Source organism: Phaseolus vulgaris, chromosome 1, assembly GCF_000499845.2.
Source record: "Phaseolus vulgaris cultivar G19833 chromosome 1, P. vulgaris v2.0, whole genome shotgun sequence".
NCBI classification, from domain to species: domain Eukaryota; kingdom Viridiplantae; phylum Streptophyta; class Magnoliopsida; order Fabales; family Fabaceae; genus Phaseolus; species Phaseolus vulgaris.
In genome coordinates, this window is record NC_023759.2 from 50,781,110 (window position 1) to 50,837,267 (window position 56,158).

Sequence of the window (56,158 nt, forward strand, 5' to 3'; positions counted from 1 at the left end):
AAGAGCTTTATGTTATGTCAACATCGATAACCATTTTCTCTCCAAAATCTTCTCACATCGTTTTTTCATTGTACTAAATAGTTTCCACAAACAACCATGTACCTGGAAAGTTTAGTAGTGTTGAACTAGGAATCACCGCACTACAATCTTGTCATTAAAGTTCAAAAACATGTTTTGTTTTGTCTTCATGAATATTACTTGGTTTGATGTTTGTTACATGTTATACATGGTTTTGCATCTCAAGACTGAGTTTACCTACTTTGTTATGTTATACTTATGGAGGTTGGAAACAAACAGAGCATAGAAAATTGAACTTTGCATTAAGAAGTTAATATTTTTATTTTCCTTTTTCCTGTTTTTATTCAATAAGAGAAGAAAACATATTCTAGTGTCGTTAATATAGTTTCGCTTATAAATCGATGTTAATGGTAGTTTATGTATTTCTTTATTTTCAACCAACCATCGGACGTTATTTAAGGATAAAACCGTGACGGAGCAGTGACCTCCAAAGCAGACAATACCTCAAATGTGATGATTGACCCTAACAATGCTATCTCTCGGACTTGAGGTCGGAACATCAGCGTCGTTTGTGGGATCGTAAATTCTTTCCCTTAGCCCACATCATTAGGAGTCAATAACAGTTTGAATACACCTTTCTCACTTAACCCACTAAGACGTCTTTTAAGGGCAAACTGTGACGGAACTCAAAAACTTCAAAGCGAACAATACCTTAAATGCGATTTATCCTAACAATACTACCTCAATTGACTTGAGGTCGAAAAAAAAAACATATCAAAATTAAAGAAAGAAAGAAGATAACATAACTATAATATCTTCAAATTTAGGAATATATTCACTCGGCTTCATTGGTAATAAGATTTGTAAAAAAAAATTTCTTATATATTTTTTATATTATTCATTTTTCCTTAATATATATATATATATATATATATAAACTCACATTTAAAATTCAACAAAAAAAATCCGCGGCTCAACTTAAAAGAACAAGACATTTTTAAAAGAACCCTAAAATTAATACTTATTAAATAAGTAATTTTGAAATTTTGTTTATTTTAACACCCATTTAGACAGCATATAAAATATCATTTTGGTAAGGATAAATTTTAACTCAAAATCACCTAATTATGACATGTAACTTGATTATTTGACAAACACTCATCATCATTCCACTCACTAGGATAGTTCAAACTTTTTGGTGAAGTTTTAGTTTTGATTGGCAAATCAAAATCATTTTGCTCATTCATGTGCTTCCTGAATCCTCTCTCATTGGAAATAGTTAAAATTAAAAGTGAAAAAAATATCATGATTATGTATTTTTCAACTAAAATAATAGTTAAAGATAAGACACTCACACGGATACTTATATGATACGGACACGAACATGGACATACGTATAATTTTTTAAATATAAGACACGAAAATACAGATTTATATATTATATAATTATATAAATTGACAATAAATATTTGTGTGCACAAGTATGTTTCAGATTATTTTTTGGAGCAGAAAAATGTTTTTCATGACTGGTTCAAAATGATTTGTTTCTTATTTTTATTATAATAAAAATTTATAGAGTAAGTTTGAATTTTTAGAAAATTAATGTATTTTTATTTTTTAAAATTGTGTTAGAACGATACTAGATTTATCAAAAATCCAATAAATACTTTTTGAATTGGACACTTCATGGATATGTGTTATACGAGTGTCATACGAGTGTCGATGTTCGATACGAGTATCTGACACCGACACGCCATTTAAGATAAGTGTTCGAACTTGTGGTACATTAATTAGTATGTCTTGTTGATTTTGTTTTTTTGAAATAAAAAATTTCATATTAGGGCATAAAAAAGACATTTCTCAAATTGTTGATTTTGTTATTCTGATGAGAAATAAGTTTGATAAACATGTGAAAATAATAGAAACAGACAATGATGAAGATTTTACGTGGAAAAAATTAAGCCAGGTGGAAAAACGCAAAACTTATTTTCTTTTTTGTAAAGTTGTAGAATAAAAGGGAAAGAAATACAAAGAAGGAAAATAGAAAATAAGGTTGAACCATCTTTATACAAATAAAATTTATTTTTTATGAATTTGATTTGTTATTTATAATATAAGCTATTATAGTTTAGTAAAAGATTATGATAATATAATTTTAAATTTGAGCAGTGATGAATAACATTATTTATAGTTATATAATTTTATTATAAAAATATATTAAGTCAGCTGATTTAATTAATAATTTATTATTTTTACCACTTATCAGTTAATCTAATATCTCAAATCATAATAATTGAGTCAGTAACATTCACCAAGATTTAATACAATTTAGTATAGTTTTAATAATTTATTATTCAGTTCATGTATTTTTTTTACTCCATTATTTTTGGGGGGTTTTGAACGTGCCAAAATCCAAAATCTGTTAATGTAGCATTTATTGAATTTGGTGTGGAATTCAATAATTTGTCCCAAACTTAAAGGCAATGAATTCGAAATGTTGTTGGTGTGTTGAGTCACTATATTATGGGAGGCTCCAAATCTTCTTTTCAGATTTGGAATATATAGGAAGCATTAATGTCACATTGTTTGTTTGCACACTGCTCTATTATATTATTTTTATTTTTAAAATTAAATATATTTTTTTATTATTATATTTTCATGTCAAACTAGTTTTTGTTTTTAGTTTAAATTTAAATTTATTAGATATTTGTAATAGATAACTATTATATTAGAATATAAATTTTTAATATATAATAGATGTTAAAATACTTTATATTAACTTATTATTTGGAATTGGCGACTTACCCATTCAATGACTTTGGCACCGGATATGTCCAAAATGGATAGTGTACTTTTGGGTCGGGTGAAATCAAAATATAGGCGCCTGTTCGCATTCCAACTTTCTTCTCCTTTCAGGTCTATTCGAAAAAAAATCAAATATTATACACGTTAGAAATATGGTTGTTACACGTAAAATAACATTAATAAGAACTTATTTTAATTGTTTTTTTATTATAAATATTTAATAAATATAAAATTTGAACTAAAAAATAATCTGAGTTATAATACATAAAAAAAACATGTTTAACTCGGTATACTAATTTCATTTAATGTCAAAATTCTATTATTTTAGATATATACTTAAATTAGTTAAAAAATAGCACTTTTTTTTTCAAAAACTATAATTATAAATAAATTACAAAACATACAATTTTTTTATATGTAATTTAACTAACACCCCACTAAGTAAAACCAAGTGTTTTACTTACATTTGAGTTTGAAAGAAATGTTTAATTAATTCATATTTGTTAATTAAATAATATTAAGATTACAAAATCATGAGAGAGACTACTTGAAAATGATTAACAATTGAGGGAAAAATATGATTATGTTTTGTTTTAATAAATTTTAACTTAAAAGATGTTGTTAGATTTTCTTAAAATTTAATTTATTTTGACAATTAATAAATCAGTGGCATTGGTGTAAAATTGCTAAGAAAAAAAGAACTTTATAAAAACTAATCATAGAGTAAAAGAAAGAGAGATACTCAATGATGGTTTTGAAAATTAATTGATAATCATATCCAACCTACTAAGATGCATTTTATCCAATTTTTCACATTAAAAAACTACAATGAAACTTACTTTTAACCATAATTGTTATCTATTGTTAGAAAATAATAAATATCACGAAACACGCCAAAAAAATGTATGAAGAATATACCTTTCATTTACTCTACATCATGTTTAATGATTTCTATGAAGAAATGGTTCTTTCTGGCATGTCACTGTTGACAACAAAGCACAAAGAGATGAAGATATTTTTTCAAAGAAATCATCAATTAATTTCATACAATTCATTTAAAAAATGTATAGTATTTTTCAAAGAAATAATTAATACATCTCTCATTTAATTTCATACAATTAAGTAAACACCCTTTTGTATGGTTAAACATTTTAGCATTAGAGTGAGTTAAAAGTTATGAGACTCGTCTCTTAAATGATGATGTGCACGTATCATATATCAACATTTGTAGAACACTTATCGACGTATCGGTGTGTTAGATTTAAAAAAATTTGTTGAATTTTTTACAATTTTAATACAATTTTAAATAAGAGAAATACATTAATCTTTTAAAAATTTAAACTTATTGTATAAATTTTTATTATGTTTATAAAAATAAGGAATAAATCCTTTTGAACCAGTCATGAAAAACATATTTTTGCTAAAAAAAACTGAAACATACTTGTGCATATAAATCTTTATTATCAATTTATATAATTCATAATTATATAATATATAGTTTCGTATTCTCATGTCCTACATTTTAGAGATTATACGTATCTCTGTGTCTGTGTCCGTGTGATTATTTATACTCCATAGGTTAGAAGTACGTTTCTTTATTTTTGTTGAAGTTGTTTAATATAATTTTTTCAAAATTTTATTTTTAACTTTATATAAATTATTTTATTTATAAAATAGTTAATATTATTTTGTTTCATATATATAATAATACTACGCATAATTGAAAGGGCATAATAGGTAACATATATTATATTGGTATGCTCGGAAAATAAAATAAAATTATATGATTAGAGTAAAAAAAAAAATATGTGCAATGATTGGTTAGTTTAGTTTGTGTTGGCTTCCATTTTATATAGTACACTCCAAAATAAAATATAAAAGACATGTTTTTCTTATAAATATTATATTTTCCTTAGCTATTATTTTATCTTGAGTCAACGCAGTGTGATAAGTTCAGTAATATCATATTGCTAAATTATGATTTATATTATTATAGTCTATAGTTTTTGTTTTGCTTATTCTGTTTTGTTAATTCTTATTACAACTAACGAATGTTGGCTTAATTAATATTAATTGGACTGATCCAGCTGATATTGCCCTTAATATTTTAGTTTAGTTGTTGTTTAGAATTATGTAATATAGTATTTGCCAAAAGATGTTTTGGAATGTGTTAAATATAACTAACAACTGCAAAATAAAACTTCACATGTATGAATATTTTTCTCCCATTTCTTGCCAATATGAAATAATGATACAATATTTGCATCGTTTAATATTAAATATTATTTTTATATAATTTTTGTTCTCAAATGAGTTGAAACAAAGAGTACGATTGATCCACTATTCGATCAATCTGCATCTCATTTCTTTCTCCTATTACTCACGCTCTTGCACTTCTCTCTTTTTTGAACTTTGGACTCAGATGAGCCGCCTAATAAAAGTAGATTAACAAATGTTGAGTCATTAATCAGTTTCGTTATTGGTCATGTCGTTAATCTGGACTAGGTGTTGAATCAAAGTCTTAGTCGTGCAGAACCTACGGGTACAACTTTAAATATTATTTTTATCTCAAATCGAAGAAATAACATCATTAGACATACGATGTATTGTCTGTTTTATATTTTAGAGATTGGTGTTTTATCACGATTTTGTCCTAAAATAATAAAATTATGCTTCAATAGATTGAAAGAAGAAAGAGTACTCTTATTGAGCTCGTTACCGTAACAATTTATTTGGATCATGTACCCACATGAAAGTAGATGCAAAACCAAATTTTGGATTAAAATGACATTAGAATAAACTTTGTGTTTAATCATAATCACTTTAGGGTTCCATATATCGATTTTTGTGACACAGTAAGTGTAAAGTATCTCTTTTACTGGGATTACAACTTCTAAACTTTCCTACCAAATTCTAAGTATTTAAACCGACTCAAAAATCAAAGTATGTTCTTTTTGACTATTTCCCTTGGATCCTGTTTCTTCTCTAAATCATTCTTAACTTGGTTGTTGGAGTCTTATATATAGGTGATCTACACGAGATTGATCATAACTCAATCATCACCGTCATAAGCTGGATCTGTGCCCATTTTGCCCCAAACAATTGTTAGAAAATAAAAAATCATGATGAAGCTTTTAGGATAATGATTATAAAGCCTAAGTAAAAGTTGTGTATTTGATTAAATTGGTCTCAATTATAGGGTTTATATTAGTCACGTATCTAACTTAATTTGGGAAGTATCTGTGTTTAACTAAAAAGGATTAAAGAAAACTAAAAAGAAAAGGAAAAGGGGTAGAGAAAGAACTTGGATGCTTGCTGTTGAGGGAAGCAGCAAAATCCAAGGACAACAAAAACAAAGGTTTTGGGTATTATTCTTCTCAACTCTATAATTGTGAGTGTTTTTTAATAGGGAGAGGAAAAGAATTTGGAACAAATTTTAATTTTAATTTTCACTTTGTGATTGCGTTTGTTGTAACCGTTGGATCATTCTAGTTTTCGATCTGTACTTTGGTCGCTCGGACATAGCCATGAATGCTATAGATCCGAGTGTCTAATACAAAATTCGTGGCATTGTAATTGGCATTTAAGCTCTGTTTTATCTTCGAACTTGGGATCTTAAGCGCACTCTTCCACATTCCACACTCTTTTGCAAGCAATTTTGACTTGGAAATTTGGTAAGTCAAGCCCAACTGCTGCTACTACTGTTACTCATTCCACTGCTCAATTTTACTACCTTGCTTTCAACTTCAATGGCGGCTTGGTGGGTCCCAAGCTTGAATTATGGGTTTCAATTGGGTTCCCGTTTAACTCTCAGCCCCACAATTGGGATCTGTAACTGGGAAATGTTTTAGGGTTTCTGGGTCAATTTGATTTTGGATAATTGTTGCATATGGTTTGAATGAATGCCGAGGAGGCATTGCATTTTAATGGCACAGTTGTTGCCACGAGTCACTGTTTTAATATGCTGAATTTGCCTTCATTCAGGGGTGCTGTTAATCTAATCATATTCACTTGGTTCATATAACAAGTGGGTAATTATTTTTTCTCTGAATTGATGATTGGTGCTTAAATTTGTTGTAGGCTTGAGCTTAATTATGGGTTGCTCGTTGGGGTGTAGAAGGTTTATTGTGTTGGCTTGTGTGGAGAGCTTGGGGTGACACTTGTGTGACACTGTATTTGGTGGTGGAGATGCCACCTTCTCCGGCATTGAGATTCTCTCCGGGGAGAGAGCCAAGAGGTGACACTCACAAGCGCGGGCGCAGTCTTGAGAGTGGATTGCTCTTCCGGGAGAAGGATGAAGATCTTACTTTGTTCAATGAAATGCAATCAAGAGAGAAGGAGAGCTTTTTGCTTCAGTTGACAGATGATTTGGAAGACTCATTCTGTAATTCTCTTTACTTACATCATAAGAAGAGAATGTTTATTTTTTTGGTTGCTGCTTCTGATTAACATTCATGCATTTTTTTTTGCCCGGGGTGTTATTATACAGCTACAAAGTTGAAACATATTTCTGATGTAAACCTTGGAATCTCCATTCCTGGTCGAGGAGAAAGCAGTGAGTTGCTTAATGATGGTGAGAAGAATGATTATGACTGGTGAGTCATTTTTCATGTTTTGTGTTTCCTATTAGATTGCATTGTTTAATGTGTTCAAAATATAAATTTCTGATTCTAAGTGTATCCAATTATCTGTATTTCATGCAGTTATTCAAGTTTCTTGCTCACAGAGCTTGAGACTTTGATATGAATTAGTTTATTTCTGCTCTGCTCAGCACTAATTAACTCACCGATGTCTTGTGTGTACCATTCGTTTTAAAGGTTATTAACGCCCCCAGACACACCACTGTTTCCTTCGTTAGATGATGAGCCATCACAGACTAGTTTTGGAAGCAGAGGAAGGCCTCAGAGTAAACCCATTGCCATATCAAGATCTTCTACGGTGAGCTTGAATGCATTTATATTGTTATTTCGTGCATGGTTATATCTTTAAGGGGAAAAGTTCTCTGATAAAAAATGTAGTTGTGCTTATACTGATCATTCATCATATGTTCAATGCCCTCCTGTTTTAGATGGATAAGAGTCACAGAAGCAGTAGGGGCAGTGCAAGTCCAAATCGCTTAAGTCCATCCCCACGATCAGGAACAAACACACTGCAATCAAGGGGAAGGCCTTTGTCGGTGCCGAATTCCAGTCCAACCCCAAGTGTGCGGTATGCCACTCCATCGAGAAGATCATCTCCACCTCCAAGTAAGCCCATGACACCTGCTTCCAAGCATTCCATTTATACTCCCAGCAGGATAAGCACTGGCTCCAGTGGTTCTGTAGTCTCATCAGGAGTTAGGGGAACTTCCCCAGGGAAGACAAATCGTGGAAACTCTGCATCACCAAAGATAAGGGCTTGGCAAACTAATATTCCTGGCTTCTCTACTGAAGTTCCTCCCAATCTTCGAACATCATTGGCTGATCGACCAGCATCCTATGTGAGGGGTTCATCTCCAGCATCCAGAAATGGTAGGGACTCTGCGTCCAAATTCAATAGGCAATCAATGTCTCCAACTGCTTCTAGGAGTAGTAGCTCTTTTCACAGTCATGATAGAGACCAATTGAGCACACGCAGCAAAGGTTCCATTGCATCATCTGGTGATGATGATCTAGACTCTCTGCAATCCATCACAATGGGTAGTGCAGACAGATTAAGTTCAAGAAGGGGTGCTTCATTTTCAACCAACAAAAATCCTACCATTTCCAAGAAATCAGCCAGGATTGTATCCCCAAGTTCTGCTCCTAAAAGATCGTTCGATTCAGTTGTCAGGCAAATGGTATTTTTTCATCTTATCACTTAAAACAATTTCCTTTGCTGTTTGGTGTTATTATTGGCAGATGGTGGAATGTGGCAGAAGGCCAAAAATTCCGCCATATAAACATGCCATTGCAGCCAATGACGGCATGGTAATGCCATAGCAGGTCTCCCTTCACAAATTGCCTGTGGTTATTGGCAAAATGTCTGCCATGCCATTCCACCGGAGATTATGGCATTGCCATTTAACAACATTGGTTCACAGAAATCATGAAGTGTGTTTAATTTTCAAGGAATTTGAGATTTAGTTCCTTTTAACGTATTTTCCCCGTGCTTCTGCTAACTCTCTCTCTCTCTCTCCATCCTCCTATGCACAAGCACACTGTCTCCTTTCTATAAGTCTTTTTTGATGTGTACCGGTTTACAACATTGAAAGTTGACTGATTCAACTTTCCTTTCGGTTCGGACTGCCAATCTTCAAAATATGTCCATTTTTAGTTGTGCTTTCTATGCTTAATTTCTAGTGCGTGCATGTCCCATCTGCATATATTTTTAAATTATATTTGATTAGACAACTACTCCAAACTAAGAGCTTCTTACTATGTTATCTTCTATCTTGTTTGGGGATCTGCATACGAAATAACATATTTACACCAAGCATAATCACTATATCAGGGTTTTTCTGTTGGTTGACACTTTGAAACATCTGCTGATCTTTGTAGCAAAGAAGTCAACACTTGGTGAACATTAACAACGGAAATCTGGATTTCTATTGGGTCTTTTATTTGTGCAACTCTCCCAATTATCTATTGCCATGATTAATAGTCAGATTTAATAAAAATACTCACTTTTGTTAGTTACCATTAAAATGCTATGCAGGATAGAAAAACTCCTCAGAACATGTTCAGGCCACTTTTATCCAGTGTTCCGAGTACAACCTTTTATGCTGGAAAAGCAAATTCTGCACATCGTTCCCTTGTATCCAGGAATTCATCTGTTACAACAAGCAGCAATGCAAGCTCTGATCAAGGTACAACCTTTGCACTGGACACTGAAGGGAGTGAACATAATCAAGATGATATGGCAAGTGAAGCTGATAAGATACTATTTCCTGATATGCATGAAGTGTTTGTCTTTGATAAAGTTGAGGCATTAAATGCGAAAATTGAGCAAGAGATTAAAAGGGAATCGGTACATATTCTGCAAAATGAAACCAGAGACCCAAAGACTGTTTTTGTTCCAATTGAATTTGCGGATTCTATATCCCACATTCACATTGACACCAGAATTAATGAAAGTTCAGAAATTTCACGTGTTAGAGGTGTCATTTCTGAAACTGGTAGTTTTGAAAATTCTGCTCTCTGTTCTTATTGTGGTTGTTGGTATGAGGTCACTAATCATGCTGAGAAGAATATTGGGCTGTGTCCAGAATGCAGCAGGAAAACCTCATTGTTGCGAGTCATCTTCCCTGAGACAACTTTGGCAGTATCTGAAGACCCTCCATTGATTGCAGCCAACATTCCTAAAGAAGAAAAATCATTATCTGAAACAAACCAATTGGAACTGCCTCAAGAGACTAATGTGGGTAACTTAAGGTTTCCCTACGGTGAGCGGGATACCGAGGAGAGTCAAACTTCATGCAGTGAAGTAAAGCAAGATCACTCACAAAACAGTCCTCTTCCAAATCCATTGGTGGAGGGAGGCAGACAGACATCGGACAACCAGCTAGAGATTAACCAATTAGGAGTTGATTACGAGAAGCCTAATAATGAATCTGGGGATAAACATCACTCAAGTGATCGCCCTAATTTGAACGTGGACCCGACAGAAGGCACTGGCATTTCTGTATTGCTGAAAAGGACTAGCAGCAACAAAGGACCTGTAGTTCAGAGCAGGAGTTTTACTGCCACAACCATATCTTACGATGATCTGTGTCTTGCTAGAGACAGTGTAAACAGTTTTAGAAGCACACCGAGACCTGGTAGTTATTCTGCCTCGTCATCAATTGATCTTGGCTCAACTAGGCAAACAGAGTTTCGTTCGCAAAGGCAGTTGAGTGGAAGGAAACTGGATGTGGACTGTGGATATGACTTGAGGATCAAGCCTCCGAGCACTGCTTCATCTTTTTCAGGAACATCAAACCATTCTCGCCATGAGTTAGGTCTTGCAACTCAAGAGACCACTGCCAATACAGAATATGGCTCTGTAGAGGAGGTATCCCAAGTTTTTCAAGAAATGCAAGCTTTGGGAAATACAATGTCTGAGATAATTGATGCTTCTTCCATTGATTTAGTTGTTGAGGAAGATGAAGTTGAATGTGATGATAGTAGTAGATTGAATAATCCTTGCCGCTCAGAATTTTCAAGTCATGCTACTGTTGTTCAGTCTGATGACAACCTAGTCACATCAATTCCAATTCATGGGGATTGTATGTCACATGAAAATGTTGACGATTGCCAAAATAATGCCAAGGATGTCTCAGACACTGAAACATCAGCTAAAACTTCAGAATTATCCAGTCAAGAGAAACATGATGTGCAGAATTCAAATGTTAACGAATTGGATGCTTTGGTTACAACCAACTGTTCCCCAATTACAGAATCAGAAATAGAAGGAGAAAACTATAGTGAGAATATGATTGACATGGTGAATGATGATTTGTCAAAGAGGGCCCTTGATGACTTTCGAGAACCTTCTGCTCAAAATCTTTCCAATGAGTCTTATGCTGCTTCTGTTTCTGAGGTCAATGTCTCCGAGTCCCATGGCATTGGTATGATATCTACTGTATTAAAATTTCAAATGAAAGATATTACATTTACTGATAACAATTGAGATGAGAATAATAACTTCTCACGCTTCTCTTAGAGATGCACTTGTTTATGAGTAAGCCATACATTGCATAAACTTTGAGCAATTTTCTGAGATATAAAAATATGTACAATAACAATCTAATCTCATTAAATCTGTTTTGTCTTGGAACAGAAAGTTAGGATTTTTGGAAATCTTGATTCATTTTGTGCAATTTAAATTCAGTGATGTATTTTTTACATTTTGTATTCTGATACTCATTCATGTGTTCTGGGCACTTTACAGGCAGTTTATTAGCCTAGTTTCCAACTTCTTGGTTAAGAGTAAGACTTTCTGTGGTCTGGCTACTTTGTTAAAACAGTTTGCAATTTTAATCTACAGTCATTTTACTGAGGATTCACTGGCAATGATAACTGAACTTATATTTTCATTGTTGGGGGGAACCTTAACTTAAATGAAATTCATGGAGCAAAAAAAACATATTTAGTTTTCTGTCACTTTAGATTCTTCCTCTCTCTGTGCATGGTGCCTGCAATATATTTTATCTGCTGAAACTTTCTTTGGAAAAGTTTGTACATGTCCAAAATTTCTAATAGTTCTTTAATACTTTATGCCAGAGGGATCTACAGTTACAGTGGAGTGTCAAGGTGCAGGCAATACTAGAAGCCTGACACTTGAAGAGGCAACAGACACAATCCTTTTTTGCAGTTCCATTGTCCATGATCTTGCATATCAGGCTGCGACATTAGCAATGGAAAAGGAATGTTCCGACCCATTTGAGGGTTCTAAACCGACCGTGACCTTATTGGGAAAATTCAATTCTGATAGAAATAGTCGCAGTCGCCCTGTCAGCAAGCGCGCTTCAAAATCCCAGAAGACCAAGACCAAGCAGAGGAGGGTGGAAACTGATGTCAAAACCCCTTCTGGCAAGGCTGAGAATGATGAAAATATTGATGAGTCTTTCACACACAATGTTGGGCTTCCTAACAAAGTGGATAGTATGAAGCCCCCAAAGCTCGAATCAAAGTGCAATTGCATCATAATGTGATAGGACAATGTTAAGGTTGTTCCTTCAATTCCTGGCAGCATTTCTGCACTTCCCTTTTGGCCATACATGGGAGCTAAACCAAGTGCTTGTGCATTTATGGTTTTAGGTTGAAGGCTGTTTGGGATAATAACCACTGCCAATTGGTTTGTGTTGGTTCTAATATATTTTGTAACAAATGCCAAGTTGTGTTTGACATAATTGTAAAGTTATTTTTTCCCTCCTTATTTTTGTTGGTAGGCCATAAGTTAAGAGGCATTTTGGAGGACTATGATGTGCCCCCTCCACTTACTGCATTCTTGTTTGTTATTTCCATCTCAACTAAGTGATCCATAAAAAGCAAGTGTGAAGTAGAAAAGCATTCATATTCATTGTTCCATTGTTGCTACTAAATTCCTATTCTTTCTGACTCAACTGAGTGAACAAAACTCCACTTGCAGGTTTGTCAATGAACACACTGTCCACCACAACATGTACACAGAGATCCATTTGTGTATTTGTTTTTTCATGCACCTTTCAATCTGACATAATTGTAGCATTCACACTTATACGATGTATCAAATAACTTATTTTGAGAATGAATCTATTAAAAATGAATAAAGGGGAAGGGGATGTTATTGTGCCCCTAAAATTAGATCAAATGTTATAAATTATTAAATAGAGTAATTAAATGTTAGAAATTATTTTTAAACAATAAACATTGAATTTTTTTTAAAGGTACTAACGAAAGCATTTATAAACAAAAATTGCCAAAAATGATAGTTTTTGCATTGGAAATCATAGTAAAAATAAATTAAACTTAACTAAATTTTATAAAACCGACTTATAAGATCATGTTTCCACTCATGTATACATTATGAAATATTTTTATTTCTAGTCGATGTGGATCTCCAACACACTCAAGCCTCAAGTCCGAGATATGCCATCTTGTGCGTAAGACTATATATTATAGATGATCCGATAATGATTCGATAGATAATCTGATAAGCCAAAACAAGTTCTTACTGAAATAAGTTATAAATAACCATGTTAAGAAGTCAACTTTAAACCTAACTCAACCTTATAAAACACTCTTATAAGATGAAGTTTACATTCACTTATATTATAAAAAACACTTTAAGATTTAATTTCTTAATATTTTCAAAAGATATTTATTAACATTTATATAGAACAAAATAACAATTTGTAGATGAAATTTCTTATGGTATTAGTCGAGCTTAATAATGTCCTAATTAATCACACAACGATGAAAAAAAATTATATTTTTTCCATAAAATCTATTCTAATTAATCAGGGCATAATCATGTAGCAACTTGCTCTAACTGAAAGATAACGACATTTTCTTTTCGATCAAACCATTTTGTCAGAGGAAATTGCGTGGCATGTAGGTTTTCTTCGCCACCGAGAACTTTCAATTATACGAATTTCCAAATTCCAAATTTTGGGTCAAACCAGAATAAGTTGCGTTGCGGAAAAGTACCATCAAGAAGAAAAAAAAAAGAAAAAGGTGAAGTGCATAGCATAAGAGGGCATATTCATAAGAACAAGGGAAGCATATTCAGTTGAGAAAGCTAAGCTAGGCTGAGCTAATAACGTTTGAGAAACAAAAACCCATTTCGGAATTCCGAGGATACCCAATTCCTGTTCCTACTTGTGTTTGTTTGGAACATTTGTCAAAGGAAAAAACATTATAGAATTATCAGAATAACTTGCAACTATAATTAATTAGTTTATTTTATAAACTATTTGAGAATTAAAGAGAGAAGGGTGGTGAGTGAGGTGGCAGTTACGACGTCGTCAATGATGTACAATTACCCTCTCATTTCCGCCATTGTTGCTTTCGCCATCGCACAAGCCATCAAGTTCTTCACCACCTGGTTCGTCCCTTTTGTTTTTCTTTCAATTCCTTTCTTTTTTTCATGAATCCAGTGGAATAATACAGTGGTTTGGAAAAATTGTTTAAGTTTGTGGTTTGGGGAATGATGTGTGAATTATGAATCTCTTTAGGAAGAATTAGATTATGAGAGTTTTGGTTAATGATGTGTTTAATTGAGGGTTAATGATGGTTATTGTGATTATGATCATTGTTGATGTGTAGGTATAAGGAAAACAGATGGGATCCGAAGCAACTTGTTGGATCTGGGGGAATGCCTTCTTCCCATTCTGCAACTGTCACTGCTCTTGCTGCGGCAATAGGGTTCCATGAAGGCTTCGGAGGACCTCTTTTTGCGACTGCTTTGGTTCTAGCTTGTATTGTATGTCTTTAGTTCTTCAGATAAATCATTTTTAGGGATATCTTCTTCTTTTCAAAGTGTGATGTTGTAATGGAGATTCAATCTGTTATTTTTCTTTTATCTCTGTTCTTAAGGAATTGGACTCTGTGTGTGGTTTGCACGAGTGACATTTGGATTGATAGAAAATAGTTGAATGGAATGGAATCCAATAGTACTTGGTTCAGTTATTTGGATTGTCTAAATTAGGATCAAATGGAATGGAACTGGTGGAACATTTCTTCTTTTTCCCCTTTCTATTAGGAGGGCATGAGTTATAAAATATGAAAACAGTGAAGTGATAACTTTATTTCCTTTCGTTCCACTCAGCCTTGAATGTTCAAACATGGTCACTTTAAGAAAGGATTTGATGTCCTAAAAATTGACTAGGTTATGCAGCCGGAAACTAATTGTTAGTGACTAGCTTATGGTTGGGGGAGTTTCTGACATGGGATATTGCTGGCAGGTGATGTATGATGCTACTGGTGTAAGATTGCAAGCTGGACGCCAAGCAGAGGTACACTCTTTTCCTTGCTTTACTTGTGGACCAAATTCTGTCATGTATTTCTTTGATGCCAAACGTGAGAGTTGAAATGCCACAAAAGCTTTTTCTATTTGCCTGTGACTCCAGCAAAAGAAATATTTCATTTTTTTGTTTGGTTGGTTTCCATTTGTTTCTTTTACTGAGTTTAAATGACTGAATTTTCCCAGCTTCTGAACCAAATTGTGTTTGAACTTCCTGCTGAACATCCTCTAGCTGAAAGCAGACCACTCCGGGAACTTCTCGGGCATACACCCCCTCAGGTTCACCATTTTTTATGTGTTTGCCTGTCATGATTATTTTATGGATCTTAGTCAAAGGAACTTAGTGTCATTTGCTTGTTTACACACTTGATAGAATGACATTATTCTCTGGAAAGCTATTGAGTATAAACATAAGGGATTTTAATGTATACTTTGATGTCTTCTGTTGATACTTAAGGAACAGAATCATGGATTGAATCAATGGAAATCAATCAGAAATTCAGAATCATATAATTTGATTTGGTGTAATTAGGATCTGATTTTAGATTAGGTTTATAGGAAAGAATCTTTTGTAGATATTCAATGGGATTCTTCTCTGATATTTTGGCAGATCTTTCCTTGATATTTAAGCGAGATTAAGGTACAGTATTAACTTCCTCTTCCTTTTTACTACTCCCCTTTGTATCAAGTTGAATAAGGGAAAATATTCACTTTCTGCATGGTATCAGAGCTTGATCTGAACCAACAAATACTACAAATATGGAACTTGTAGAAACAATAGCAATTTGAAATGTGGAAATTATAGAAACAACATTTATCTTGAAACCAACAGCCACAATTGTTTCAAAACTAGTAGTTGAACCTTATGAGATTTGGAAGGTTTACTTTAGGAAAAAGACCAAAACGGTGTCCATCAAATATAATGCTAATGGTAGCATAAATCAATACAAGGCTCGATGGGTAGCCAAGTGAATTACCTAATCATATGGAGTGATCTATGAAGAGACTTTTGCACCAGTGGCAAAACTTAATTCTATCTGAGTCATATTGTCCTTGGAAGCAACTTTGGTTTAACCTTTACACCAACTAGAGATAACAAATGCCTTCTTAAATTGTGAGCTGAAAGAGGAAGTATGCATGCATATTCCTCCTAAACTTGAATCATTCAACAGCTCAAATAAGGTGTGCAAACTTCGAAAATCCTTGTATGACCTCAAATAATCCACAAGTGTGTGGTTTGATAGATTATGAGTTGTCTAGGAAGATGAGTTCAACAAATGTCAATTAGACCATGTTATGCTTGTTAAGCATTCTCTAGATGGGAAAGTAACCTTATTCATTGTTTTGGCTGATGATATTATTATCATAGGAGATGATCTTGGACAAATCAAACAACTGAAGGGTCATTTGGTTAGTCAAAGACTTGGGACAACTTAATTATTTTCTAGGGATGGAAATAGTTCTAACAACAAATGAGATATGTGTTTGATCTATGGAAATCAGTCAGACTCATAAATTTGATTTAGGATCCGATTTTATTTCTCTTTTTTTAGATTAGCTTTATGGGAAATAATCTTTCGTTATATTCAATGAGATTCTTCTTGAAAAAATTAGGTAATGGTTGTGTTAATATTTATCTTTTATGAACATTTGAATCTATGTTTTATGATTTTATATTATACTTCTTTTGAAATGTTAAGGGCTGAGGTATTCCTTGTTTTTAGTACACTCTTTAGTACCACCAAGATTCTATTGTACTCAAAATATCTGACGTAGTAGCATTAAATGAATGATGAATCACACCATACTGAGATAATAATGTGCCAAGACGATGATTTCAAGTCATTAAAAAAAGAGTTATTGACAAGATTATGGCCTTTTCATTGCTTTTGTACACATTTTGGACACACTCTGCTATACTTTTAGTTTGAATTATTTTCACTTCCACTTTCTGACTTTCTCTTATCTCTCTGAATATTAGACAAACCAATTTATAAAATCTTTAGAAGATAAGATATTTTATAATTTCTTTTGAAACAAAAAGGAAGGTCAAGTAGGTATTCCAGTATTTTAGATTAATGGTTTCAATGATCCACTACAAGAAAATCACTAAATAGAAACCAATTTTAGAGACAAAAAATAATTAGTTACTGTATTAACTAATTAGATACTATTTTAGAGACTACAAAAATTATTGGTATTTAAAGTAGTTTTTATTATTTATAAAATTTATAAATTAGTTTTTAAATTGGTATCTAATTAATTAGCTACTTAGATTTTAGCTGCTAATTACTTTAGATTCTAAAGCTGGTAGTTAAAATCTCAGTATCTAATTAGATACCAATTTAGAAACTAGTTTATAAATTTTATTAACAATAAAAACTAATTTAGATACCAATAATTTTTTCAGTATCTAAAATAGTATCTAATTTAGTATAGTAATTAATTATTTTTGGTCTCTAAAATTGCTTTCTATTTAGTGATTTTCCTGTAGTGATCCGAAGGTATAAATTGAGTTTGATCTTCATTGCTTTGGGACTTCTTTTATAATTGTTGGTTTTGTGTCTTAATATTCTGAATTGTTACTGCAGGTCATTGCTGGTGGGGTACTTGGACTTGTAACAGCAGGTATTGGTTATCTAATAACCATGGCTAGTAGCTGAAATTGAGGATTTGTTGGCATCTCTAGAGGACCCTTGTATAGGAATCAAAAACACCCTTCTCTTCTTCTAGAGCCTTGTTCTTCCTTCAGATCCCACCCTGCATTCACTTAATCTTATTATCATTTCAACTGTGGCCATAAATTGAATTGTATTGATTACACTTTGATAGAAATATGTTCAGTTTTAACAATTTTGGAATGGATTTATCTGTGGGCATTACTTTCAAGTCATATGCAACTCTTGTGATATTACAAATGCTTTTTTTCTTTCCTCAGTCAAAAGTAATCTTAATGGTTATGATTGTGAATAAGACGTTCTTTCAACCTATTTACAATGCTATATATATTATATTTCTTTTCACAGCAATGTTTGTCATAATCTATTATGTTTTTTGTTATAACTCTAAAGGATTTTTGGGATATCTGATATGATCCGTTATCCGATATCGATAATACTGACTATATTCAATTAAGTATATTTGTGTGTTAGGAATCACTTTCACAAGGCTCTCGAATAACCCTACTCTAAGGATGTTTTTGGTGGGAATCAAACTCAATTTCTTCCCCCACCAACTTACTCGTCTTGTCAATAGAACTGCAAACATCTATTGGGCTTGTTTAGGAAAATGAGAAAGAAACAGTTATGTTTGAACTTAAAGCACGTCAGAATCTTGCTTTTGGGAAGAGATTTTGGCTCTGATATCTAAACATCGCTTAACACACACCAGATCTCATCAGAATCGTATAAATCAGACAAATAAAATATGAAACGGTAATTTGCAATCTCTTCCCTTATTCCTGGTAGCAGCAACGACTTATGGGGTGTTTATTCCTGCACCCCATCATATTTAGAAAATACTGTTTTATTTCTTTTAAAAATGTTTTCCAGATTACTCTTTTCAGAATTTTGGATTTATCATTTCGAAATTAAAAAAATGTGTTTCGAAAAGAATATTTCAGAATAATTTTTTGACTTTTGGATTTTCAGAAACACACTTTTGCTTACAAAATTCTTATTCCAAAAACACATTTATTCCAAAATTACCCAAAATTATCAAGAATAATTCTGATATTTCAATGTAGGAATGCAGGAAGAAATACCCCGACTTATGACTATCCAGGAAAAACCACGAGTAATGGTTCAACGTTCAACAAAAAATTCCATAAAATACACCGTATCATGTGCATGGATATAATTTATAAAGAGACACTTCAAATTTGGTCTAAATAGTACACAGGAATTGTTCAAATAAGAACAGCTGGGGGTCCACGAGGCTCCTACCATTGAAGGCCAGAGGAAGAGAATGACCAAATGTATGCGTCTAACCCTTGGAAGCAGAAAGGTTGTTTCTGTTGTTAGAACGTGTGACCATCACCATAAAGAGTTGAATAACTGTAAAAAGAAAACTATTCTTGAAAGAATCAAAATAGAAAATAATCTGTGTATCTGTTTATTAACAGTGCACTCCCAGTTTAGCAGAAAAAACCCTCTGCATTTTGCTCTAGGATATCTACTTGAAAAAATCAATACAAAATCATCTTGTGTATTTGTTTATTTAACAGTGTATTCCCTGTATAGCAGCAAAAACCCTCTGCATTTCCACTCTAGGATCCCCAGCAAGTCCTGAACTTGTACGCCAGGCAATATGTTCATCAGGTCTAACTAAAATGGCCCCTCTGTTCGTCATGTTACACATATCCCACCAATTTGAAGTTGATGATTGAGCTTCAACAACATCTGCATAATTCTTCCAAGGTGATAATGCTGCTTCACTTCCTTTCTCAAGTCCTTCAAAAGAATCTGTAGACCAAAAAATACACACTCTCAGAGAAATTTCCTGTTCCTCAGCCACCTTGAATGCTTCACGAGCTAGATGATAAGATTCCTCCACTGGTGCGATGATGAGAATGAATTCAACTTTATCTCCTGACACAAGATCCAGTGTAGAAATAGTCTCCTACAAAACAATCCTTACACTTTAACAAAAGAAGAAACTTCACGTTTTAATCAGTAAACACCCACTAGCTAAATCTGAATAACTATAAAATGAAGCCAGCAGTTCAAAATTTTAAGGGAGGAAAAATAATAGTTTATTTAAGTTGGAAATTACTAATTATTTTTTGAATACAAGTTAATAATGCCTACTAGAAAGTAGACAAGAGAACTCTCTAATCGTTTATGTTAGGATGAATAGTTATGGATTATATATGTAAACAGCGTCACAAACCCTAAACCCTAATAATGCCTACTAGAAAGAAGACAAGAGAACTTTCTAATCGTTTATGTTAGGATGAATAGTTATAGATTATATATATAAACAGCACCACAAACCTCACATAATGGGTTTACTCTCACAAACATATGAGGAAGTCTTGATCCTGGCTGTGCTGAAGGGGTGTAGTCCCTCCGACGCCCTGTTAGAACTTCTGGTGGACTCTCAATGCCATTATTCTCTGGCACAAGTGCTCCTTGTAGGTACCTAAGTTCAACAGCTGAGTTATAAGTGCATCAAATGATATAAAATGGCATATGTTTATAAATGATTCTAATCATAAAATTGGTCCAACTGACTAATTTACAGACAAAACCTTGTAAATAAAGAAACAGATAGAGTTAGAGGAATATGTGAATGGAGATATATAGCTCAATAATAGAAAATGTGGAAAACTAATTATTCACAATGATACCTAAAACCAAGATCTTCAGCAGGGAACTGAAGTTGAAGGCTTTTTCCTTCTTCAAATATGTGTTTTAGCTTAGCCAACCTTGAGGATCCAAGAGGGTTACTTTCATTTAAGACAAATTCTGAGAGCTGTGCACGACCTATACCAAAAATTCCATCCAAAGCTACCTTCTGCAATCCGGATGGTAAGATGGAACCAATCCCATTAACAATAAATTGATGTACTGAAATTAAGTGAGGACGAACAGTTAAATTTCAGTTAATTAGCAATGAAAGTGTTGAACATTATTGTTTGTAAGATTTACAGATTGATGATGAAGAAAACAACAAAAAATCATTACATATGCTGATTATGAGTACCTGTATTTGCAACAGTTGGATCAAGACCAAGTGCAGCAGGGACAGACATGGCAGCTTTATAGTTTTCTAAACTTAATCTTGTATTGAATAAAGCAATCTGACAATAATAGACAGCATTAAATTTCAATCAGTTTATCTAATATCAATATATATAAACATTGAAAAAACGTAACAGGAGATAAAAGCACTACCGGTTTACGTTCAATTTCGTAGGTATTTAGCATTGAAGTTGGGGCAATACCCTTAATCACAGAAGCAATTTTCCAGGCAAGATTATGGGCATCCTGAATGCCTGTATTCATTCCTGGCATATGACATCAATATTCTATGTCAAATTGCTTCATATAAACTGCATCAACAAATAATAGAGTTTGAATAAAGCTGTCACTTTGGGGAGGATTGTTTGCACCAAAGCAGCAGCCCCAGTGCCACAAGTGCAGACTTTTGTGTACCCAGAAATAGAACAGCATCAATCTTGACTTTAAGATCTTCCAAAACCACTTGTTATGGTTAACGACATGTCTGCTAGTGTACTTTATTCAGGCACTTTGAAAATAATATACATACCTACTGCGCCAAATATTTTTTGAAACAAACATTATAATAAAATACCCACATACTGACTTTTAAACAAGTACCATTCCTTCAGTTAATTCATCCTAAATACATGGATATGTCTTAGCTTCGTTGAAGCACCAATACCTCAACAACATGTTCATTATTCAACATCTCAATTATTGATTTCCTTTTCCTTAGGGGTCTTTGAGGATGGAGGAGTTTGTATGAGAAAGAGAAGGGTTAATTTTTACTTCTAAATTTAGAGAATTATTAAATATTTATAACAAAAATAAGGTATGTTTAGAAGGGCACATGACAATCTCTAATTTTAAAAAACATTGTCAAATATGGAAAAATGACAATACCATGTCCATAAAAAGAAAGTCTTAGAATTTGGACTTAGAGTCTAACTTAATTTCACAAAATCAGCTTGTAAGATAAGAGTTATCTAAGTCTTATAATACTAGTTAAGCCATAAATCTATCCTTTTAAGCCCAAGGCACAAGGAAGGTGTTGAAAAGTTCCCTTAATTGTGGTTACTCCTACCCGGCCTCAACTACTAGAAATATGACTTAAATAGAGCTTATAAGGCAGTTTTGTACTTTTATGGGTTTGAGTTAAGCCATAAGCCCAAATTCAAAGAAGAAGATACAAGAAAGTTTTGCAAATTAAACATGAATCTGTGTCTTGAAGTGACACTATCATGCTCCCAAGAAAAAAGAGGAAAAATTCAGATTCTGCCCTACTTTGCATGGACTAAAAGTAATATAATACAGATTAATTTTACTTATACCATTAGACATCTACTATCAGCAATGAAGATAAAGCAACTAACCAAATCCACCAGCTGGAGGAAATCGATGAGCAGCATCACCGGCAAGTAGTATTCGGTTCCCACTACATATAAACCTCTCGGCAACTTCAGCATGCATGATCCATGGCTTTATATCTATTACTTCTACATCTCCAAACTCTTGACCAACAAGTTTGCTGATCAATTTCTCACATGCCTACTATAAATTAAATATTACTTACATAAATGTCGTATGCTTAATCATATAAAAAAGAATGAATAATATCATGCATGTTAGTTTTTTACTTTATATGCATACTGCAGCATATTGCTGCCCTCCTACAAATTCTAAATTTTAATTTCAACACAGACATTTTATCTATTATATTATGACAAATTTATTGAAAAAAAGGGTACAAATCATCTTTGATGGATGAATGATACCTTTGGACTGAAATCCTCAAATGTTTGCTGAGGTGGATAAAAGGGTATCTGCAATCATATAATTTGATTCACAATAAATCAGTTGAAAACAATACAGTGACATTTTTACAATTACTATAAAGCATATCATACTCATATGGCACAGGATCCGTGTTTCACGGGTGGTCCTTAGTAAAGGCTATAGATGGAAGATTGGGGATGGATCTAACATAAAGGTTTGGGCTGAACCATGGGTGAGGATGAGGATAGGCTCTGGAAGGCTTGACGATCCAATCCAAGATAGTAAATACTTAATTGTCAAAGACATTATGAACAGGGAGCAGAAAGTATTGGATGAAAATGTGATACAAGTTCTGTTTGACAAAGATGAAAGAAATGATGTGTTGAACACACCACTGTACAAGTTGATCAAAGAGGATGCTAGGATTTGGGCTTGTGAGAAGGAGTGCGTATAACCTGTTCATGGAAAAAGTGATTGAAGCCATTGTCTTCAGAACTTGGAGCTATTGTTCTTCAACGTAAGTATTTACTCTCCAAACATCCATACTATGGAGTTTAGTTTGTAAAGAGCCATGCAAAGGCTCAACATTCATCCTCACACTCTTACTTGTATTTACATTTTGATCATTAAGGATATAAGGTGATACAAATTCTGTCAGAAATAGAGCACATCATACCTGTAATACAAATTCCCCTTGCCTGAGATCATGAGCAACAAGGACCCCGATAGCTTCAGTGTTGAAGATAAAAAAAAGCATACCAGGATTTTCCTCCAGCAAAAACTGGCCAAGGTCTCTGCTAAAGAAATGGACACTGACAAGTTTTTGCAAGTCCTTCTCACCCCTCATTTCTATTCCTACAAGCTTTCTTACCGTACTACCTGCACCATCTGTGCCAATAAGGATGTTACAGTGAATATTCTGTTCTACACGCTTCCCCTTAATGATAGAAGATGCAGTTACTGTTACAAAGTCATCACTGGCATCAATGGATACACATTCCTGGCCCATCATTATTTTCTGTTCACAAGACTGTTCATTTCCTTCCAAGCTTTCAGGTGCACATATTTGAAAGCCTAGATTTTCAAGTTGCTTGAATAATAACATAGTTAGCTTGTACTGTGAGAAGTGTGCAACTGAGACTGGGCTGACAACATGCTCAAGATCTGAGAACAAGTACAAGATATATGAATATTCTAAAGCTCAATATTGACCAAAATGAACAAATCACTTCAGTGTGTTTGTTGATATACCACATATTTTGAATGCTATGCACAAACATTGTCAAAACTATCCCTATTACTATGAGACCAGAAATCAACTCTCATGAACTATGGAATAGCACCTTGAGGTTGTATGTGATCTACAGATCCAAGAATTGAACCAGAGAGGGAAGTACAATATATAAACTTCCTCCATAAATCTACTGGTGGTTGAGAACTTTGGATCTCTTCAACAAGGCCATCAATTTTGCGGAATATCTAAAATTGCACCACATCAAAGTAAATCACAATGCTCTTTTGGAAATAAAATAATTTATCAAAGAATTTTTTAACCTCCATGGATCGATTGTTGATGAAATGTGCTTGGGGATGTTTAGAAAATGCCCTGTTTCTCTCCAAAACTGTGCAATTAATACCTATAATAAACAAGAGATGCACATATCATGAGCAATAATCAACTTGAACTAAAGCATAGGAGTAATTTGACTATATAAGAAGAGAAGATACAAGATGGGGTGCCCCCTCCAGAACAATTTAAATAGAACAAAAGTAATATGACCTGCAAATCAAAAATATTAAAAGAAAATCACATAAAACCTTATTTGTTTAGATAATACTTATGCCAAATATATAAACAACTCTTATTTGGCAATTCGAGGGGAGAAACACTAAGGAGATATTCACCAATGGATCATGACCCAACCACACATGAGAATAAATTTGTGAGTCTTTCTCACTTATATGTTATTTTAACTCATTTAAACTTCAATATAAAGAATTCACAAACCTAAGATCTATCACCCACTTCATATTTACTCGCCTAAGTCAGTCACCACTACATATTATACTCGCCTAAGTATCATAGTCAATGCTACTTACAACCTTGCATTGGAATACCAAAAAAAAAAAAGAACTTATTATCAAATATTATTAGAAAATAATAGACTTAAAATCCACTTTTGGTTCCATAATTTCACGAAAATACAATTTAAAGCTAATTGTCAATGGTCAGTAGAAAATATTAACATATTCGTTAGATTAACATGTATTAAAGCTAATTGTCAAACCCGCTATTAATATCTTATGTAAATAAGTAATCGACACTATTATCACATACAAACAAGTAAGCAATTAAATAACATATAAACAATGCACAGAAATTGCATAATTTTTGAAAACTTGAGAACCAAATCTGCAAGTAAAATTTTATAAGCACCAAAACTGCACATTGATAAGACTACAGGGACCAAAAGTGGATTTAAACGAAAAAATATATATGAACATGAACACAGTTTCCTAACACGCACTTTAATGTCAGATTTACCACAATGGAATACAAAACAAGTAGTTGGCATCAATCAATAGGAATGCTTTAACCATTTAGAGTCTACCTAATTTTGTGAGAAGAATAGAGAGAACAAGACCCACAGGTCCAGCACCAATGATCAGAACTGGGTGCACCACATCATTGCCATTAGGAACTCCCTCATTTGAGAATCCTCTGCTTTGCATATGCTGAAGTGGGTAATGTCTAATTCGAGTTTTGTCCCTAAAGGGGTAACCATACCGTCTTATAAGCCTTAGAAACCCCATGAACACTGCAATTTAAAAGCCAAGCTCAATTGTTCTCCAAGAACAAGAAGACTCAGGGCTTAAAAGTAATCTGAAAAAAAGAGAGCAGAAAAATCATGAACAAGCTAAAGTAAAAAACCTCACTACAACTCACAAGCTATCATCATAATAATCAGGACATTGACAATAAACGAAACAGTTCATATCATTATTTGAATCACGAGGGTACTTGTAAGTTGTAACAGCACTGAAAATGAAAATAAAAAACAGTTGAGCGAATGAAACATTGTCAACATACAATACTCAGATTTTCGATGATTCAGACATTTTATCAAACATGTTACGGAAGCTATAGAGCCAAGCAATATACCTACCTCACTCCTTTCTCACAAGAACACGTGTTTTCCTCTCTTCGGTTTTAGCTTTGGAAATTGGAGAAAGATGACCAAAATGTATAGTACAGTTGATGACACCTTTTTCCAAACTTATTTAATAGTTTCTGACATTTTTTAAGAAAAGGAATCTGTTAAATTTTACAATAATTAGTTAAATATGAGACTCCCATTTCTTAAATTGTTTGTGTATTGTCTAATTAAAAAAATATTTGTTAGATTTTTTATAATTTTAGTATAATTCTAACACAATTTTAAAAATGAAAAATACATTAATTTTTTTAAAAAATTAAATTTACTGGATAAATTTGTATTATGATTAAAGAAATAATAAACAAATTATTTTGAACCAGTTATGAGAAATATTTTTCTGCTAAAAAAAAAAGTTAACATTCTTATGCACATAAATCTTTTATTATCAATTTATGTAATTCATAATTATATAATATATAGATTTGTGTCTTATGATCCTATACATAGTGTCTATCTATATTAAAAGTTAAATGAATAACAATTTATGATTGAATAAATAAAAAGTAACCCTAAACCTAAACAATTAAACCTTTTGTATTTTGGTTTTGAAATGACATTTTTATTTATTCATTAGGGATTTGCCATAAAGTGTGATAACATAATTTAAAACTATGGTAAGAAGTGTCTTATTAATATATATTTTTCATTTAAAACCGAACACATTTATTTAATAAGATTTAAATTAATCTGATTTAATAATCATTTTTAAAATAAAAGAATATGTTATTAACTTTTTAAAAATCGATTACTATATTTTAATGCATTATTATTATTATTTAATTTTATTTCTGCTCCCTTTAATTTAGATTATAAAATTTTGATCCCTAATTTATTTTGTCATGGAATAAGTTTATTTCTTTTTAAATCCAAGTATACAGTTTTAGAAATTCCAATTAGAAGAAAGTTTCTCTATTTCGCAAAACACAAACTAAATGTAATAAAATTTTATTTAATTTTCCAATGTAGATTACTTTACACTTATTAACTTATCTTTTTGTGTTTGTAATAATCCAACCATTAATTTCTCAACTAAAACTTTATTTACACAATTATAATTAGAATAATAATTTTATTACTTAAGATAATTATAAATAATTAGTGTACTGTTCCAACACCAAAATCAAATAAAATTTAGCAGGTTAAACATCACCATAATAACGTACTTTTTCTTTTCATGGGAAAGTATGTATTTGTTGTATAGTCGCGTATAATTAAGTGTATAGAAATATAGGTAGTGGAAAGTTTTTATTTTAAAATTATTTAAAAAGTTATTTTGATAAAAAACTATTTCCAACTATATTTTACGAATATTTAAGGGAATTTAATTTCTATAAATGGATGTGGAGATTTAAATGTACATCTTTTAAATGGGATTTGTTTATCACATTAGATTATATTTGAAATATTTTCTAATTATAAACTATAAACTATGAGACTCAAACACTTCTCTTAAATGTTGTGATCGTATTGAACACCGACATTCGTAGGACACGTATCGGTAAGGTACCCAATTCAAAAAATATTTATTGAATTTCTAATAATTTTAACACGGTTCTAACATAATTTTTTTTTAAAAAAATACATTAATTTTTAAAAAATTTAAACTTATTGTATAAAATTTTATTATGTTATAAAATTAAGGAATAAATCATTTTGAATGAGAAATATCTTTATGCTAAAAAAAACTAAAAGATACTTGTATACACAAATCTTTATTGTTAATTTATATAATTCATAATTATATAATATATAAATTTGTATTCCCGTATCCTACATTTTAGAGATTATAAGTATATTGTTGTATCAATATCTGTATCCATGTCATATCAGTATCCGTATCCATGTCAGTATCAGTATCTGTATCCGTATCAGTGTCAGTGTCGTATCAGTATTCGTATCCGTACAAAAGAAGTTTTATTCTAGTAATATATTTACGGTAAATGTTTACATTGGGTAAAGTGTAAATTGAAAAGAATTGAAAAAATAATAGCTATTGCAGTAAATTTGATCATGAAAGTATTGTCCTGCTAAGGACAAAGGTAACCAGAGTCAATTCAAAGAAAAATATTGTGTTCACAAGAGACCGATCCACTGTCCATCCAAATATGCTGATTCCTCCACCATTCGTCTGCAGATACATCACTGCACATTCAAATGCTTCAATATTGTGTTTATCTAAAACATTCTTTATATTCTATCTACATTCAATAGTTTCAATCAGAAAAAAGAAACAAGATTCATATTCAGTATCAAAATGGAACTCTAGCTGATAATTTAGCAAGTAGCAGAAAATTAATGACTCTACTGCTGCCAAAGATCTAAAGAACTAGTTACATGAGCCACCTAATCATTTCACATTACTTAGCTCTGCACTCAATGATCAGAATCAACATTAGATGTTAAATATCAGCTAGATATGAAATCAGTTTTTCTCTCTTGCATCTTCTTTCTCTTGACCATTTTTTTGCTTATGATCTTTATGAATTTGTTATGGTATCAGGGTTCTTTAGAGTTCATCCTAGTGAGAGTTTGTTTGACTTATCAAGTCACCAATTATCGGATAGTTGTTTCAGAGTATATAAGTGGATGTAAATCTAACTTTATGAGTCAATTTTATAAAGTTGAGTTAGACTTGAAATCAACTTTCTAACAACAATAATGAATGAAAAAAAGTTGAAAGGAACAAATTTAGAAAATATGAATCTTGAAGGACCTAAATGATAGTATTATCCTAAAAAAAAGCACACAAATGAATGATGGAGCATCATAAAGTAAACCCAACATTTAAGGCATGGTTGTCATGATTCTAAGCTCTGATGTTTGATGATGAAACAATGCTATTGTACTAGTGAAGCTTTTCTCCATTTCAAGTAGTTTTCTGTCATGCCAAAAGAAAAATACTCATTTATCATTGCAAATCTCTGCATGGTGGTGAGCAAAGAGAAAAAAAGAAGAAACAATAACATTTATGAGGTGCAATAGAAGAACTTAATGAATCAATGTTTTTTAAAAGCATGATTTCCCATCACTGATTAATAATCAGAAGAATCTGACATGAAAATTTCAATTTTGAAAGTTGTATTACGCACCAAAGGCTTGTCTCTTATGATGTGAGGACATATACGAAGCAACTTGGGTATTTGATGATTCTAGGTTACTTTCTGAGTAATCCAAAAACATAGAGTTTAGATGCTTTGCAGCCTCCAAGCTCCCTGTACCAGCACAATACCTCAGTTCAGATGCATCAGAAGTGCATGTTACAAACGCATGCCACCTGCTTGCAAGTGAAACAATGCCTTGAGCTCTATGTGAAATCTTTGTTGCTGCATGCAAACAAATAATTATTCCAACCACTTGAACAAGCGTAGAAACCTGAAACAATGGAAAATAAACAATAATGGAACATTTTGGTTGTGTTGATAACATTAAGATTTAATGACAGGCTCAAGAATAACCTTGGAATTTGAATGTTGGTCTAACACAAATTTATAAGACTTTCTTAAGGATTCTCTTCCACTTATGTATTATTCTACTTTCTTAAGGATTCTCTTCAATTTGAATACATAAACTGTTTTCAATACAAAGAAAGATCTGAACTTACAGCAAAATCTCCACCACTTATGAAAGTCAGAGCTCCACCATATCCAGTGACCTGTAATAGAGTCACAAATTGGCTAGCAGTGACAACCAAGAACTGTAGAAGAAGGAAAATTCTGAACCTGTGGCTTATCTTGGACAAATGGTATCGCAACCGAATGTGCTCCTCCATAAAAACCAACACATCATTCTCCCTTTGCAAGAGTTTCCCATAATCATCGAAATGAATGAGTTGCAAACTGCAGACCAAGTGAAATAGAACACAAGCCGAAAAAGAGATTGCAGTCACACAAGTCCATGACACAATCAGAGCCATCAAAACAGCAAAAGAGAGCCACAATGATCCTTCTTCTACCAAGGAAAGTCGAGTGATTTCTCGGGCTGTCTTCAAAAGGAAACATGACAACACCCACAGAATGATCAAGCGCAAAGACCCCTAACAGCAAAACACCCTTTTAGCAGTCTTCTAATGATGCTGAATCCCCTAAAAATACTATAAAACACAACCCCCAACAACCTTAAACAGGGCTACATACATTACCAAAGCAAGCACATACGTTCAAAGAACGCAAAAGCCAAGTAATCGAGAAATTATTACATGATTTTGGACCAACACATGTTTATGATTCCATTACAACTTTTAAATTTATGAGAAAGAGTTAATAAAACTTAATTATATATCATGCAGAAATTATTACAGAACCATGTAATAATATCTTAGAAAACTGGACTTCATCAAGCTCCAAATTTAGTGGAAATGTTAAAATTTAGTCCTCACCGAAATCTGTTTTACGTAATCATGGTGAAAACATGGCATTTGAGCAACGTGGCGGTCAACGAAGAGGAACCTAGTGAGGCCATACTTGCGAAGATTGCGAGAGAGGCAGATCAAGGACACAGCAGCAAGACAACTCTGAAATGCAACAATGCCAATTTCAAAACCCTTTATCTGATTCTTGTCTGTGTCATACACCTGAAGGGCCACCAGTGGCACCGCCACTCCCACAGCCACGAAAGCTGTCCAAGACACGGTGAAGCTCAACAATGATGACTGGTTGAAGCCAAGTATTGTGAGAAGCGCTTCTAAACGTGCAAGGATATCATCAAGAGGTGTTTCTTCATCGTTGAAGTTGCTTTCTTGTGGTTGGTGTTGGTGGCTTTGGTTTGAGTTTGAAGTTAAGAAGGGAGTGTTGGTGTGAATGGGAAGATGTTCTGCTCTTTGCATGGCCATGACTTTCTTTACGAAATCTAAGGACCCAAAAAACGGCATCATATGAAGATTTTCGGTTTTGTGGGGAAAGAGGAACACCATCAAACTCTTTTGACTTTTGACATAGAAAAAGTGGAACAATGAAGCAAAGCATTTTGCATTTGACCCCAATCAGGCATTCCCTTTTGCATTGAAGTTTGAGAGCTATTAAGGAATAAGAGTTTTTTTCTTGGCAAGTGGGGAATTAAAAGAACCTTATGTTCTGGTTTTAGTCATTTCTGACGTAAAATAATCTACTAAAAGCATGCCAATGGCCGGCCAACATGTCCATAATAGTAGGTTTTATGAGTTTGTAGGGACACAGTAATTTGTCGTGAAGTCAGATCAAATAATAAAAAAATATTACAGCTCTTTTGCCTGACGCAAAATAGAACTAAAAATAGTAATTTGATCTTATCTGATATAACCTGACAAGTACTCTTGCTCCCGTGGGACACACAAACTTCGATCATAAATTTCGTATAGAATAAAATATAGTCTGGTAGAAGGATGCAATCATGCAACGTAATGTTGAAGAAGGACAAAAATTTATTGATTTTGAATAGTTATCAGCATGATAATGTGCATGCTTACTTAATGTTCCTTTCAATAAAATTGTGTAGTTTGAGTTTAAAAGAGGAAGTAATTTGTAGAAAGAGGAACAGTCTTGGCTGCGGTGCAGGTGAGAACCTCTCCATCTGCTGTAACTGTGTATGTTTCGGGATCCACAGTGATTTCTGGAAGAGCATCATTCAGTTTCATGTCTAGCTTGGTGAGCTTCCTCACATTTTCCACAGCTTCCACCCTCTTGTTAAGCCCATATGAAGCTTTTACCCCATTGTCGAAAGCTACCTGCATGTTACAGAATAACATGTGATGTTATTTAGAAGTAGACTTTAAGCCTAACTCAATCTCATAAAATCGACTTATGAGGTGAGGTTTGCACCTACTTAGAAAAAATGAATTATCTCAATCTCTAGTCGATGTTAGATCTCCAATAGATGTGATGCAGTTTATGTAAGAGTCCATGAAAGAGAAAGAGAGAGGGATTTGATACATGCCTTGTTCACAAAAGCAATGGAGTGTGCACTACCAGCCTTGCCAAATGCCCCGAACATAGGTCTCATAATCACCTACAACAGTGTGTTTCCTAGTTTAGTTGAAGCACTTCTATCTTTAGATTGATAAAATTAACCTTTTTATAAAGGTTATAGAAGTGTGATTTAACGAAGTTTGACATAAAGTTGGCAATTGAACTTATGCCCAATACATAAGAAACTATTACCGGTTCAGGTGTGGGAATGCTTGCATTTGGGTCACCCATGTTAGCATATGCAACCACACCACCTTTGATCACCATTTCTGGTTTGGCTCCAAAAAATGATGGCTTCCATAATACAAGATCAGCTAACTTATCCACCTGCAAAACTAGGCCAAAATGAGGGGAGGCGAGATGATACTACTATTATAAGGATCAGGTTTATAAGCAGTCAATTTGAAATGAAAATTTATGTAAACAACTATGGGGACAAAAAAAGAGGAGTGTAGCATTCAGAAAGTTGAATTGCACTAGGGAGCCTTTATACTCCAATACTTCCATGTCTATAACTCGCTGTTTGATGGGTTTAGGGTTTAGTTCATGTTCAAATTGACAAAGCACTATGCATGCAAACATCATACCTCAACTGAACCAACATATTTTGAGAAACCATTTGCTATAGCTGGATTTATAGTGTACTTTGCAATATAACGTTTGATCCGAATGTTGTCATTTTGTTCATCAGGTTGCAGTGATCCTCTTTGTGACTTCATCTTATCAGCAGTTTGCCAAGTTCTGCATATCACCTATGCAAGAAAATTATTCAACAATATAATCCTCACTCCTGCTGATAACAAAAATAGTTTATCTAATTTTATGAATATACTACCAAAAGTGAATGAAAAGACAACTGTGAAAATTCGGGGGTGCCACATTAACAACTGTAAGAAACAAGTGCATTGTTCCACAGACATTTTTGGCACAAAACATTAACAGAGAGACCTGAAAACAAATTGAGAGAACTTTCACCTATTTTCAGGATTTAATTTGACACAATACAACCAATCATTCTATTTCATTTTTCATAATAAAAGAGCACAACTAAGTGCTAGGTTGAGTTAAGGAAGGACCTCTCCAATTCGACCCATAGCCTGTGAATCAGAAGATATAATGCTAATTGCCCCCATATCATGCAAAATATCTTCAGCAGCAATTGTTTCAGCCCTTATTCTTGAATCTGCAAAAGCTACATCTTCTGGAATATCCTTATCAAGATGATGGCAGACCATCTGTACATCATGAGTGTAAATTAAGGGACAAATAGCACAAGCAGTGCACTATTAGTTCTGTGAATTATTTCATACCAACATATCATGATGCTCATCTATGGTATTAACCGTATAAGGGCGTGTGGGATTTGTTGAAGAGGGAAGAACATTCTTCACACCACATACTTTTATGATATCTGGAGCATGGCCACCACCTGCACCTTCACTGCCCAGAAAAGTATTGGAGGAAAGTTCAGAATCAGCCAACTTAGACTGGAAAACAGAACCAGATTCAGAGAAAGAATGGTAGAAGGGGAAGAGAAAGATCATAGTCTATTTTCCTCAACAACTGTTACAACAGTACTTAACACATACCTGTGATAAGTATGAATAGTTCTCCCTTTAAATGCAGCAATTGTATCTTCGACAAATCCAGATTCATTTAAGGTGTCAGTATGTATGTTAACCTGTTATAATACAAGTTGACGATAAAAATCAACAAAAAATAACAAAATTAAATAGTTTGTATGCCCAAGAAAGTCGTGCCTGGATATCATATTGTTCTGCAACTGACAAACAACAGTCTATTGCAGCCGGTGTAGAGCCCCAATCCTCATGCAGCTTCAGTCCCATAGCTCCAGCTTTGATTATGTCATGTAGTTCATCAGGTTTGGCACAATTCCCCTGAAGCAATAAATGGAGGATTTAATTGACTTCAGACATATATCAAGGTTTTCTAGAGGTCTATTGGAAAAATCATAACTAATTCTTCCTCTTTGGTGTAGATACAAAATGAGCGTTTACAACTTGAGAAGTAAAAATAGACATTGAGAATTTTTAATAGGAAAAACTTCCTCAACTTGAGAAGTAAAACCCACGGGACCTAGTTCAGAAAATGTCTCCACTATGAAAGTAGGACTACAATATTTGTTTCTCTCACTCTGTGAGGATAACACTTAATCTCACCCAAGAATGATGGAATACAAAGTCTATAACAAAGAGGAAAAATTAGTTCTGATTTTCCCAACAAGGCCCAATGCCCAAAGTTAGGAAAAAAATATGAAAAAGAAACTACACAAACAAAAAACTCAGAACAAGCATTATATATGAATAAACAGAAAGAAAAATAACAAACTTTTCCAGTGAAACCAAAGTTCAAAGGCATGTCATCCGTTGATTGTAGCATCATTTTCATCTGATTTGGGGCCGGTGTACAAGTTGTAGCACGTGTTCCATCAGCAGGTCCTGTTCCTCCTCCCACTAGTGTTGTGATACCTATATACAATGCAGAAAAGGACTGAATAAAATCCAACTAGCAGGTTGCATCAAGAAGGATGCTTGAAAAATAAGTAATTTGATTACTGAAGTTATAATGCATAAAAATATAGCATAATCACAACCAAATTGTCTCAAACAACTTCCAAAATTTTCATTTACATGCTAGTCATGAGTCCAGCACACTACATGCATTAAATGTTTACAAATACATGAAATGCACACTCTTAAAAGAAATTGCTTCAAGTTATGAAACTTACCACTTGTTACGGCCTCATGTACTAACTGAGGGCATATAAAATGAACATGACAATCTATAGCCCCAGCTGTCAAAATCAAGCCCTCTCCAGCAATAACTTCAGTATTAGCCTATTATATGAGTGGTGTATTCATAAGTTGTATCACGATAATGAGGTATGAATTCAGCTCATTGCCTTTGATATCTAGAAGGGAACTTACCCCAATTGTCATTTTATGACATACATCATTCATAATGCATGGATTTCCTGCTTTTCCAATTGAGAAAATCAATCCATTTTTAATTCCAATATCTGCTTTGACAATTCCAGTATAATCAATTATCACAGCATTTGTTATAACAGTATCCAAGGAATGCTCAGGACAATGACCACACGATTGACCCATTCCATCTCTTATGACTTTCCCACCTCCAAAAACACATTCATCACCATAGACAGCAAAATCTTTTTCAATTTCAGCAAACAAGTCAGTATCACCAAGACGGATTTTGTCGCCAGTTGTAGGGCCATACTTGTTAGCATATTCCTCTCGAGTAATTACTGTGGTGAGTAAATAGTCTTGTCCAGTAATACCTACCCTGAGAAGTTCATATTTGTGGTGAGAAATCTTCTCAGACATGAAATGGTAACACATCTAAGAGAAGTTATATAATAATCACTTCAAAATAAAATTCTTAAACCTTGCATCTTCCTCTTCTGTATGTCCCCTGGGCACAGCCTCCATGGCTGCTAAGATATTGGAATCATTAACTGGACCATCAACAAAGTTATTACCTCCTCTGATGACTTTGCTGCCTCCAATGCTGACAAGTACAACACTTTTACATTCCCCTGGCTATAAGATTATACATTTTTCAATTAATCATTTGTAATCTAATAAATAAATTAGTTCAACTACTGAACATGCTTGGCCTGCACACATGATATTGACAATGGATAAAAATTGATTATAATGCAGAAATTCAGTGAACAACACATTATAGATTACTATGGGAAATTTGAAAACTGACAACAACAAAGTAGAATTCCACCTCAAAGCGTGTGGCATTCCCAGCTGCTATATTGAGGCGCATGCCATATGCTTTCTTTCTATCAAAGGCTAAGGAAGGATTTACTTCAATAAAATGATAGTGGCTTCCAACCTGAAAATTTTCAGAAGTATTATAAAATGTTTGCTATTTTTAACTTGTTTTTATGTAGGAAATGGAAAAAGCCAATAGATTGTCTGGAATATTTAAAACAATTTATTTTTATCATGTTAATATTTGACAAGCTTCAATGCTTATGATAACATTAAATTTGACAAAAAAAAAGGCTCAAAACTTCTGTTTCTGGGAATAAGTATGGCCAATTGCTGGCTCAGAGATCTCAACAAGAAAGCAAACAATTACAAATCTTCAGAAACAACTTGACAACCACATAAATCCTCCAATAATTGATCAGGAAAAAAAATCACAAAATTGAGTACACTCATTGACTTTGTTATTTAAGGTGCCAGAAGCTTATTTTTTTATCCGTAAGAATAAATAAAATAAAATGAGGTATTTCAGGGTGTCCCAACTCTTATATAAATAATCTCAACATAAGCTTCTTATCACCAACCAACTAGGGATCCAACATTAGAACACATCAACCACATGCCGGAAGCTTATCACACTGAACTCAGAAACGATGGCATTTCGGGTAAATAGAGCATATTCCAACTATTTTTATTTGGAAAAAAAGGAATTAATCATTTTAAAGCAGAAGAAAAATAAAATGATAAGGTGGTAGGTGAAACACACAGGCAAAAACCTGAATTGGCCTGTCTCCATTGTTGACAACTTTGAGAATTATCGCTTTCCTTCCATGGTTAAGAATCAGACTTTCACTTCTAAATATTATTTCTCCAGGAAATCTATGATCTTCTTCGTTCTCTGCAAACTTGTCAAGTGAAGGTACTGCAAGCACAGTTTACACCCCCATAAGAGAGATACTAAAGCCTTCAATTAACAGCTTGTATTTCTGTAAGTCAACTTCAACGAAAAATCTGAAACTAAATGGTAGAAGATTGCAAAATTTCACTCCGAATGTTATTTTACTACTGCTAGATATTTTGAATATACAAAAGCCAGAAACCAATAGACATTAATTTATCTATATGTTCCCTCTTCATATAAACAAAATAAATGCTAACTATGAACAGCAACTATTACTGAACAAAAAAATCTATGGATAAACGATAATTAAAAGATATACTGTAACTCATGTCTATTGAACAAAGATACAATAAGGAGAATTGAGTTACAGAATAGTATTCTTGGAGATGGAAGCCTTTGGTAGAGATATACATTAAGATTTTAAACAAGTTTCTTCACAAACATTTTTAAAAGAAGAAACTTAAAAATATGATACCTTCTTATCCTAAGAGTATTCACAGGAAAATTTATCCAAATAAGTTCTAAATCATCTACTTTGGGCAACAAAGTGTAGAGACATACCTGGAAGAAAAGAACCAAATAATGCAAGTTCAAGGTTTCCATTCTCACGAACGATTGGGTCATGAATGGTGACTAACTTAGTCCCATCACGAAAGGTGCCTTCAACCTACATTGAATTTTACTTAAAAGCATTATGTCAATAACATGTGGCAAATTCCTTCTTTCTGAGAATGGAGGAGACAAAACAATTTACAGCAAAAATTGAGCAATACTGTTTTCAAGATTTAAGATCCAAAATAGAGGTTAAAGGGGCCATAAAAATAGTTTTTTGAAATTGAAAACCTCTTGTAGTTGTTTTTTTATCAGCAGAGAATAAATAAAATAAAATGAGGCACTTCAAGAGTGTCTCAACTCTTATCCAAATAATCCCAACACAAACTTCTTATCACCCAATCAGCTGGGAATCCAACATACACTACAACATATCTGCCACAATAACATATATCATAATGTAGTAACAAATTGAATGATTATCTAACTTCATGCAATATGCACAAAGCCATTTGGGAGAGTGCTTTTTATGATATAACTACATTGTCATAATGATACATGTACCTGAACACTTTCCACAAGATGTGGAACAGATGGAAGAACTTGTCTCCTGCAAAATAGGGAGATAAATTTACATCTGTTCTAAGATAAAAAACGGTTCTCCGTTTCTTTTTTAGGGCACAAGCATCATGATATCAATTTAAAGAGAAAAAAAAAATATTATCCACAAAGTGTAAAAAACAAAAACACCAGAAAATGAAAATGAAAATCAGCACAATACCTTCCCAGAAGTTCTCTCCCAATGGACATTAACTCTGCAACACTCTTCTCACCGTCACGAACAAATTCCAAAATCTATGAACACAAAAGACAGCAACACACAAACAAATCCAAATAATATCAAAAGGATTTACACCAAAAAGAAAAAAAGAGAATATTTGGTTGAAATGGAAAAAGACACGAAGAAAATATCAAAAGGGTTGAAAATCTACTCCAAAGAGGAACAGAAGCAAACCTGTGTTGCTATGAGAGCCACAGTTTCAACATAATTGAGCCTTAAACCGCGAGCAAGGCGTTTCTGTGCAAGGTAGCCAGCATTGTGCAGGTCCAGTTTCTGGATCTCCCTTGGACTTAGTTTCATCTTACACGGTCTAAGCAAAAATTACAGAAGAAAACACAGAAATAAAATCAGCAAAAATCACTGGTTCATGAATGATAACTACAATCATAAACTGGAAGAAACATGTTTAAGGATAAGAACACACAAGATTTATGGTTCTTAAGCGCCGCAGTTCAAAGTGTAAAACATCAGAGTACTAATGTGTGTGATCAACAACAATTTTTTGTTTGTTTGACGAGGAAAGAGGATAATATAGTATTTCCCATGTTCTGTCCAATGCAATGTGATTTCCACACTCAGAAGTAAGGTGCAATAAAAAGACAAATTTCTTTGCAAGTGTCACTGTTCCAACTCTTTCTAACTTTATTTTTAAGGCATTTAAAATTACGATTGGTGAGTCAGCAACTGATTAGTATAATGTAAGGTGGCAATATTCTATTGGTGGGTTATATAATAAGTTGACAGATGGAGTTCGTACAACTTTTTTCATTATATTTTTTAATAATAAATATTTAACTTTTATATATCTCCTTTTTTTTACTTATTACCTAATAAAAATACTCTTTTTTTGTTTAAAGTTGTTTTATTTGGTATTTCTGGAAAAAAATAATTATTTTAGAATTGGGAAATAATATATTGAAGAAAATTTTTAATAAAATTTAATATAACTAAAATCGTACACGTCAAATTACAACTTCAGCCTAATATAAAATACTAAAATTGTATATGATAATTACTATTTGTCCAATTTTTAAATAATTTTTTTTATTTTATTATAGAAAATATCAAATAAAATAACTTTATAAAAAAAATTAAACATATTAAATTAAAATATGTCTAGAATTTAAGATTTAGGATAATTGTTTAATGAAGTAATTATACAATAATAAAGTATTCTATGTATAACTGTTGTATTTTTATGGTCTGACAAGTGGTGGATATCTGATGATACTTAACAAATACATAATAATAAATATCTTGAAATATTCACTTAGGTTATCTATTCAACTTCTCTAAATATCTTATTAATATTTGACTAATTAGGTATACATATTACTAATTTGAGATTATATCATCCTTAATAGTCCACATTTTATAATAGATTAAATAGTACGATAAAAAACAATTAAATAAAAACTAAGAAAATTTCCAAAAGAAATATTATTCTAAAATTAAAAAAAATAATATAATGATTTAAACCATTTGTGATTGGTTTGACTTAAATTTTTAAAAAAAATCAATAAAATAAATCCATATCAATTTAATTGATTTGTTTTTTATAGTTGAATTTATTAAGTTAATTCAATTAGATTACCTTCTATTTTTTTTATAATTTGAAAGGTAGTTTAAAGAATATTTTATAATATAAGCATTGTCTCTGAAAATTGATGTATATAAGTATTGCTCTCATATATCATAAACTTATATATCCTTCAATTACTAATGAATAAATTAGGAAATCAATCATGGTAAAACTATTTCTGCCTGGTTTTTCATTTAAGGTATACGTATAAAAAAGTTTAAATATATTTTAATCTTGTAAAAAATAAATAAATGTTGATTTAAATTTCTATAAGAAAATTGTTATTTGTTTTTCATTCATATAAAATAAAATAAAAATAACTATATTTTTTTTATCTCCGATGTTAATATAATCTTAGCATGTACCATCTTTAAAGATTGAATAAATTTTATAAGAGGGCAATCGATAACTTTATACAAAAGTTTCTTTTTGTTAATTCTACCATCATTTATAATGTTTGTATTTAAATTTTAGTGAAATAATATTTTAAAATAAAATAAAAGAAACAAGTGACATTTTATTAAAAATAAAGTAAAACAGTTTTATTAATCTATACTTATAAAGGAATGATTATTCATTATAATTATTTTTGGTATATACAAATTTATTTCTATTTTATGTTTATTAATATTTCATTAGATGTGGAACAGTTTTTAAACAATTGTTTTTTTTCATATCTTTAATTCTTTTAAAAATTATAATTTTTATGTTTTCTTATCATTTAATTTAGTTATTATTTTTTCTTATCATTTGAATTTTTTTTTAAATATAAATTTAATAATGATAAAAATAAAAAATCAGATACAATGTATGCTAGTTAAATATAAGAGGAGTTAAATATAAGTTATGTATTTGTATATTTTAAAATTTGAGAGAATAATAATATCCTTTAACATAGTAAATGCAGTCTATTTTTTTACATTTTATAGATTTAAAATTTTAGAAAAGTCTCTTTTATCATGTTTTATCATTAATAATCTGACACTCTATTAGATATGTTTAAAGCTGAAATGGATATACAAGAACACAAAGTATATGGACAACCTTATCTAAGTTTTTGTATTCATGGTCCTTTCAAACGTTATGAGCTCTTCTACCAGAAATGGCTTCTCTGGTTACTAATTTAATCCCCCTCACCCACAACTCAGCCATTTCAACACCACCTTCACACACAAAATGTACCTGCTTCTCTTTTGTTGTCGTAACAACATGGAACAATCCTGGTTCTTCAACATCAAACTTCCTCCTACGATTCCATCGAAATTTCACACTTGCTCCAACCTCAGCCTCTTTACAAATCACATTTCTCTTACTTGATTTTCCCCAACGTAAGATTCCAGCAGCACCAATCATCTGTAGTAACTTACCATGAGGTGAACCTTTGCCACACTTTGTATGCTTCTTCACACGAGCTCCACGCAAGACCAGTGTTCTTGCTAGCTCATCCAAAATCACACGTTCAGCATCATTTCCTGCACCATTTTCTCTGGAAAGTGAAAGGGGTGTCTCGTGTCTCTCGTTTTGAACATCACATTTAGCTCCATGTGAGATCAAAAGCTCACACATTTCACCACGGCATGCTCTTGCTGCTAACATCAGAGGGGTGTGTCCTTCACCATCAAAACCATTTACTGCATACCCTTCTTTTAGTAGTTTGTGAACAATACTTGTGTCTCCATAGCAACATGCACGGTGGAGAGGGTTTGCTTCAGTTGAACCATCGCCTTCACCACTTTTAAGTGCATATTCAAGCATCACCTTGTGGAACACTTCACTGTTTTGGCTCACATCTACCACGTTAAGCACTGTCAAACCATATTTGTTTTTAAGCTTAGTCATGTCAGCACCTGCATAAAGAAGCAACTTGAAAGCTTCCACGTTGCCTACTACAGCAGCTATCATAGCAGCAGAAAATCCGTTGCCATTTTGCTCATTCAGATTGGTGTTTTCGTCTTCAATGAGTTTCTTCAAACCCTCTATGTCATTTGCACGAGTTGCAAATAACAAAGCGGAGAATCTAGCAGCATTGCTTGATTTAACAACCTTCCCGGCTCTGATTACATCCAAAATCACTTTCTGATAGACTTTGGTCCACTGAACAAAGTTTGCAGTTGAAGTTGCACAGTGACCTGATGAATTTACCATTCCCAGATCAGCACCTGCTGATGCTAGGACCCCAAGGCACTTCTCATGTTTGTGCCTTGTGCAGATCATCAGTGCTGAATCTCCACATTTTGTTTGGGAATCCAAGTTGCAACCACCTTTAATCAGGCACTGAAGAATGTTGCATGATCCAAGCCGTGCAGCAATGTGAATAGGGTATTCATTGGTTCCTTCAGTGGTTTGAACCATCACTTCTGCATCAGCACCATTGTTTAGAAGTATATTTACAGCTTTTTCGTTGTTGCAAATGATAGCATGGTGCAAGAGACTCCTCCCATTGTGTAAGGTATTAGGTGAGAGATGGCAGAGCAGCATATGCAATATAGCACCAGTGGATTCAAAATACTCCACAGCACACCAGGTGATTGGATAGGCCTCAGCTAGTCCAACACCTACACGAAATTCTTCTCCTGTGTCTGTGTCCCAGGACCAAGCCCCCAGTTTCACCTTCTTGTCAAGCCTTACACCAACCTGTTTCCAAAAGTATAAATCATCATGATCATACAATAGAAAACAAGTGTACTTGATGCCAAAAATGACCAACACAATTAGAATTGTGTAAAGATAGTAGATTATATAATTAATTGGACCAATTGCAGAAGCATCATAATATCCCATATGGTAGCTAGCAAAAAAAAAGATGATGCTATGCAGAAGCATCATAATATCCCATATGGTTGCTAGCAATAAAAGATGATGCCATGCACTTTTCATTTTCAAATGACAGAGCAATTCGGCAAAATTGCCAGTACTGAAGACATTTTGATCATAAAGGGTCTCTCAACTCATTTCAAAGTTAACTGACATCAAACACGGATGAAGTTTTCTAACATGGTAACGACACAACCAAAAGTAAAAATATATAAAAACTTGTGAACCAACATCATTATTGCTTTGAGAACCAGACATGTGAAGGTTACTTATGCAAGTCAGAGAAACCCACCTGCAACAGTAATCTAACAACATCAATCTGCCTGCTGACCACAGCAGCAAATAATGCATTGCAATCAACATTAGCATGAAGAAATGGCTTTGAAGATTGAAGCAAAGTCCTATCAATTGCATTGGCATCCACTCCATGCTGCCAACATACAGAACAGTGTCATTCAATAATTAAATATAATATTTTGCATACATGAGGAGTTACATTTACCACAACCACTATTCAGAAGAGAGAACACTACACAATCCATATTATTATCAAGCATAATGGTGTTACCTTGATGAGTACATCAACAACCTCAACGAAGCCTCTGCAACAAGCAGAGACAAGGGCATGAACTGTAACCTGAGGACGAATCATGTTGGATTGCATGAGTAATTCAACAAATCTGCCCCTCCCCAAATAGCTTGCTTCCATTAAAGCCTCTTCGCATGCAAGTTGTGATGCCCCAGCATTGAGAAGAACCTCCAACACTTTTAGATGCCCTTCTCTCACTGATGCTGTTATGGCATAGCCCCGGAACATTCTCATATTTACATTAGCTCCAACATTCTGTCACATGAAAACATCAAAACTAAGTTTATAACAAATGACATAACAAAACGTTTCTCTCTGCTTGTTTCATCCACATAAAAAGAATCTAATCCGCGTGCTTTGCTTATCAGTTTTCTAGAAGGAGATTGAACTCTCTGAGATGAAACATCTGGTTCCATACAGTGCATCATCATTAACCAAGATATCATAGACTAACTTAAAAACTATAAAAACACAATTTACTGTTAAACACATGACACAGCAACTGATACTTTAGATTTTTTCTATGATGTCAGTGTATACAAATATTTCAGAGTTCAAGAGCAAATTTATGAAAAATAAATAAACAAGGATATTGTTCCTACATCGTCCTTAGAGTAATCCCAGATAAGATGTAGGGCACATATTGATGAACATCTCATAACAACATTGAAATGTGTTTTGCTTCAAAAAGTTTAAATGGTGTTTAGCTTTAGATAACAAGATCAAATTTGAGAGCTGACCAGTTATCGGAAAGGATATGGATGATGAAAGATACTCCTAACGTAGATAGAAGCTATCAAAATCAACCTAACCCACAATTTGGATGTGTAAGCTTAGTTTTCTATGTCTTTAAGAAAAATAACGACATTTTGTACAAAAGTTTCATTCTACTAAACTAGGTTGATGTTACATGCCTAAATTAGACATTTGGCATTGCAAATGGCTCCTTCAACTTCAAAATTTGGTGAAAAGCATATTCAACGCTGACTCTATGCATTAACACACCTAATAGTGAAAAAGAATGTAATCGATCATCCAAAATTAATGCGAATAATAAATTCATTAACTTTTACAATAATTATCTTTAAAACTATGCTTATCATATTTTATTAATTAATAAATATACAAGATTTTCTACCAACACAATACATAATACTAAATGTGGATATCCAGACAGAATAGTCACATGACTCCATGTGACTACAAAAATTAAGAAATTAGAAGAGAATTATATATACATAAATTAAATATACGTTTTAAGTTTTAACATATAAAAAATACTAAGATAATTAGGTGTACACTATATTTTGAGAAAGGATTTTTTTTTTTCAACAAATGCATGAAAACAATTGGCTACTTTCTTATCTAGCTTGATTAGTGCAAGATGAAATTCACTTTAAAAGATTGAATATATGTTTAGTGTGGGGTAAAGTTTTAGATTTTGGGAATGTAAAAAAACCATTTTTTATTATCTAAATATTAAAATCAGTTTGCATTCCAGAAAAAAAAAAGGATTTTGATTTTATTTTTTATAAAAATGATCAACCTAAATCTGAAATAATTATTTTTTTAATTGTAACGTTTATTTTAAAATCAATAAATAATAAAATTTAGAAATGTCACGTGATACTGCAATCGCTACTTTAGTTACCTGGCATTGAGATTTTGTTCAGCACAAAAGCGAACAAGAAAAACATTATAATAAAATAAAAAACTATTTGGTTTAGTTCATCAATTTCAAGAGAAAATCCAAAAACCTTTCTAACAAAAATATTAAAAAAATCAAGAAAATAAAATTATATATATACTTCTTAATTTGGTTTAGTTCTTCAATTTCCCAAACTCTCAGTGGTTTGAGAAAACGAATTGGTTTTCAAAAAATTGAAAAAGTGGTTAATCAATCAAACGGAAACAAATCGCGAGCATTAGCACTCACAGTCACACATAACGCAAAAGCAGGCACCAAAGTATCGACCCAAACAAGAAGCCAGAATCGCGTTTTTCTACACAATTTCAGAATCGCGTTTCAGAATAAACACTTCTACACAACACAATTTCAGAATCGCGTTTCGAGAAAACAAAACAAAACGACTCTCAGAACAACTTCATTTGGTTGTTGTTCCGAATGCTTCGACGTCGTTTTAATAAACGAATCACAACAAAACACAATGAAAATGAAAAACAGCGTTACCAGAAGCTTCCTAAGGAGTGTTAAATTCCCTGTGTGCGCGGCCAGGAACAGAGCGGTGAGGTCGGTCTTGAACTCCTCGTACGCCGAGTTAACTCGGTGAGGCGACTCGTCCTGCAGCACGATCTCCGTCGTCTTGGACTTAAACGATACCGTTCCGACGAAGTTAACGTCGACCGAGGGATTGGCGACGCAATCAACCGCAGCGTCGGTGTCGCCGTAATAAGCCGCGTCTACCAGACGCTGCGACAGCTCCGTCTCGTAGTTCACCGGAAAAACCTGTTTCCGAAGCCCCGAACCAGAATTTGCCAGCACCATCATTTCTTTGTTGTTTTCCTCGAACCTACGAATTTTCGTGTTTTGTTTTGCGAATGAATGTTGTGAACTTGCTGTAACCAGGTGCAGAGCAGGGACTGCATGTTTTTATATGCAAAGAAACGTTTCGTTTTACTTTAATAAGAAGCTTTGTTTCATTATCTAAATAAATAAATGGATTTTTAATTAATTAATTAAATAAATAAATTATTGTTTGGGAATATTAACACTCTCAACATTAAAAATATACACTTCATATTTTAATAAATCAATATTTTATTTATTTTTATTTTATTTTTAATTTAAAAATATTATTATATTATTATAAACTATGTCAAATGTATATTTTTTTATTATTTATAGGTCAACAAAACTTTTATATTTTGGTAATTGGTTGTTGGAACTAAAATTTTTCTCCCGTTCTCATATGTGAGATATTGGTACACCTGTTTTACTCATTCTGCGGGATAATCAGAACAAAATTATTATTATTATTATATATTTTTATTTTTATTATTATTATTAATTAATAATAATAATAATAATTAACATAGTTTATACCTATGTATCCTATCCTGTTTCACTTTTATATGATGTTTTAGTGAAAAATAATTGCTTAATTTATTTTTATTTTAGCAAATTAATAATGTATTAATTTTTGTCTAGAACTATCTTAATTTATATTTAATCCATTAAAAGCAAATAAGTGATTAATTAGATAAATTAATTGCATTTCTTAATACATTTGTCAAAATCTTAAACATGATATAAATAAAGTGGAATAAAAGGAGTTCTCTGAGTGTAAGCCAGATTATTTTTTTGTAAATTTTTTTCTAATTCGTGATTTGAGTCTCTGAATTTCTTTTAATTAATTTTTTTCTTACTAACTTTCACAATTAACTTTAGTATTAATAATAAATTTTATTTCTATATGACTTTAAAAAAAAATATAGGATATGAGCTAGATGCAATTTTATAACTTTTTAGCCTTCAATCAAAAGTTAAAGTTTTAATTTGATATTTTAAGTTCGTATTTAGTAAAAACATTTATTATTCTGAATAAAAACAACATAAATTACATTTATAAAATTGTATTTAAGTTTTTATGTATACTTATTAAAAATATCACGTTTTATTAAATTAAATTAAAATAAGTGTTAATGAGTTTGGATACATATTCATGGATATTAATAAATAAGAGTTTCAGTTTGAAAATTATTACTGATGTGGTTGTAGACACATATATAGAAATTTCTTTAAAAAATGTGAATATAAAAATAACATAAAAGGTGAGAATTTGAGCTTTAAATTTTCATTTAAAAGCTTCATTAAATTTCACAAATATATCCCTCTTACAAGTAATAATTAGTTAAAGTTACAATTATATATGACATGATAAACCTTTTCCCATTCATTTTATATGAATGTCAACAAAAATAATAAAATATTTATTATTTTCCTTTTCAATGATCATCTTTGCTTGTTGGTGCCTTTCTTCCTTGCAAAATTAAATGTTTCACTACTATATTATATTATCTTCATTTTCTTTTATTCATTGCATATTTTTATATAAATTAAGAAAATGATCAATGTATTTTTTATATTATCTTCATTTTCTTTTATTTATTGCATATTTTTTATATCAATTAAGAAAATGATCAATGTATTGAAAACAACATTCACGTATTAAGTTGCACGAACAAGATTATGTATATAATAACAAAATCAAAGATAAAGTATTAAGAAGACTTGGTGGGGTTGATTTAGGTTCATCAATGTAAAAAAATAATTAAAACTATAGAAATAAGTTGGTGTTTATTGGAAGTATGTTATTTATTTTATTGCATATTTGATATTCATATTCACTTTAGTGTTTATTGTAAGCACACCCTAAACAGGACTACACCTTATGGTTGAATAGTTAATAGAGTGGATGAATAGTTGAGAGAGTAAAATTGAGAGAATTTGGAAAATCTAATTATTTAGATTAAGAGAAAAAATATTATAAATAAATAAATAAAAATATAAAAATTTGGGAATAACGTGATAAGTGTGATTAATAAAATATATTTTTTAAATAGATAAAAATATTAGATTATAAATTTATCTTGTATTTATCTTGTCGTTAAAATTAAATTGAAATAAAATATGATTAAATTGTTTTATGTATAAACAAATTAAAATTTATGTAAATATGTTTTTATAAATTTTGACACATCTTTTATATAAATAAAAATTTTAAATTATTAAAATTTATTAATAAATATAAATCGATTATGGTTGATAACGAATGGAGTATAACATTGGTTCGGTTCGGTTCTGAGAGAGAAAAATAAGCAACATCGATTATGGGCACTGGAACATCAATTGTGTGAAACACAATGAAACATCAATGATCACTAAAAAAACATTGGACAATCAATGTTGTGAATCATGAAGGAAAATGGAATATGAAGGAAAATGGAATATCGATTATCAACTAAAAATCAAAAGATAATCGATGTTCATGTTTTTTTTTTTTTTTTTTTTAGGTAATGCAACCATAAGTGTGATTTATTCCACTAATCAAGTTCAATGAGGTAAGATCATTAAAATAATATAAATAGCACACATTCCAAGGAATAAGGTACGTCATTTATTACTGTGCAGCTACCCGAGTGCCGATCACCTACTTTACTGACTTGAGCGTCAGAGTGTCTCCTGTAGGTACCTCCTCCATTTGACATTCACCCGAGACTGAGAGTTGAAGGAGAGACACGAAGGCTTCAGAACATCGGTTTTCTTGTTTTTCAAACGTTTTTTACCTCACTCGTTCTTACCTCAATGATCCAACACCACTGAAAAATGTTCCACGAAACCACAAATGCACTAAAGTAAGGGTATTACGGAGAATAAACAAGTGTTACGCTGTCTTTTCCACGTTTTGTCTGTATTTGAAAAAGGAAGAAAAAACCAACATACTTGTTATTCCACGTTCACAAATCATCGACAATTAGAAGTAATAAAAGAGGTCAGCTCGATCCATTTTGACCCGACCCATCGTTGAGTTATAAAAAAAAATGGAGTGAACTAATTCGTCAAAGTTGTACCGCTACAAATAATAATCTACCACTTTTCATTTAAGATATTAAAATACACTCATTCATAATCTAATTTATAGAATCTATCTTGCATTAATTTTAAAAATTATTTTTAACTTTTGTGCAAATTGTTTTCATATAACTTAAATATTTTTATATTAGAAGTAATTTTGGAGATATTGAGATGGGGAAAGAAGAAAGGGATGGGTGAGAGGGACAAGAAAGGTGGATGGAATTCCAATGCAAAGCAATTTTGCCACATATGATAACACCATTTTACCCTAACCGGATTTGGCCTGCACTTCTTTTTCTTTTCCCCCAAAAACCCAACAATGCATAACCAAATACCCACTTCAAACCTTTGACAATGTCATTATTTTTTATCTCTGCTACAGTGATTCTGACAGTGATTAACAAATAATCTATCCACATGGCTAGCAAAATTTTGCTGGTGACACTTCACCCTTATAACAAAAATCATAGTTTTAGTTTGGAAGTTCATTAGGATATGTTGTTCACAACACAAGTAAAGTAATAAAACTATGGCCTGCAACTTCATGAGTTGTTAAAATTGATTTTATGTAACCTTCGTGACATTACTAATATTATTTATTAGAAAGTTAAATTTAAGTCTTATAAATTAACACTAAAAAAAATATTAAATAATAATCAAATTTAAAGACAAAAATAATTAGTCATTAATTTAGAGATTAAAAAAATATTAATATTTAATATGTTTTTTATTATTAATAAAATATTATAAAATGGTTTCTAAATTGGTATCTAAATTAGTTATCAAAGTTTTAACTACTAATATTTTAGATTCTAAATTAGTCTCTAAAAGACTAATAGAGACTAATTTATAATCTAAGTAGGTAGTAGTTAAAATCTTGATAGTTAATAGTTAGATACCAATTTAAAAATTACTTTATAATTTTTTATTAATAAAAGAAATTATTTTAGATATCAATAATTATATTAATTTATAAAATAATTTTTAATTTAGTCTGATTAATTATTTTGTTCTCTAGAATTAATTTTTATTTAATGATTTTATGAAATGTAAGTTTATAAAATGAGTTTTGTATTCTGTTTATATAAAGTTTGTTTACCAGATATGGTTTACACTATAAAACATTATTATTAATATTTTAAGTATTTTAATGTTTCGTAATACTTTAACATACAAAGTATTTAAATGTTTAAATTTTGACAGCTGGATTCGAAACATTCATATTTCAGAAGAAATTAAATAAAGTTTGTTTTACACCGTAAATAGTAAAAAATAATTATTTTACAATTTTGTTTGAAATAAAATATAATATTGTAATAAAATAATAATTGATTTTAGTTGTAAAGTCAATGTAACGAATGTGAAAGTATCATTGCTAAAAATTTACACACTTAAACCTTTTCAAATTTGTCTTAGTCATATATTAATATACACAAACAATTTCATAATTTTAGTTACTTATATCATTTTAAATAAATATTAGTTATTTATTATCATTAAAATTTGTAAAAAAAAATATATTATAATTCGGGTATTTATAAATAAAATAGTTATAAATTAATTAACTAATTGTTAATTAAATGTAAGTACTTAAGCTAAAATGAAAATAAAAATAAATAATGTTCCTATCTAATATTTTAAACTAAGTTCCTTCACTCGTATCTGTAAATAATAGTATTATTCAACTTCTAAAATATGTACTTTTTTAACTAATTTGATAATCACTATTTCAACAATTGGCAACTATCTCTTCACCAATCAACAATTTGAAGATGTAACAATTGAGAATAACAAAAGTCATAAAAAACTAGTGACAAAAACCCTTCTTAAGAGTCTTAATTGCTCAAAGACTTGAGAGTTATGTAATGATAGATGGGTTTCAAATATAATTTGAATACTGCATAATAAAATAAATTTGAGTAAATAAAACCAAAATAATAAATAATTAAAGAAATAAATGATAATATGAAATAAAATAAAAATTGAGAATATGGACCTTAATTTAGCAAAAAAAAAATATGAAAGCTTGGAAAAAAACACATTTTGTAATCTAGCATTTTATCGCTAGAACAATCGTAAAATTATAATTTAAATGAAAATATTATTAAATTTTGGAAGCATTTATCTCACATAAAAACATAAGGGGATATATCCCAAGATCCTTTTTGTGAGTGTTTATTTGTTCTTCACTGTGTAGCAGCCCTTCAAAATATTTTTACTTTTTATATTATTACTGCTATTATTATATCACGCATTTATTTATTTATTTATTTTAATTCAGTAATTTAAAAAATAAATGAGTTTCACAACTACAGTATTTGAATGCTCACATTTTTTGTGTGCGAGGCCCAACCGGTCGAATTTAGGCCCAACAAGGGCACTTTAATACATACCTTCTAAATTGAGAAAGTTCTTAGGTTCCACTAAAACATTCTTAGTTTTCTAAAAACTAGTTAGTGTCCTTGCATTTGAATTGATTCTTAAGATTTACAAGAAATCTATGGTTCTTTATATGAAGTTATTACAATTTCTATATGTATAGGTTGGGGTCGGATGATTCCGAGATATATCAGTATCCAGTACTGATTGACCGATATATTTAAATATAAAAAGATAAATAATGATTAACAAGAATAAATCGTACGAAAAATTAGATAATACATATTTAATTATGGTGTGTGTGCTAAGTTTGATCCAAATGTAACATGATTCATTACCGTCATATAAATAAACGTAACAATTAAGACAAAGGTACGTCATTATTATCGGATTTATTGCACCGAATACTAAACACTTACTTGAACGTCGTATCATTGTTTACAGGTTCCCTCTCGATCGAGAGGTGAAAGTAACGAGCTAAGAGCGAAGAAAGAAAGCAAAGTAAGAAGTGAAGCAACCCTAAATTAATTGTTTAACCCGCTAGAAGATCATCCCCTCAATAACACTATACAATATTATATTTATTCTGTTCATTAGCTTGTCTCAAACATTAGAATTTCAATTAGCTACCACAGAGAGATTCATACATAATATATACCATGTTTATGTGCACATTCTCAAGCTCTTCAGTTATAGGAAAGAGCATGAACAACAGGATTAAAGCTAGCTAAGACTGCACAAAACCAGTGGAAGTCTTCAATAATGCATCATAGTGGCCATAACCATGATAAATCACTCGAATAGGGTTATCCTTCCCATATTCCTCACCATATTCAGCTATAACTTTAAGGTTACTTGAATTCTTATCCTGCATGACCACTGTTATAGGCATCCTAGAACCACAAGATATATATATCATTCAATATTTTTGTTATACCATCAATCCAATACAAGAAAATCATTCAATAGAAACCAATTTTAGAGACAAAAAATAATTAGTTGTTATATTGTTAAAATTAGATACTATTTTAGAAACTAAAAAAAAATTATTAATATCTAAATTAGTTTTTATTTGTACTAGGACGACCGAATCAACTACGATGAGTCGGTCAGGAACTAAACCATTCAACCAACCGACCACACTGAGAAGGTCACGTGACGATACGTGACCGACCGACCCATGACGACAAGCCATAGGTTGACCAAGTCAGCAGGGTTAATCCACGATTAAGAGTTGTTTAATACAACCTGAAACATGAACCAACCCCCTAATCTGACTCACCAACAAAGACCCATTAAGGTAATATAAATAGCACAAACTACAAGGAACAAGTACGTCATTATCTACCGTACTCTGATATCCGAGTGCCGACACCCTAACTGACTTGAGCGTTGGAGTGCCGGTTGCAGGTACCATCCCCGCCTGTGAGACCAGACGACCGAGAGGAGTAAGGTGAAGCATGAAGTTAGCAATGATAGTGACTGACCGAAGGGAGTGGAAGAAGCAATCGTTCTCTAGGTCCCAACACCCGTTCGAGAACACTATTATTGATAAATAATTTTTAAATTGGTATTTAATTAACTACCAAGATTTTAGATATCAACTTTAAAATCTAAATATAATTAGTGGTTAAAACTTAAGGTAGCTAATTAGATACCAATTTAGAAACTAATTTACCAATAATAGAAACTAATTTAGATCTAATAGTATCTAATTTAGCTACTATAGAAACTAATTATTTTTTGTTTTTAAAATTAATTTTTATTTAATAATTTTTTAGTAGTGATGAGTATGATTTTGACAAAATAATCATAATTTGGAACTAACTGATATTCATGTAACTTGGAAGAAATCAATTGAAAAAAATGGACTTAACTGTAGAACATGTGAGGACATGAGAAGTTCAGGTTCTCCTCCCCATATGTGAGGCTTTCGCATCTGCACTGTATATGTTTCGAAGTCACCTTCTAGAAACCTGTGTTACAAGTTAAACACAAAAATGCATGCATCAACTTCAAAACTATGCACTATTATAAGTAAAATATGAATATCAGCATGCCTTGTTGTACAAATATGAAGGCATTTTAGAATGAGAAGATTCAGATTTTAGATAACTTTACCATTCAGTATCTGCCCTCCTCTTGATGAATTCATCCACAACCTGCATCAGAAAAAGATTTAATGTTTTTCCATAACTCGGATCAGAATAGATAAGGTTTGTATCACTTATATATTATAAAAATTTCTTATTTATGATCGATGCAATACAAGAATTTCTCCACTTGTATACTGAATTTTGACAGTATTTTTAGTCCACTTGAAATTTGAGTTTTTCATACCAGAAAACATCAGAAAATGACATATACACTATCTCTTTAAGATGAGTTTGTATGTGGATTTGAGTTTTTTCTGATAGAATACATCATAAAGCAGTATATTTACTGCTAGTGTAAGGAACTTTTACATTGTAATTCAATCACATGGTATATGATAAGTTGGTCAACTTCTACGTAAAGAATAATACCCAACAACCATTTTTTGTTGATTAAGTGTAAAACTTACATTGACAAATTCATACAAATTAAACTACATACTTTCATTATTTTTTTTTATCAACAAATGATAAAAAAAATAAAATAAGATATTTTAGGGATGTCGGAGTTCTGGTGCAAATAATCACAACACAAACTTTTTTTCCCTCAATCAGTTGGATATTCCACCGACATTACAACATATCAGTCACATTAATATACTATAACAAGATACAACAACACATCAATATACAATTACATCAACCTCCAAATAATAATACTTTGATTAGTAAGTAGTAGAAAGTGCAATTTTTAGTTAGATGGGGGAGAAAGAGTACTTTGGCTCTAAGTTCATCTGCAAGTTCCTTTTGCCTACTAAGACTTGGAGATGGTTCACCTGATCTGAGACATGCACCATACACCACAGACCTAAACAAACATCTACCGTCTCCTGGAATGCCTGCAACAATGAATCAATCCAAAATATGATGAAAAAACTATGCTACAAGAAGTTAATTATAACAAATTTTCTATTGTGGTGTTGCAACATGCAATGATATATATAGATGCATAGTTTTAAAGTTACTCCTTTCGATTTGAAATTGAAGTGCATGAACTACAAAAGTTACAAGTAACAAACAAATCAACAGCATAAGCATTGCTTTTTATTAAATGATATTTTGTAAGAAAACTAATCAAGTATTACAATTCAGAAGTCTAAATGATTCAATTTTTTTACTGATAAAAAAAAAAACAATTAAGAAGCCATTGGTGCAGAATAATATAGTAGCAAAGCAACAATATGAAATTAGCAAAACATACTAATTATTGGAAGTTTGTTACCGAGCGATTTTTCTGGCTGTGGCATCACTTGAACAGCAAACTAATGCGAAACCAGGAACTGCATAAATTAAGCAAAAGAATAACAGTATATTGTTCTTGCCTTTTGAGCTTGGAGCTTGGATTATTAGGCATTTTCTCCAAACTTTCCTACTTCTTTTGATCCATTCTTTTGCTTTATTTTTGGCATAAAATTCAGCACAACACTGCCGAATCTGGTTCTATTTTTTCTCTTTTAACTTTTTCTTTATACCCAATTTATTTTGCCAATAATCAAACGTTTCATAAATCAATGGAATAGACAATTTCTCTATGCACCATATCATTTAAGATATGCACTCAACACAAAATTTAAAACTCAACATTGTCCTTAACTTTATTTTTCTTACTGATGCAGAAATCCAAAAGTGATTGTTATATATTTCAGATTTTGATATTCGGAAGATCATTTTCGTACTTCATTTAAGCTTTCGGATGGTCATATCCTGAAGTGAGTTATGAGTTCTGGATTTTCATATTTAGAGAATGATGTGCTGTAAATGGTGCTGAGGATTGAGATCCAGAACTTATTTATGTTTGCTTACGGATTTTAGCATCCAGAAAGTTATTTATGCTATACAGATAAGTTTTTGGATGACGAAATCCAGAAGTAACATATTAATTCGGAAGTTGTATATTTACAACTTTATGATTTCACTTACTAATATAAATATCAATATCCAGAAGAAAAAATAATTTAAATCATTAAAGACAAAATGGACATTTCACATCAACGTATTGTGAGTGCGGATTTAAATTGATATGGAGAATCACCATGGAACGGTTGTATTGTTTTTGTTAAAAAAAATCTTATTTTTTGGTCGAGATCTCTGTGGCCGTAAAGTTTTGACATTTGTGTTATTCATTATGCCGTCACATTAATTAGAATCGTCTAAATGTCTGAGTTGAAGAATTGATTCCCCTGTATATTTGATTGAGTTGAAACAACAACTTTAATAATTTCTGTGTTAGATAGAAATAAATATATGAAATTTTATTATTGACTTATTTTTAGAATTAAACGTCTGAACACTCTTTTACTTTATCAAAAAAAAAAATTGATATTGCTCCCACAAATCCACATTGATATACTTACAGTGCTACTGACTTACAGTGTTATTGGATAGTCGAAAAGGCTGACATAGCTGAGAATGTCAAATGACTCTCTTAATCTAAATATAGTTAAATTTATAATTAATCGTAATTAAGTTAATTTAGTTGTAAATCATAATTAAGATGCGATTGGACTCACGAGCAGACTCATTGCAGCTGAGACCCATCTGAAAGGTATAAATACTAGAGGAGACACGAGGTAAAGATACTTTTTTTTCTATCAACTCACCTGCATATTATACTCGGACTAACTTGATCGTCAAAGTGTCTTTACAGGTTTTCTCACTCATCTTGATGAAAGGAAGATTCAATCGGAGACCACCGCACTTGGAGGCCGAAATGACCGAAAGAAAAAGACAAAAAAAGTCGCTATAGGAAGAAACCGACCTTTTGTAAGAACACTTATTAATTCTTGTTTGTAAGTTTTTTTATACATATAATTTTTTCAAAGAAAATGACCCGTTGTTGGTTTGAGCTGTTGCTCATTAGATAAATGCATTTTGATTTAACATTTGAGTATCACACTGGGATGAACCTTCTTTAGAATGGAGTAATGATTTGAAATTGGTGGGTGGCTCACACTATAAATAATACAAACTCTGCAACATGAGATATTGAATATGTCGCTTTGATATACACGTTTTGATAGAACTATCAACCAAACTGGTTGGACCCCCCAATAAATTG

The 56,158-nt window shown here is 32.0% G+C and overlaps 7 protein-coding genes across 16 annotated transcripts; 2 read left to right on the top strand and 5 right to left on the bottom strand.

Moving 5' to 3' along the window:
- The first annotated feature begins 5,872 nt into the window (after window positions 1-5,872).
- LOC137815229 (uncharacterized) lies at window positions 5,873-12,849 on the top strand. Of its 3 annotated transcripts, none has more exons than XM_068618324.1 (7): window positions 5,873-6,497; window positions 6,904-7,207; window positions 7,313-7,418; window positions 7,641-7,761; window positions 7,892-8,641; window positions 9,499-11,389; window positions 12,045-12,849. In XM_068618324.1, the coding sequence occupies exons 2-7, from the start codon at window positions 7,012-7,014 to the stop codon at window positions 12,473-12,475; spliced, it is 3,495 nt and encodes a 1,164-aa protein (XP_068474425.1). In that variant the 5' UTR covers window positions 5,873-6,497; window positions 6,904-7,011; the 3' UTR covers window positions 12,476-12,849. The 3 variants fall into 3 exon arrangements, with proteins under 3 accessions (XP_068474425.1, XP_068474426.1, XP_068474427.1); XM_068618325.1 differs by having other exon boundaries at window positions 6,055-6,188; XM_068618326.1 differs by having other exon boundaries at window positions 6,111-6,181.
- A 938-nt stretch (window positions 12,850-13,787) lies between these two features.
- On the top strand, window positions 13,788-18,160 carry LOC137815230 (uncharacterized). Its single transcript, XM_068618327.1, has 5 exons — window positions 13,788-14,349; window positions 14,571-14,727; window positions 15,209-15,259; window positions 15,454-15,546; window positions 17,859-18,160. Exons 1-5 carry the CDS (start codon window positions 14,273-14,275, stop codon window positions 17,928-17,930), a joined length of 450 nt encoding a protein of 149 aa, XP_068474428.1. The 5' UTR covers window positions 13,788-14,272; the 3' UTR covers window positions 17,931-18,160.
- A 1,159-nt stretch (window positions 18,161-19,319) lies between these two features.
- Window positions 19,320-26,066, bottom strand: LOC137815231 (uncharacterized). 5 transcript variants are annotated; one of them, XM_068618332.1, is made up of 12 exons: window positions 25,937-26,066; window positions 25,382-25,653; window positions 24,324-24,406; window positions 24,113-24,248; window positions 23,446-23,933; window positions 22,769-22,816; window positions 22,367-22,541; window positions 21,165-21,277; window positions 20,974-21,070; window positions 20,618-20,837; window positions 20,267-20,409; window positions 19,320-19,887 (listed from the first exon to the last, which is right to left on the bottom strand). In XM_068618332.1, coding segments are annotated over exons 2-12 (1,707 nt in total). In that variant the 5' UTR covers window positions 25,584-25,653; window positions 25,937-26,066; the 3' UTR covers window positions 19,320-19,885. The 5 variants fall into 5 exon arrangements, with proteins under 5 accessions (XP_068474433.1, XP_068474429.1, XP_068474431.1 ...); XM_068618328.1 differs by having other exon boundaries at window positions 20,262-20,409; XM_068618330.1 differs by having other exon boundaries at window positions 20,262-20,409; window positions 25,933-26,022.
- Window positions 26,067-27,888: 1,822 nt separating this feature from the next.
- Window positions 27,889-31,315, bottom strand: LOC137815234 (uncharacterized). Of its 2 annotated transcripts, none has more exons than XM_068618336.1 (4): window positions 30,363-31,315; window positions 29,589-30,020; window positions 29,077-29,359; window positions 27,889-28,129 (listed from the first exon to the last, which is right to left on the bottom strand). In XM_068618336.1, the coding sequence occupies exons 1-4, from the start codon at window positions 30,894-30,896 to the stop codon at window positions 27,996-27,998; spliced, it is 1,383 nt and encodes a 460-aa protein (XP_068474437.1). In that variant the 5' UTR covers window positions 30,897-31,315; the 3' UTR covers window positions 27,889-27,995. The 2 variants fall into 2 exon arrangements, with proteins under 2 accessions (XP_068474437.1, XP_068474438.1); XM_068618337.1 differs by lacking the exon at window positions 27,889-28,129 and adding an exon at window positions 28,689-28,865.
- A 49-nt stretch (window positions 31,316-31,364) lies between these two features.
- Window positions 31,365-38,604, bottom strand: LOC137815233 (urease). 2 transcript variants are annotated; one of them, XM_068618333.1, is made up of 19 exons: window positions 38,412-38,604; window positions 38,162-38,297; window positions 37,928-38,001; window positions 37,711-37,756; window positions 37,156-37,261; window positions 36,470-36,615; window positions 35,707-35,817; window positions 35,356-35,510; window positions 34,875-35,253; window positions 34,676-34,784; window positions 34,276-34,415; window positions 33,687-33,824; window positions 33,516-33,607; window positions 33,237-33,366; window positions 33,003-33,161; window positions 32,514-32,678; window positions 32,119-32,253; window positions 31,895-31,966; window positions 31,365-31,685 (listed from the first exon to the last, which is right to left on the bottom strand). In XM_068618333.1, exons 2-19 carry the CDS (start codon window positions 38,285-38,287, stop codon window positions 31,464-31,466), a joined length of 2,505 nt encoding a protein of 834 aa, XP_068474434.1. In that variant the 5' UTR covers window positions 38,288-38,297; window positions 38,412-38,604; the 3' UTR covers window positions 31,365-31,463. The 2 variants fall into 2 exon arrangements, with proteins under 2 accessions (XP_068474434.1, XP_068474436.1); XM_068618335.1 differs by having other exon boundaries at window positions 36,460-36,615; window positions 38,412-38,551.
- A 1,832-nt stretch (window positions 38,605-40,436) lies between these two features.
- On the bottom strand, window positions 40,437-45,568 carry LOC137815235 (uncharacterized). The gene is made up of 4 exons (XM_068618338.1): window positions 45,164-45,568; window positions 42,952-43,227; window positions 42,676-42,813; window positions 40,437-42,203 (listed from the first exon to the last, which is right to left on the bottom strand). Exons 1-4 carry the CDS (start codon window positions 45,479-45,481, stop codon window positions 40,644-40,646), a joined length of 2,292 nt encoding a protein of 763 aa, XP_068474439.1. The 5' UTR covers window positions 45,482-45,568; the 3' UTR covers window positions 40,437-40,643.
- Window positions 45,569-51,503: 5,935 nt separating this feature from the next.
- On the bottom strand, window positions 51,504-54,541 carry LOC137815237 (OVARIAN TUMOR DOMAIN-containing deubiquitinating enzyme 4-like). 2 transcript variants are annotated; one of them, XM_068618341.1, is made up of 5 exons: window positions 54,323-54,541; window positions 53,818-53,939; window positions 53,069-53,109; window positions 52,825-52,923; window positions 51,504-51,840 (listed from the first exon to the last, which is right to left on the bottom strand). In XM_068618341.1, exons 1-5 carry the CDS (start codon window positions 54,345-54,347, stop codon window positions 51,675-51,677), a joined length of 453 nt encoding a protein of 150 aa, XP_068474442.1. In that variant the 5' UTR covers window positions 54,348-54,541; the 3' UTR covers window positions 51,504-51,674. The 2 variants fall into 2 exon arrangements, with proteins under 2 accessions (XP_068474442.1, XP_068474441.1); XM_068618340.1 differs by having other exon boundaries at window positions 54,302-54,474.
- Window positions 54,542-56,158: the final 1,617 nt, after the last annotated feature.

Bases quoted from the DNA above. Each gene is read 5' to 3' on its own strand.
- LOC137815229 (XM_068618324.1), top strand. From the start codon at position 7,012: ATGCCACCTTCTCCGGCATTGAGATTCTCTCCGGGGAGAGAGCCAAGA. The intron at 7,208-7,312 runs GTAATTCTCTTT...GTTATTATACAG, and splicing joins TGATTTGGAAGACTCATTCT to CTACAAAGTTGAAACATATT. The intron at 11,390-12,044 runs GTATGATATCTA...ACTTTATGCCAG, and splicing joins CTCCGAGTCCCATGGCATTG to AGGGATCTACAGTTACAGTG.
- LOC137815230 (XM_068618327.1), top strand. From the start codon at position 14,273: ATGATGTACAATTACCCTCTCATTTCCGCCATTGTTGCTTTCGCCATC. The intron at 15,260-15,453 runs GTACACTCTTTT...GAATTTTCCCAG, and splicing joins AAGCTGGACGCCAAGCAGAG to CTTCTGAACCAAATTGTGTT. The intron at 15,547-17,858 runs GTTCACCATTTT...TTGTTACTGCAG, and splicing joins TCGGGCATACACCCCCTCAG to GTCATTGCTGGTGGGGTACT.
- LOC137815231 (XM_068618328.1), bottom strand. From the start codon at position 25,583: ATGGGGTTTCTAAGGCTTATAAGACGGTATGGTTACCCCTTTAGGGAC. The intron at 24,407-25,381 runs GTAGACTCTAAA...TGTTTATTATAG, and splicing joins TATTCTTCTCACAAAATTAG to GTATTAATTGCACAGTTTTG. The intron at 21,278-22,366 runs GTTAGTTGCTTT...GTCATATGCCAG, and splicing joins TCCTCCAGCTGGTGGATTTG to GAATGAATACAGGCATTCAG.
- LOC137815234 (XM_068618336.1), bottom strand. From the start codon at position 30,896: ATGGTGTTCCTCTTTCCCCACAAAACCGAAAATCTTCATATGATGCCG. The intron at 30,021-30,362 runs GTGAGGACTAAA...TTTTGCTGTTAG, and splicing joins ATTACGTAAAACAGATTTCG to GGGTCTTTGCGCTTGATCAT. The intron at 28,130-29,076 runs GTGCGTAATACA...TTGAATGTGCAG, and splicing joins TCATAAGAGACAAGCCTTTG to TGATGTATCTGCAGACGAAT.
- LOC137815233 (XM_068618333.1), bottom strand. From the start codon at position 38,287: ATGAAACTAAGTCCAAGGGAGATCCAGAAACTGGACCTGCACAATGCT. The intron at 34,785-34,874 runs GTAAGTTCCCTT...CTCATATAATAG, and splicing joins GTCATAAAATGACAATTGGG to GCTAATACTGAAGTTATTGC. The intron at 33,162-33,236 runs GTATGAAATAAT...CATGATGTACAG, and splicing joins ATGAGCATCATGATATGTTG to ATGGTCTGCCATCATCTTGA.
- LOC137815235 (XM_068618338.1), bottom strand. From the start codon at position 45,481: ATGATGGTGCTGGCAAATTCTGGTTCGGGGCTTCGGAAACAGGTTTTT. The intron at 42,814-42,951 runs GTAACACCATTA...GTATGTTGGCAG, and splicing joins TTGTTGATGTACTCATCAAG to CATGGAGTGGATGCCAATGC. The intron at 42,204-42,675 runs GTGGGTTTCTCT...TTTTGGAAACAG, and splicing joins TTGTTAGATTACTGTTGCAG to GTTGGTGTAAGGCTTGACAA.
- LOC137815237 (XM_068618340.1), bottom strand. From the start codon at position 54,347: ATGCCACAGCCAGAAAAATCGCTCGGTAACAAACTTCCAATAATTA. The intron at 53,110-53,817 runs GTACTCTTTCTC...TTTCTGATGCAG, and splicing joins CAGATGAACTTAGAGCCAAA to GTTGTGGATGAATTCATCAA. The intron at 52,924-53,068 runs GTAAAGTTATCT...CTTGTAACACAG, and splicing joins AGGAGGGCAGATACTGAATG to GTTTCTAGAAGGTGACTTCG.